This window comes from Amia ocellicauda, chromosome 10 (assembly GCF_036373705.1).
Source record: "Amia ocellicauda isolate fAmiCal2 chromosome 10, fAmiCal2.hap1, whole genome shotgun sequence".
NCBI lineage: Eukaryota > Metazoa > Chordata > Actinopteri > Amiiformes > Amiidae > Amia > Amia ocellicauda.
This window is the reverse complement of record NC_089859.1, coordinates 16,993,329-17,065,227: the sequence shown is the minus strand read 5'-3', so window position 1 is coordinate 17,065,227 and position 71,899 is coordinate 16,993,329. Positions and strand designations below refer to the sequence as shown.

At 43.2% G+C, this 71,899-nt stretch overlaps 3 protein-coding genes across 6 annotated transcripts in view; 1 reads left to right on the top strand and 2 right to left on the bottom strand.

Annotated features, from left to right (window-relative positions):
* The first annotated feature begins 20,659 nt into the window (after positions 1 to 20,659).
* Positions 20,660 to 30,872, top strand: LOC136760063 (integral membrane protein 2A). 2 transcript variants are annotated; one of them, XM_066715308.1, is made up of 6 exons: positions 20,660 to 20,883; positions 24,996 to 25,130; positions 25,913 to 26,092; positions 27,043 to 27,153; positions 27,804 to 27,948; positions 28,217 to 30,872. In XM_066715308.1, exons 1-6 carry the CDS (start codon positions 20,806 to 20,808, stop codon positions 28,303 to 28,305), a joined length of 738 nt encoding a protein of 245 aa, XP_066571405.1. In that variant the 5' UTR covers positions 20,660 to 20,805; the 3' UTR covers positions 28,306 to 30,872. The 2 variants fall into 2 exon arrangements, with proteins under 2 accessions (XP_066571405.1, XP_066571406.1); XM_066715309.1 differs by having other exon boundaries at positions 20,661 to 20,883; positions 25,916 to 26,092.
* Positions 30,873 to 35,558: 4,686 nt separating this feature from the next.
* Positions 35,559 to 47,976, bottom strand: gpr174 (G protein-coupled receptor 174). Its single transcript, XM_066715307.1, has 2 exons — positions 47,770 to 47,976; positions 35,559 to 39,102 (listed from the first exon to the last, which is right to left on the bottom strand). The coding sequence occupies exon 2, from the start codon at positions 38,566 to 38,568 to the stop codon at positions 37,585 to 37,587; it is 984 nt and encodes a 327-aa protein (XP_066571404.1). The 5' UTR covers positions 38,569 to 39,102; positions 47,770 to 47,976; the 3' UTR covers positions 35,559 to 37,584.
* A 13,656-nt stretch (positions 47,977 to 61,632) lies between these two features.
* Positions 61,633 to 71,899, bottom strand: part of p2ry10 (P2Y receptor family member 10) — a 10,926-nt gene continuing 659 nt past the window's right edge. Inside the window, exons 2-4 of one of the 3 annotated variants that reach the window (XM_066715305.1) lie at positions 70,945 to 71,062; positions 65,053 to 65,298; positions 61,633 to 64,587 (exon numbers count right to left, since the gene is read on the bottom strand). In XM_066715305.1, coding sequence (XP_066571402.1) covers positions 63,747 to 64,587; positions 65,053 to 65,237 — 1,026 coding nt within the window. In that variant the 5' untranslated portion in view covers positions 65,238 to 65,298; positions 70,945 to 71,062 and the 3' untranslated portion in view covers positions 61,633 to 63,746. Of the gene's footprint in view, positions 64,588 to 65,052; positions 65,299 to 70,944; positions 71,063 to 71,115 lie in introns of all 3 variants that reach the window. The other 2 variants (XM_066715304.1, XM_066715306.1) reach the window with 2 other exon arrangements.

Genomic DNA, 71,899 nt, shown 5'->3' with positions numbered 1-71,899 from the left:
GACACAGGCGCTCAAAACATCCTTGTGAAATCCGCGCCGACTCGATTGCAGCTAACATTTCCTATATGAATTTGGGAGCTTTGCTTTTCAGAAATGTGACTTTTAAAAATCACGAAATACCCTCTCTCTCTTTTTCCACCCCCTTCCTCCATTTCAGCGGAGCAGCGCAGGGTCCCAGTCTGTTTTTCATAATGCCATATCATGTGAAGTTCAGAGCAATTGTATAACGGACCTTAATGACAGGTCTGGATTATTAAATTACTCTGTAACATGAAATGGATCCGCTTTACACAAATAAAGTTTAGCAGGGCTTATTAAAATTGTTTTTAAAAATCACAAAAAATAATTATATAGAACGTAAAACAAATTAGAGGAATGTTTACACGGGGTGGCTGGTTTCGTTAGAGATGGGGTTTCTTCCGCACTATTATTATTGCCAATGTAGAAGGAGAACCGAGTTCAATCATGTGTTTCCTCTCCCAAATAAAACATGTTTATGATATTGATGTATTTGTGAATTTTGGTTGTGGTATTAAATATGTGGCGGTGGGCAGTGCATCCTTAAGTGTTCATTCGGTTCTAGCACATGCATTTCTACACAGTATAAACGGATCTGTTCCCGACATGGATGGTGGTGCAGTGAAGTCAGAGTAGCCTGAAATACACACTCTCATACAATATAAATATTATCATGAAGCCCTAAAACAAAACACAGTAACTAATTTGAGCTGTGGTCATGTAAGCGGAGTATTGCGAGGGTGTTTATTTTATTTGTATTGTTTTAATGTTTAAATAAGACACAGCCACTTTGAACCAAGAGAAACTGGCACTTGTTTTCTCGCAAACATACAAAAGCCCGACAGATTTCTGTGAAAATGTGAGTAGCCAACATACATATTCTACACAAATAAACCAAATACATATTTCATATGTCTTGATCTGGTTTATAATGCATTTGAAAACATGTTAATAAAAAAGATTTTATTTTTAACAGAGCATTTAGGCTAATTGTATTGTTCAAAGATGTATAGGCTGTTTATTTTATTAGGCTATATGATATTTTTATATTATTGAATTATGCCTACAAATCATCAACATCACAGTGTTTAGACCAGAGAGGTTAACTGCATTAAACCTTTCAAAATGCCAGGAAATACCAAGGATTAGTTTTATTCTCGAAATCAAACCCGCATCTCGGTTTGTTTGGTTGTGCCACGCCGGGACAGGGTTTCCGGTTATGGCGCAGGTCGCACACCGCTGCTGCCCGAAACCCGAGACCCGGCCGACCCGCCGGCGGGCTTCACTTACCATTGAGGAAACACTCCTTGATCAGCTGTAATTGCCAACAATTCGGATCATTTCCTTACTGCAGCCAAATGCTTCCACGACCGCTGTGCAGTCTCTGTGTCCATATTTTTTTGTTACAATGTTATAGTTGACCTACATCCAATCACAGCCTACAAACGTACCTGAAATACTGCTTACGAATTTGTCAGGATTTTATACCTTTCCTTTGCATTTTATTGCTGTAAGTTTGAGGCAACCAGTCGCTAACAATATCTGGGTAATATATTGGCATGCTAGTGAAACTGCTTTCCAATACCCCAAGGCGAACACGCAGAACTTGCTCTCTTTTTAGAGTAACGATTTGTTTCTAATTAACTTTAATAATTCCCAATAGAGACCAGTAGTATATTTTCTAGCTATACTACCTCCCAAACCAGCTGTAGCCTACTGGCCTACTGTAACATGGAGGGGGGGAGCACAATCTTTCACAAACCTTCTTCTTTTTCTTCTTCTTCTTCTTAATATTATTATTATTGCTGTGTCTGAAGGGAAGAAAATTAACAACACCCTGTCATTTTGCAGTAACGCTTTACTGAGATAACCTTGAGGGCCGCGATATCTTGCTTTTAGTCAATACAACTCAATTACATAGAGCCTGCTCTTAACTGTAGGTAACCTTTCTTATGTTCTCAGTACAGCCTTGCCACCTTCAAACCGGCAGCCTGGATGCAGAGGTATTGCAACTGTGACTAAAAGCACCAAGCATAAAATGGAGCAGTCTCAAACCCATTCGTAAGCAGTAGCTTGGCCTTGAACATAATGCCGGGGTGTGACGCAGATGTGTTATGTGGGAGGCTGATGTGTTTTACCAAGAGGGGTGGGTAGGCTGGGCGCCCGCATGTGTGTATGTTTCAGTGCAGCGTGGTTTATTCAGTGCAACCTGTCACCCCACCCAGGGCACTGCAGCCACCCCTCACTCTGCAGAGGCCTGTGAGCCACGATCTCTCACCCCACACAGCCAGATTACATCACACCGGCTGAATGACTGATGTGATGAGGTTATTATGTAAACACTTCCAGGACCCCTCGTCATCTGGGATTACATCTGATAATGAAATATTTTTTAAGAAGAGCATGAGCGCTTTCATCCACCCCCCTCCCTTCTGGAACGACATCAAGCGAGTGGGAATGTGGATGCGGAGAAAGAAAGTACGTCAACACAGAGATGTACTCTCCTTGTGCAGATGGTCCTCCTCTCAGGCGGTCTGCTCAGCCTTGGCCTTGGATTCCCAGAGGCCTCAGCAGGCCTCTCGCTGCAGATTGAAGTGCAGAACTCCAGCCTTGAACATGACCTGCCAGCCTGAACCTTGGCTCTGCTTTGGGTGTCAGAGCATCATAGCTCCTTGAAGCAGGGTTGTCTCACTATGTCTTTCTGTATTTCATGTATTGGATCCTTCCAAATCTGCCGGCTATTTCTTAGCAGGTGTGGCTGCCTGCGGTTGCGCAGACTTGTGTGGCCTACAGGTTCTCGCAGGCTTGGCAGGGCTGCAGGCTGGTCTGTACTTGAATCAGTCAATTGCCCTCCATGATTTGTTTTTTTATATATTTCTGTAGTGTGTGTGTATGTGTATGTATGTGTATTTGTGTTTAATTGTGTGAGTGCATGTGTGTATGTGTGTGTAAGTGTGTGTGTGAGAGTATGTGTTTGTGGGTGTGTGAGTATACGTGTTTGAGAGTGTGTGTCTGTGTTTGTGTGAGTGTGTGTGTGTGTGTGTGTGTGTGCATGCTTCATTGTCAGTTGCCAATGATGGATAACAATCTGGCCTGAAATCAGAGCTTCTGCGTGGAGCTGCAGTCTCTAAACACAGGCTGGCTCCTCGCTGCACTAACGTCGTGCCCAAGTTGGGAGCTAATTGCTCACAGGAACGTTCCCATGGTGGGGAAGCTTGCTGACAGCACCACCGCTGATTGGAAATGACTTCCCGTGTGGTTTGTTTTACTATTTCAACCTGATGCTGTGCAGATCGCACATAGCTTTCCCAGGCACCTTGTGTGTGGGGACAATGCCCAATGCCTCCCCAGTCACAGGCAGGTCTCTCTCTGTCAGCTGCACTGCCAAACTGGGCACGTGCTGTTGAAGTGCAGATTGCAGCTCTCCGCAGCCTGACTGTGTTGTTTTAGCACCGCCCCCCCCCCGACCCTGTATGCCCAGTTTAATGGCATGTGGACATTTGCAGGGATGTGCGTGATACACACTCACTGTCACACTCACTCCACCACCACTCCCACCCCTTGCAAGACTTTTAACAAAAAACTGCTCCATCTGTACATTAACAAAACAATTACCAGAAAGGACCTGCAAGCTGAAAAATAATTAAAAAAACTTTGATACAATTAAATCAAATAATAATAAATATCCCCCAAAACAACATGCTGAATCTACTTTACTGTGAAGTTTCTTGAACACTAACAGAGCTGTGATATTAATGTATTTCTGTGCTGAGTGCTGATCTGTAACTGACATTTGATTTGGCACAAGTCTCACTTTCTCCATCTGATTCCAATAACAAAGCAGCAGCTATGGCCCCGCGCTATGTATTGGATACCTCACTGAAATGGCCGAGACCATGAAAACTGTGCTGAGTGTTACGGGCGAATTGTACTGTGATGCGGTTGGGAAGGGCGAGGGGGACATTTTTTTCTTTTGGTTCCCACACTCTGGCGAGATCAATAGCCCCCCCCACCCCCCCCATTCCAATGATCCTTCTGTAAAAAATACAAAATAATATAAAATTTTGGTTTCTGTTTAGAGGTTTTTTGGGTGGGTTCCGTGCCAGGAAAAATCAAATTCATGATGGAGAATTCTTTGCCATTTTCAGAAAGTGTGGTTCCTGCAGCTAGTGTGCTAGTCATGCAATGCTTAAGGCAGCATGCGTGTATGAGGCACCTGTATATAATAATTGTCGGAAAACAATGGAGACTCTGGCTGTGAGCGTTAAAAGTACAGTCTAATGGCATCATCTGGCATAATGGCTGTAAAATAATGATTAAAAATGATTGCTAACTTTCAATGGAAGATTATGAAGAAAAGAATGCTTAAAAGCCAATTACATTTCTTCCTCTGCTGTGGTTAATTGGCCATGACTTCCAACTGGAGTTTATGGGCCATTGAATACAAGCCCTTGGACCTTCTGATTGGCTACTGAACATTTTCCAAAATCCATCTCCAGCAGCTGATGTTTTCGTTCGTCTTTGCAAAAGTGTGTGATCTTAATCGAATAGCAGTAAGTTTGCAAATGAGCAGAAATTCATCGCAGGGATTACAATCGCATTAACTGGTAGCCCTGCTGAGTCAAGCCTGTAATACTGTGGGGTGTAAAATAAAATGTTTTTTTTTTTTAACTCTTCTGCTAGTAAAGCTCATAAGATAAGCCCTTCAAGCTCTGTCATTGTATAATCAAAACCACAGATTGTTCAATGTGGAGATGATAAAATTAAAATAAATAAATAAAATAATTCACAGCAGGAGTTGGGAACAGTTCTCCAAGCTGCTGCACCAGTCATTTGCTTACCATGCACACAAACTGCCATTAACTCAACACAGATCCGCACACTTTGCAAAAGGAAACTAGGCTGCAGCATTTAAAACTCAGATGTCCCCTGTCTGTGGGCCAGGTGTATTCAATGCTTTAGTGTCTGTTTACACCTAGTGGCCAAGATGTGTTATTGCAGCGGGGAGTGGAGGTGATCAACTAGATCAGGGGTTCCCAACCTTGGTCATTGAGGAACTCCTACCCCGCATTCAATGGCTCATATGTTTAGGCCTCCAGCATTAATTGCTATATTCAAACTGGCAGTTGAGGCTAATGAGGGAGGAGGGAAGGGGGAGGCCGCTGGGATGACAGTGTCACTCTGTTCCTCAGCGCCCAGAGCTCAGGTTCTTGCCACAATTGTGTGTTGTAAATGATCAGAGAAGCCCTGTCTCTCCCCAAAGGGCCTGGGCTGTGGTTATAAATGATCAGGGAGGGCTTGCCTCTCCCCAGGGGCCTGAGCTGGGAATGTCTTCACACTGACACCTTATGCCCTCCGTTTGTATTTTTAAGTTGATTTACAATAAATATATGCAGCGATGTTCTTATATATCTATATATATTTATTTTAAAAGCTAAAGAAAATGTATCTGTTCTACTCTAGTCCTATGCAGTCCCATACCTCTCCTTCCCATCCTAACATCCCTGCCTCCCCCTCCCCTCCTCCCGCCACCACCACTCTGAGCCTCCAATATGTGACTCCTTTATCTGGCAGTCAGTCAGTGTGTGCGTGGCTCATGACTGCGGTTGGAGAAACAAAAACAAGCTGAAATTGATAATGAATATCAGACTCTCCTTCCAAGCCTTCGGAAAACCACAGAGAGAGAGAGAAGGCCGCGCTGAGCTGCTGGCTCTAGATCCTTACCCCTTTCCGCATGGTGCAGAGTCTTTAGCCACCCCTGGATATTTAGGATGACAGCTCCTGGGAAGTTCTGGTGCTCCTTATTGAGGGGAAAGGTTTGGTTTCTTGTACGCTTTTCCCAGATCTCTCCAGTACCCTGGCTGTGTCTGTGAGAAGCAGTTTTTCTTTTGCCTCGCTCGAACACTGTGAAAGGTGAAGCCTGAGAAGGTGCTGCCTATCTATCTAGAAATATATGCGTATTCCTCTTATATATGGACCAAATGATTACGCAAACTGGTAAATAGCTGTCCAGATTGATCTCACTCACTTCCCAGCCTGCATGGTGGGATTTCTCACCCTGGGGACGAGGAGGACTGCTTATCCTCACCGACTTCTCAAACAGATTGAGCACCAGGATCAGGCCTGTGATTGGCAGCTGTTGTTTGATTCAGTTTCTGACACCCCTACCCTCTCATCTCCCATTCCTAGAATATCCTGTGCTTTAACTTAACTGCTTTATTTACTATTCCTTTTTATATTTTACTAAGTTCTCAACAGGTGTGGAGCTGGGAGATTACACCCCCAAAGCAACCCTGCCACCCACCGGCTCCCCCTCCAGCCCCGCTCCACCCACCTCACCCTCGTCCCACTGACGTACAAAGTTCATTAGTTCTGAGAGCTTGTGTTTGGTGTGATTTTCTTTTTTCTCGCGATTTGTGATGGGAAAACTCTATGGACAAGGATACAATTGATGGGAACTTTCTGTTACTTCCTCATCGTTATTATAATGATGATAATGATAATTATTTTTAGATCACATATCTAAAAAGTATTATATACATATACATATACATATACATATGGATATTGGGGGGGGAGGTTAATATCCCTGACTGTGGTTTATTAATAAAATAAAAAATGAGAGAAAAAATCTGGCAACAGAGCAAAAGCCTTTAAAACAACATGTGAAAAATCAGCAGTTCTCTAACAGTTAGCTTGTCATTTTTATTTGCCTCTTCAAATAGCTTCAGTGCATGGCTTTCAGCCTGTGCCAAGTATGAATGGGTGATGGCTGAAAAGGCTCAGATCTGGCCTGCATTTGCACACTTATTATCATTACCACAAATTGTAATTCACATGTCACTCACAGGGTTTTAAGTAAAAAGGCCCGACTTGGCTCCAGGTCCCTCTGGCTGCTTCAGCTCTTATTCTAAGTCTCCCTGCACTTGAAAGGCGCTGGTGCAGGAACAGCGACTGACAGAACCTGCATGGTCTTCAGGCAGTTTGAGCACAGGGGGGGGCTGGGCAACTCCTGGGCTTGTTAAGGCCCCCACAGCGGAAGGACAAGCCAGGGTTAAAACAATGGAATCTGGTTCCGCAAAATGCCTCTGAGGGCCCATTTGTTGAAAGTCTTGTCAGTAATTTTCCAGTGTGGAACTTCAAGTTTCACAAGCTGGGATTCAAAACCGTGCCACCAGAGTACCTGTGTGCTAGTAAAAGGCAAAATATATATAATTACTTAATACAATTTTATATATATGTAAAATAATAAAACAAAATGAGCAATTCTTTAGAGACCCTTATGGTTTTGTTTTAGTTTGAAAATTGAATCTCTCCTGTTTAATTTAATGCAGTCGATATGAAAGGAGCCAAGGTTTGAGCCCACTGCAGTCAAATCTTTCACTACCTCTTCATCTGAGCTGAGCCCATGGGACCAGCATGCTGGGGGTAATAATGTGGAGTTTGACTGGGGATCTGGAGCTATTGCATCAGCACTTTGAGAGGGTGAGCACTGCAGAGTCGGTTCAGGGGGCTCAGGAACCCAGCAACGTTGGGTGAAGTTGTGATTTGGTCGTGTTTTGGTTTATGACGTGAGAAAAATGTTGCAGAAATGATTTACTACACAGTTTTCTCAATCTTCTCTTCATACAGATGGCAATGAATTAGCCAAACATCTAAGTAATATTCTGAGTCTTTATTCTGCACTGTGATTGACAGGAGAGGCCATATCCTATACATCACCAAAGTATATCAGTAGGTGACCTGTTGCATTTCAAGTCCTGATGCATCCTAATTTTTCAGCATTCCCTCAGACCTACCCAAGGAGCCCTTCACTATCCTACACAAGTGCTCCTACTGAACGTCTGCATTTGAAATGGATGTCTGCTAATAATTCCAAGGCTGAGCTTTTGTAAAAATGTTGTAGATTGCCAATGCCACAATGGCCTGCTAAGGGATTATCTTTATAAGTTAAGAATATAGTAGTTTATTATCCCCCCCACATTTTTTTTGTTCCCTCTTCGAAGAGAAACATTTTTCAAACTGAGGAGACACTATAATTTAAGCCCTGCAAAAATTGGGAATCAAAAGACAGCATGCTATTTCAATCAGAAAATATACCCATGCAGTTACAGACGCATGCCAGATTGTGTTTTTTTTCGTTCATGATACTTTAATTGCTGGCGGTTCCTCCCTCTATTGGTGCCATATAACATGATTTATTAGACGGGTATCGACTGTATTTTTAGAAAACGATCCTCCTGTCACTGCTAATAAAGCCGTCCATTTTCAAATCCCGGGAAGCCACCACCACAGAGCACAGATTGAATAATCTTGCGGAGATCTCTTTAACGGATTAATGTCTCAGTCAGACAAAGGGGGGATTTCTGTTGTTGTTGTGAGCATTTTGGGCAAACGATGGATGTCTGGTTTTGCCAGCTGAAGTAAAGCCCTTAGGCTCCTATTGGCAAATGGAAATAGCAGCAATGGGAACTTCAAGACTGTCTCTCGCAGCCAAACCTTGGATGTATATTTATAACTCCCTCAATTAAGGTTGCCACCAAGGCAACAGAATTCATGTTAATCCTATTAGGACATTTACTGTACACCCCTGTTTTTATCATCATATATCCCAGCTAGAGTGCAATGTTGTTGTTTTTTTGCTCTGATTTATTTATTTAGTTAGTTTTTATTTATTTTGAAAATGCTGCTACTTCAGATGATCTCTTCCGAGGACTGAGCAGCAGTGATGGTGCCTGCCCTGTAAACGAACCCTAAAGCGAGACCACGGTTGCTCCGGGCTAAGACAGTGTTCCTTTGGATGGATACCAATCTTCCTTTCCGCTCCACTTTACCCAAGTCTGAAAGGCTGTTCTGCTTCATTGCGATCTTTTCCACAGCAGCGTCCAACAACTCCCCTGACAACAGCCACCTGAGTCCCCGCTCTCCCCCTCTCCCTTAGCCTCCCCCTCAGACTGGGAGCATCAGTACTCCTGTACCGAGGAAGGGCTGGACTCCAACAGCACACCAGTACTGCAGTATTTGGGCAGTGACCTACTACAACACAGTACAGTGGTACTCTTAAACCGCTGCATGCTATTTATATGTATGTATTCATGTCCAGACAAGTTTCCTCAGGAGCCACAGACTTCCCCCCCCCACACACACACAAAATGCACCTATTTTTACAAACATAACATTACAACATTTCTGAATACTCTTTCATTTTGAAATATTTTATGTTGGCCATTTGGACAAAATAGGTTTATAATGTGTTTTAGTTTTAAAATTTGATTTATTATTAAAGTATTAATTAATGGTCAGATAAGTGAAAATAGTATTTATTCTGGTATAACTTTTTTTTTGTATGTTATACATTTACAAGTCACCATGAGCTGATCTATTCAAGACACAACACATAGATATAATTGGCCTTGGGTGCAGGTGGGAGTTGAATTGAAGGGTTTATGCTTATCTGAACATTTTGAGACCCCCCTTTCACCCCTGAGCCCCCTGCTGGTCCTGCACCTTGTTCTGGAGACAACGCAACAGGGTGACAGGCTGCTGCAATCGAGACGGCACCTGTGTGTATGTTTCTGGCTGCTGGGCTTCGTGCTGGTACAAAAGTAAGATCTCTTTAGCAAAGCTGCATTTTTTTACAGTGCGAGCGGCTCTGTCTGGGCTGTTTTCATTGTCGGGCCAGCCTCTTTACTGTGATCCAGCGCTGCAGGGAGAGAGGGTGGGGGGGGGAGAGAGAGAGAGAGATAGCCCTGTGCGCGGATGGAGGAGGGATACATGATACAGGCTGGAAGCCGTGCTGCTCAAGTGACATCATCCTGCAGAACTCTCTGGTTCTAATCAGCCGACATGTTTTTCCAGTTAATGATAGCTAATGGATTAATTATTTGATAAAATGCGTGCCAGCTCAGAGAGTATTTGAAACAGCCCTAATCAAATATCACTCAAATTAGTCCTCAATAACAACATCCTGCACTTGAATGAGACCAGGCTTAGTGTTTTTAAGTACAGGAAAGTAGAGCCGACCTCCTGCTCCTCTTTTCCTGGAGAGCGGCGCGTTGCTCCACTTTTATTTTTCTTTCCTGAACTTTGGCTTGTAAGCCAGCGCCGAGGATACCATCAATTTAAACAGTTTCTGCCTCTTCTCTCCCATTTCCATGTCATCGGGTTTTGCTTTAGGGATTCAAGGTGCCAGAGATTCTGTTCTCTGCGAAAGGGGAAGAAGAAAAAATAAAAATAAAAAGAATGTTTAAACAACCACAGCAGCAACACAAATCAACTAGGTTGCATGTCTAGTTAAGTTAAAAGTTATACAAATTATAAAATTTACCAATGCTTAACATTTGAAACATTATTGCATTACACTAATGAGGAAGACATGCTAATCATGGCACTGATCTTGACTAAGGAGGGGTCACGTAAGGTCACCTGGACTTCACGTAGGTCCAGCATTAAGGAGGCATATTAATTGGGCCTTCTAGCTTTAGGGTATGTTAATGCTAAAATATACAGATGTGGAATAGAATGCAAAAGCTTTCTGTACATTGCTTTCATTTTCTTGACTTTTTATCTCTTTTTATTGAAATGTAAAATATAAACAAATAAGTAATTCAACAGCAGTCTTAGCACAGTGCCTCTCTGTGGACACTATGCCCAAGAAATACTATTTTATTGAATTTAGTATTTTCATTATACATAAATAAAAACAATTCAATTTTTTTAATGCTTATGATTAAAATCATTAAAATATCAGTCCTTAAAATCACTTAAAAAATTTTAAAATCTTTGTGATTTTAACAAGGAACAAAACAATTAACTTCAAAATAAACGTGCCCAAAACAACAAAACAAATGTGATAAAAGCAAAAACTGCTCACCAACATAAAGGTCAAATACATTGAAAATAACTGAAAATGCATTGGACAAAATAAAAAAACAATTAAAAAGGGAAAAATAAAAAACAAACAAAAAAGGTCCAATGCATTTTAAATTAAACCCAAAACGGTCAATGTATTTGACAAAAGAATATAACAAAACTATACCAAAAACCCTAAACAATGTGATTTAAAAACAACTAAATCTTTAAAAACAATTAAGATTCATTTTTAAAATCTTTTTTAAAAACAATCATCCATAAAATCTTTAAAAGATCTTGGACTCGGGCTCCAGCAGGGGGAACTGACCGTCCCCGGAGGTGGGTCCCATCATGGGATCCTGAGCTCCCCCAGATCTTGTATGTGCCAGTTCTTATAGGCTTCCTCCTTGCCCCTCTGATGGACCTCCAGATTGACATAGTCTCTTACGAACACCATGCCCCTCCGCGCGATGACGATGACTATGCCCAAGAAAGTCCTTGGAACCTAAATGTGGCAGTGAGAGGGGGATGAACAAAGGTAGAGTCTTACGAGAAAGTGAGGCTGCAGCCAGGCAGCACTGTGTCGGGAGTGGGCAGACGTATCAGAACAGCCCTGGAACATCATGGGGAATCTGCCTCAATTTTAGGAAACAAATAATTTGGCCCTGTAAAGATGCTTTCATCAAACGTCAGTTCAGATGTATATTAAATGGGAGTATTAATGCTGTTTGACAATCACCATGCAATCAAAAGCAATCTAATATAAATGGGATGTAAAAGGAGAGGAATTTAATGACAACCAAAGGAATTTTTTGTGAATGGTGTGTTTGTCTGTTTTTTATTTAAACCGCCACCCAGCGTGCATGGAGAAAGCACCAAGAGAACGATCGCCAAGAAGGTATTAATAAAAGTAATTGCTGAGCAAATGAGTTGCAGTCAACACATGGCAGGAGAGGAAACAACCCGTCCATCTGTCAGTCAGTCCGTCCGTCCGTCTGTGTGCCTGTTCGCCCTCGGCCTGACCGCGGATGTCGGGTCATGCATCTCGAATGAGTCAGCACAAGTTTCCAAACTGCCTTGACAATATGACCAGTGTGAAGGTGGTGAGTGGAAGGTGAATGTTTTCTTCATTTAATCTTGTTTTCCAACATTTGCCAATACAAATATAGCCACACAGATGTGAACAGTGAAACTGCACACACTCCCTCTCCCTCACTCACACAGAGCTTTGCAGCTTCTCCCAAGGTCATGTGTCATGGTTTTCCATGGCTGGTATCACACTATACTGTCCTGTACCTCCCCATGCCTTGCTGTGACTTTGCTATGTTCTGTTATGCTGTATTGTGATTTTACCACAGTTCAGCATGAGGGGGTTACATACACAGCAGCCTGTCCTGGGTCTGTGTTATGGTCAGCTGAAGTTTTAAGGTTTTCATGCTTTGTTGCAGGGCTGTATCGAAACCTTTAAACAGCCCTCTGGCTACAGTGGCTACAGTGACACAGGGTCGTCTGTCTGTGCTGCCAGGCCAGAGGTCTCTGCGTGAGCTGCGGCCCCGGGATGTCTGTGCACACACAGCAGCGTGTGACGGCTTGGCCCTGCACACTGGGAGTGGGAGGGGGTTTGGTTGTGAAAGGCTTGCTTGCGCTGCCCTTCTAAATGTCTGCAATGTCTGTGCCATTAGCTTTAACATCTCTGTGGGAGCAAAATAATTAATATTAAACTCTGTGTTAATATATTTATGTACACAGTGTGTATGCATATATATATATATATATATATATATATATATATATATATGTATATTTTACCCACTGAACGTTAGCTTTTGGTTTCCCCAGCAGCTGCGTCTCTCATTGGCACTAGGAGCCCAAAGCCTGTCTGGTGCTTGCAGTGTCCCAACATCACACTCAGGGCAAACAGTTCACCAGGAGCGACTCATAGGGATGGGGTGTTTTCCTCTGGCCCCTGTCCCTCATGTTCTCTCGATTTAGTTCTCTTGTTTCTCTCATTCTCATGGAACACCAAGACAAGTTGAAACTGACGCACAGTGAGGTTTCTGACTCATGTTTGAACTCACTCGTTTTGTGAGGGGAGGGAGATTCTCCCGATCTCAGGGAGTGCCAAGCCAGGGGGCCAGTGTGCATGTGTCTGCTCTGTGCACTGCAATGCGTGGCAGACTGTCTTTGTACTTTCACTCCATCCCATTTCCACTCCAGGGCGTAATTGCTTAATTGACCCATGATTACTTCATCAATGCAAGTTTACTTGACTAATTAAGGATCGGCTGCAATGGGGTGGAGTCGTTGCCTGTGGCTTACAGTTCGGGGCTCACAGTCATTGGGACAGTGCTGAGAGTGCATGTGTCGGTGCACAACTATCACTTAGAATCAGTAGAGGTCAGCCTGTGATTTCTCACTGACTGACAGGCACTGGAAACAGTAACATTCATACTATTCTGTGTTTTTCCTCCCTCCATATGTATTTATCTATATATAGAACACGCCACCCCTTCACAGTGCCTCCTTAAAAGTCTGGCACCCGAGATTAGCATAACTGGTCTTTGGTGGCCAGTTAAATGCTTGTTTTAAAACTCTCCATCTCCAGGGCTGCTTAAAAAATATATTACGCTATTAAAATCTCAGGTTCTGTGTGAAAATGAATCGATTTGAGGGTTTGGATAGGGGGCTGCAAGGGTGTGTGGGAAGTAACCGCAGCCGCTAAAGGTTGCTACATAGTGTCTGGCTAAGTGACCCTGACAGGCTCTGCTGAAAGCTGGCACCGGCAGGCCAATGCAGCGCAGTGGAAGCAACTTTCAAAGTCGGCGAGTCTGCCTTGGGTGATGTGCTTGCAAACGCCATTCATCCCTTCCTGTTCCTTGGAATCACATACATGTTATTGCTTTCTCATTGCAATTAGTATAATGACACATCAGGAGACGTTGTGTACTGCGGAGCAAGTCCATGCCCCCTGGTACAGGCAGCTGGCAGTGCAGAAGGGTCAGGTCGGCGCGGGTGAGCCGCCACGGAGGCCCAGTGGCTCCCCAACCCGGAGGACTCTGCGCACAGACCCGAGAAGGATGAAGTCAGCCTGAGAGGAGCACGGAGTCTGGAAGTGATTTCAGTGAATTGCAATGTGGATGGATTCATTCCAGCACTGTAAAGTCAACATGGTTGTACATTGGCTACAACCACAGTCTTCATTGCAGTGGTCTGGATCAGTTTTTTGATGAAGTAATTTCCCTTGAGTTTAGCACTTAGAAAACATATAGGCCGCCCTTTTTGGACGGTGTAAATTTTTGTCCTGTTCTTTTTTTTTAATCTCCCCCCATCCCACGTCCTACCCCCCCCCCCCGCACCCTTCCATCTCCTGCTTAAATTGTCCTTTATCAGTTGCACATGGGTCTCTGCTGCGCCGGCTTGGACGCTGTTCAAACAAAGCCCATATGTCTTGTGGCACAGTGTGCCCAAACAATCGGATGCATGAAATAAGGTTTCATTTCTTTGGCGCGTCTGACGGAATTAATAACAAATGATATAACACGCAGCACGAGCGTCTCAGGAGCCGGGGCCAGGGAATCTCCACTCTGCCTGGCAGAGTGCTGTGTCCCCCGGGGGTAACTCAAACATCTCCAGGGCGACCTGCGTTCTCTAGAAAATGGGCCGCACGCTGCATCCCTCTGCAAACCCCTCCACCTCCTCAATTCTCACCCCCACTAAAGTCCACTGCATGCAGCGAGGTGCAGCTCTGGTGTCATGGGATAATACTGTTTGGCAGACCTGGCTGGGGTGGGGTGTGCAGGTGCCAGCTGTGTAGCTGGGAGGCTGATGACTCTCTGTGTCTGATTCTCAGAGCTGGAGTGCTGACAGGCGACTTCTGGTGATGCTTCATTAGAGCCCTGCTAAAGTCTGAACTTAGTTTATTTGTTTTGTTTTTGTTATCGTTTTGTCTTGGCCTCTTTCACTTCCCTTTAACCGCTGAACCCACTTTCATCCCTCTTACTGGCACTGTTGGTGCATTTAGATCATTAAGAGTACTATCTGACAGCAGGGGAAACCCCTTTCTGTGCTTCCCACTCAGAAGCCCCCTGGACTTCTAGGCAGTGTTGTAAAGGAAATACCCTGGAACTGTGAGATCTCATTCACAAGCAGAAAAACCACAAGAAAACACAGCGGCCTGGAAATGCATTTAAAAAAACTTCCATCTCAGAGTGTTATCTCACTCACCAGGCATTAACGTCATGGAATGGCCCTAATTTAGGAGTGGAAATTAATGTCTATATATGTTGGTGCAGATTTACAGATAATAAATGTCAGGTATCTGTATTTAGGAATACACTGAGAAAATGTAATTTAATAATTATTATTAAAAAAAAAAAAATCCCCATGTAAATGAAACAACACCAAAATAGTTCAACATTGGTCAATCAATAAAGACTGCTCTGCATTCTGCCCAGGGGGGGAAGCATATTCTTACAGAAGGAGAAGGAGAGAGGTCAAAAATAAAAAGAAGTAGAATGTGAAGGAGGAAAAGTGTTCCCATACACCTCCTGTGGGTGCTGTAATAAGCATCCCTGTATTCAACACCAACTATCACAGGACTGACTACAAGGGGAGAATTAACTACCACCGCACCCCCCCCTCCCCCCACTCACACCAATCAAGCCTCCATCTGTCATGAAGCACTGTCCTCAAACCAGAACACATGGAACTGAGGATCCAGTGTGTGTCCCTGTGAACACACTCTCATGTGCTGTGAAGACTGTGATGGAGTCCTAATGTGCTGTCAGGTGACAGGCAGGCGGGGGAAGCCCGGGTCAAATTGCACTAAATCAGGGCAAAGTCTGTGTTGTTTTGTTTGTTTTGTGTGTTGGGAAAAAAATATTTTTTCCAGTAACTAATAAGAGTAGACAATGGGGATCTGACACACAGGACTTCTGGTGATCAGACATCAGCCTTGTCAGTCAGGAGTGTGTGTGTGTGTTTGAGGGGGGCGAGGGGGTTGGAGTGCTTTAATCAAGATGACTTTTTTCCAGTTTTTAGAAACCGGAGCTTTTCCTGACATCCCCTTAGTTCTTAAGGATGAAATTATCAAATTTCCAAGGCAATTATAGACACACACACACATACACACACACACACACACACGTGCACACACACACAATCATGCACACACATTCACACACACAGGCAGGCTTGGACACAGATACATACATGCATGAAAAAGAAAGAAAAAAGAAGGAAAAAAGAAAATAAAAGAAAAAGTCTAAACTATGAATCACTCTACTCATTGAAATGACATGTTTTTAAGGTGGGGGTGGAGGATTTTGGAGAAGTGAAATTAAATGATGGATTAAGGTAAAAAGTAAAGGAATGTGAAAAAATATAGATAGTTTCAAGTATCTGATGTAGTGCTGTCTCATTTGACTGATTTTTCTTTCCTTCCTCTTTCTCTCTCTCTCTCTCTCTCTGGTTCTCACCAAAATCTGTATAAACTCAAGCCATGACCCAGCACAGTTCATAAACTCTTGTTTGTTGTTCACTTTTAAAAAGTTTTTTTTTTTATGAAAGAAATTAGGGAAAAATTAACACACATACATAAACATGCCAAACTAAACTTGTGCTGAAATTCAATCCGAATGTACCCGCAAACACATTTTTTTTTACTATTCAGATACAAATATTCCCTGCCCTCCGTCCCCAGGGCAGCACGGCCCAGGGTTTCCAGGTGTGGGACAGTACCTTACAACGATGGGACACCCCTCAAACCTTGTTCTGCATTTGTCAATCGTTTCCCCCATGTGTCACCTATGAGCTCTGTGCTTCATAGATCTGAGTTGCCATAACAGGACAGTGCTGAACTAGAAGGGCACAGACTAAGGCAAAGACAATGCCACCCCCAATGGGTAATTGCCTGTGCCAATAGCATCTCTGTGATTTCAGACAGTAGCCCCAGCTTTTCAGGAAACTGTAATGACATGGCAGGTTTGGAAGCCAGATGGTGCTTGGCTGAGTCCTCCTTCTCAGTCCTTCTTCTCTGAAAGAAGCTGGGCAGTGCTGGACAGCATGTCAATGTGCACTCAGCCCCATTAAAAAAATAATAATAAGAAAAACCCACACACAGACACACAAACAAACACACAGTGCATTTGTCAGTTTCAGCAATAAACTGTAGTGGCAGAGAGTTTAATCTGGTGTTAATTATCCCCATGGAAAACTAAATCAAGCATCAAAAACCGCAGATTATTTTAGGCTTCCTTGAGCATGAACAGAAAGACCCTAGCATCCACCAGCATCCACGACGCATTATTTCTGTTGACAGTAGGGAATTCTTTCCCTCCACCCTGTTTAGCAGATCTGATAGGGTGTTCCTTGATTAAATTTAGCTCCAATGTTCCTTGGCTTCGCAATAACTGCCTGTTAATCCTTCCTCTCTTTGTGTACACAAGCAGGATTAGGGAGTTCAAACACATTGTAAGATGAACCCATATACAAACTCTCAAGACCACTTAGACCTGTCTGCAGTGGAAAGAGAGAACTGGGGAGGAAAGCGGGGGATTTTTTTTCAGAAATCAGCTGCTCTGTTTATTTACAAGCCAGTCCTGATTACCGGTCAGAGGTGGCCTGTTAAACATAGGAAATGTCAAAGCCAGTGGAAAGTGTGTGTGAAAAGATGGGGATCTAGGATTTACAGTAGAGAGAGTTTTGTTTTATGGGTTGTATTGAAAATCAGTGTCAGCTGCAAAATGTCTATTTCTCCTCTGCAACTGGTAAAGTGATTATATATATATATAATTATCTGCCTATATCAGTATATCTATCTCTGATAGATCAATGCCTCTTCAAAATGTTTTGTTTTCCTTCATTCTAGTTTCCCTTTTCCATGTGCCGCCTGCAAAGATTATTTCATCTTCTCATTTTTAACGCACACACAAAAAGAGCAGCTCCTTGAAACTTTACCAGAATCTCCTATCAGCATCTGGGACTGTGAAAGCAGATTTTCTCCATTAAAATGTTAGACTGTGGTGAGCTTCCTTACAGGATTGTGAGGTCTACCTGTCAGAACACCTCATGCACTTTATGAATCAAATTAAATCCAGAAGGTCAACAAACCTGCAAAAAAAAAAAATCCTCAGGTCCCCTTTGCACTCTAACTGCAAACGAATGATCTGGGGGCCTTGCAGTGCATTCAGTCAGGGATGTCAGCGACTAATACTGGGGAACTACCAGATTCTGAAACGAAACTTACGCCCCTGATGTTACATAAGGAACATGATCATCTTGTGTTTCCTTTTTTGTAATTCGTAATTCCTATCAGAATCTGTGTGCGCAGAATGCACGTTTTTGTATAGGGATCATAAAATCAAATAAAATACCTCCGCCGTATGAAAAAATACACAACCATCGCAATTGCAAAATCAGGAGCCACCCCGCCTGCACACTTGCCAGCCTCCGTGTGGCTCCCAGTGCGGCGCTGCTTCAGCTCCCGCTCGTCTTCCACGAGTCAACAGGGCCTGGGAAGCTCCCAGTGTGACGTCATCAAAAGCCCACCAAAGAACAGCATGTGCGATGGCTCAGTCCGGGACGCGGCTCCGGGGAGGCAGCCAAAGCGACACGCTGAGCAGATCGCGCTGTCCCCTGGGTGCAGTAGCGGGTGTGCCGCGGTACTCTTTTCCCTTTTCCAAAGTATCCAAATCTCTGGAAGCAACAGCCCCAACCCCCGTCCCTGAGGACTGCCGCCCACAAATCCGCATTACAGTCCCAGCAAACAGACTAACAGCAATAATTAGCCCCGAAGAAAAGCGAGAGCGTGTACCAGCTGTTTTGCTTTATTGTATTTAACTTTAAACATGGGAGCCACAAAGACGACTAATTACAGTGCAAATCGCCCAGAATGTTAACGGCATTTTTGTATTTATATATCTATTTATTGGTGCATTTACTTATTGTGCACACGTTTATTTACTCCTCTTTAGCGGAAGCCACAGAGCGCACGTCGGGGTTTTAATGTAAGGACTGCAGATTTAAAGCACCCCCCCCCAGCCGCTTTTCCGCGATATCCCCAGCAGGTGACGCCAGAATACACCCATCGTATTTGCTTTTTTAAAATTAATGTTTACCTCTGCCACTATTCAACTTCCACTAACATCAGCAAATTCATACATCCTGTTACTTAAAAAGAGGGACAAAACCAGAAACAAAATCCAATAAGTCAGCATTTTTTAATTTTATTTTTTTTCTTCTTTCGCAGAGCAAATTGAAATCACATTGTTAAAAACCTCACACACAAACTTAGGAATCCTGATGCAGTGGTGTCCCGTATGTTTACAAATCATGGCATCATTTTGAAGCTCCACATGCAATAAGAGCTAGATTAAACAATATTTAGTCACTTGGATGTTATTCACAAACCCCTAATTTGGATAAGAGTATGTGCATTAACCTGCATTATGGTTCATAATACCAAATTAAGAAAATAATATTGAATACAAAAACATTATTTTTCATTTAACAGACACACAACATCTGGTCATTTGGCTGTGTGTCTAATTCGTCTCTTGGCAGGTGAATCAGTTTTACTCAGTTCAGTGCTGATTAATCTATGCAGGACCAGGCATGCGTTTGTCAGTCACCTCAGTCAAGGCCATTCCAGAAATCATTGTTTTTATGTTTTGTTTTGTTTTTTAAGTATTTATTCAGAGTTGGAAATTACATGAAACATCAATAAACAACATCTTACATCCACATATATCCAAACATACACATAAACATATAAACTAGTTAAAACACAGGCCAGGGGTGACACAGGCTACTTTTGGATACTAGGAAATGTACACAGTGACAAAGACATTGAAAAACATACATTCATTGACAGTTTTAACAGCTTTTCTATTCAGGGATTTTGAAATAGTTTTCATGTACCACTCAAGATCCCCAACAAGAACAGAGAAGAAAGGCTTTTTATTAGAAAATGTACATTCATGGATATAGAATTTAATTAAAACATGAATAACATTAATTAAATTAAACAGTTCTTTTTTTTATCTCCCTGTGATCAGTAATCACTTGTCAAGGAACCCAAGCAGCACATTCTCTCACAATAAACTCAGAAAGCATTGTCCACAACACTCACCTATATTATTATTATTATTATTATTATTATTATTATTATTATTATTATTATTATTCAGCTCCAAAGAATATTATTTTCAGATGCATGGAAGTAATGTGATGTAATGTCATGTGATGAAAATAATGTGGTGAAGATCAGAAGACTGAGCTGGGTTCACAAAGAGAGAGAGCGGGTTAATATTCATATTTGCAATTCAAATGATTAACTGCTACTTTGTACACAGCCCAGTGGAGAAAACAAAACAGGTATTTATTTATTTATTTATTTGTTTATTAAATTGAAAGGTAAAAAATGAATAGGCCTGGTATTAATCTTGACCCAGATCATGAGATCCAACAGGGAGACACTGGGGCTGGTGGAGATGCTCTTAGTGCAGCACTGCTGTAGTCAGGTGCACTTTGCCTTGTTCCCGACCCTGTGTACTGCCAGATTTTTTTCCAACTGAGATCTCCTTTGCATACATTGAACAAATAATTGGCATCACAGTTGGGAACCACCGCCCTAGGGCAAGTCACCGCAGACTGACAAAGAATGAGAGAGACATGTGCAGTGTGCGCTGCGCAGTCTCCTCTCTCCGCAGTGCACACATGCGCAGCAGCCCTGTAGTGCGTGACCGCGTCATGTGACGGGGGCGGAGCCGGCGGGAGCGCACTTCCGGATCGAAGCAGACAGAGGCAGGACTGCAAACAAAGTGCGTCACCGAGCCAGCAGCGCCCGGACACCGAGCCAGCGACCAGCCGAGAGAAACATCCCGACGGCGGATACAACTGCATTACTCGACGTCCCGGAACTACTAGCAAAGAAAGATGGTGAAAATCGCCTTTAACTCCGCTCTGGCGCAGAAGGCTCTGGGCAAGGAAGGCGAGGTTCTGGTTACCGAGAAGGTGAGACGAGTATTGTGTTTTTATTTTTCTCTTGATTATTTTTTTTTTAGTTAGTGCCCGGTAGTCCGACATGCATTCGGGACTTGGATTAAACTCCCTTTGCGGACGATTGTAATTTTTACCAAAGACCAACAACAGCAACAATATAATAAAAAAAACTCCACATTTCGACGAATACACGCGTTTATTGTGTGGTCGCGCTCTTGTTGCGCAGATGCCCGCCGTTCTGCGCAGATCTGCGGAATCCCACCGATCCCATTGGCGGAGCAGCGCAGGACTGCGGGCATCTGCGCTACTCGGATGCGACCCGTGTGTGTCGGATCCCATAAGACCAAAACAAACCGTGCGCCCACCGACAGGACGAAAACACGGCCGGTGCGAAGTCAACTGACCTGCAGTCCGGAGTCTGTGTTTGAACGAAGTCTGTCTACGATTTTTTACATATTTAACCAGGCAAACCTGTTCTATTACAGAACATATCCACGGCTATTGTTTATATGAGGGAAAACATGGCTGTCCTTAAATAAATAAACACATTGCTTTAGTGTCGTGCTTTGTTAAAGAGGTGGGCTTCGAACATGTACACGCCGATCATGCAAATTAAACTTATTTTGATCTTTCAATGTATGTATGTTGTATGCATGTTGCACGTTATTTGTTCTGGATTGTGTTTTGGGAATTCGCGTTGCTTTAATAACCGTAGACGCACAGTCTCGGAGTGCAGTGTGAGATTGAACTGGGCCTGTATTCTGCTGCGTAGTGCCCGAGCCGAGCTCATTGTGCCCCCCGGTCTGGCTACGGATGATGGGACCGGGAGAAAATACACCAAAAACATGGTTGTGCCCTCGTAACGCAGATGTGCGCAGATCTGCAGAATTCCACCGATCCCATTGGTGGAGCCGCGCAGAACTGCGGAAACTTGCGCTACGTGAAGGCGACCACTGCCATTGTTTTCTGCATTAGCTGCCCCTTCACTGAATCAGACGCTGTTTCGTGCTCGCTGTTATTGACCAAAGCCACGTACAGTATTGTTCTTTCTCATACTGTACTGTGTGCTGAGATGCGTTTCTTTTATGACGACTCTAAATTCCCCTTGGCATGTGTCTATGCTGAGAAATGAATAATGCACACTTTTGAACTCCTAAGATGTTGTCCCCATCACACACGGGGAATTTGATTTTGTTTCATCTTGGTGGCCTGTGTTTATATATATATATATATAATTTTTTTATATATATATATATTTCTTATTTTTTCTTCTGGTCCCACTGATTTCCTTTCCTGCTCAGTTCCCAGCTGCACTTTCAATTGCATGTGCCAGAACCAGCTCTCTAACAAGTTGTAATCGGGTTTTTCCCCAGCTATAGTGGATCCGGTCATTTGTAATCGCATGATGGCCCTAGACCACTTTCTTTGCGTTCTTCTTTGTGAGACCATGGCTCAAATATTGACGCTAATGTTAGAGCCTCTGGTTTGGTGGTTGTTTCTGACTGCTCCATCTACCTTTAAAGCAGCAATAGGCATGATAAACATGGGTTAATTAAATCACAGATAACTTGTGATCAAAGGGCATTTTCAACCATAGTCTTAGGTTAAGGGGGTGACATGTCCTCCCCAGTGTTGAGAGAACATGAAATTGTCCCCTCAAATGTATGGCTGGCTCCATAGGTTTAAGTGATGTGGGTGGGACCCCCAGTTTGTTGCTCTGCCCATTCAGTTAAAAGCCTTGTCTTGGGCCATATACTTGCTTAATATGTCAATCAGTAGCCCAGTTAAAACAGATTTGCCAAAGGGCAGGTTTTGTCTTCTCTGGCATTGCTTAAAATGCGATTGTGTAAATGTACACCAGAAGCGAGGAGCTTATAGCAGTAGTTACATATTGGTATAAAAATGCTGTGAAGTCTGCAGACATTACCTCAGCTGTAAACCATGCCTGTCCATACATATCGTGCCTGTTTTTACACAAGATCTAGATCAGGATATGAGTCTTGCTTAATCTGCGTCTGTCCTGTAACTTTTGCTGTATTGCTGACGGAGTTGCTTGTGTTGATTAAAGCTGCTTCAGAAACTTGTTTCCCTATTTCACTTCTGTTCCTGTGCCCTTCTTCCAAAGGTGTAAGGTGTTAAGCTGTGAGAGAGACAATGGAATGAGGGAAGAATGTTTATTTTTATTTTTGTGACAACCTGATTATTGAACCGCAAACCCTTGCATGCACACAATCTAAAAATAACCATGCAGCACATCTCCAGTGACAGTGTAATAACCACCAATGTTGCAGAAGGGGAATGTTGCATCTCCTTTGCAACCTCCAGAACAGCTATGCAGAAGTGACATACTCCTCTCCTGACTGTTGTGGTTCTGTTGAAGGAGAAGCCTTCATCACTGGTAAAAGCCAGAGGTCTTTCTGAGGTGTACTTAATCCTGAAGCAGTAGCCCCCTCCCCGGGCACGATGGAGCTTTATAAGCCTGTGTTTTGGAAGCATGCTGGACAGAGTGTTGTTTTATAGAATGACTGAAATGTGCTGGAATACAGTTAATGTGTGATAGAAGAAGCCGGGTGGTTGTTTTTTTGCAAATTCAGTGTTGGAGGGAGATCACTCAAGTATAGAAAGCAATTTGTGGAACAGGGAACTGATGACTAATACTTCTATTTGGGGAAAAAAAAATGAAAAGGTGGAGAAACTTTCTGCACATTTTGTTGAAATGTACACTAATCCCTCGCTGAAGGAAGTTTGACACCCAAAGATCAGATCTCCTTTGGTTTGTTTGAGAGATTTTGTCTTGTCATGTGAATGTTCCTTGCTTTAGTAAGGATTAGGAAAGCAGACACAACAAAGGCATTCAGAGCGTGACCATTTCCTTGGTACTGTAACTTGCAAAACAAGTATAAGCCTGTCAAAATGCACTGCAAAGCCTTCTCTGTCCTTTAGAGAGGTTTATTATAATCCCACAGGATCTAGTGCCTTTTATTTTTCTCCTGGTAGCTAAAAATCTAGTTTGTCTTGTGAAAAGCCAGACATTACTGGGTTGGAAAAGGACATGCAAGCAGGAAGGTCACCAATGTGCCAGTCTCTGTCTTGCCGGGCACCCAGCAGGGTTCCTATTCCCTTTACAAACAATCACAGTAGCACCCCTAACCATCCCTACCTCTCACCTGACTTGACACATGGGGCAAGTGGTAGTAATTTGTTGACTTGATTGACTTTTCTTTATTTTAAAGAAAATTGGGTTTTGTTTTACAGGACAGTTAAAGGAGACTCCCCCACCCATTCAAAGGTGCAATTGAGGAGACTAATACTTCTGCAGCTGAAGTGATCATACAGTGGGAGTAGGGACTTTAGTTGGACTAATTAAACAGTTTATAATGTCAATTTTAAAATTAAATGGTAAAGGAATGATATCAGCCTCATGAGGGAGAGGTGTCCTGTCGTAAGGGACAGTCCATGTGTGTTCCGCCATGCATCTAAAATTGCATCAACCAGTCGGTTATGGAATAAATCACCACAGTCCTTTTATGTGCTGTGTAGTCATGTCTTTATATCTAATGCCAAAGCAAGTCAGGGTTGTATTCGGCTGCACTGTTCTGTAGGTGTAGCGTTTCTCAGTTAATGGAAAGCAATGAAGAACGTAATCACTTGTAGCAGGAAATAAAAAGTGCATGTATATCTAGATCAGCATGTATTTACACAGTCTGGTTTTGAGCTGTTGTTCACTATGTTCATACAACAAGCAGAAGTTGAGGTTATAAACGCAGCTATGTTGCCACAAGGGCTTATGTGTAGCAAGCCAGAAGTGTCAGGCATGGATCACCTCTGACAGGTGCAGGTGTGGTGGTTCTTATCTGAAACAGGTGCATGAAAATGTCATGTAGAACAACAAGAAAAAAAGAGTGAATGAGTAACCAGCACTGTTTGACAATACAATTACCAGCCAAGTGTGTGTTTGTTCTTTTGCTTTTTTTTTTAAGTTTGAGATTGTGTATGTCTTTTTATTCCTTCCTTTTGGGGGGCTGTGCAGGGGAGACGAAAGCTCTTTTGCAGTATTCTGTGACAAAATATGAACCGAAGAAAAGCAACTTTATCGCTTAACTCTGGCTTGTTTGTTCCCTCAGGATCCCGAGACTGCATCGGTGTACAGCAACGAGAACTCCACCGGCCGCTGCCTGCTCACCCTGCTGGGCCTGGCCTTCATCCTGACCGGCCTGATCGTCGGAGGGGCCTGTGTCTACAGGTACTTTGCACCCAAGGTAAGGAAAGAGAAACCTTCACGGAGCCCCCTCCTTAGACCTCATAGCTTAGTGCAGTGCTGGGTCTTGGTGGTTTGGGGTTTTGATCATGGTCGGATCAGCACACACGCTGTATTTTTATTTTTGAGGGTTAAAGGCACACCACGCTTTCATGCTTTTATGCTTTTTGTATCACAGAGGGTGAAGTGGTGTTGCTGTTCTGCTTAATGTTGTGTGAACCACTGTCAGTTTTATCCTGACAGCTGTGTCAGTCATCTGTCAAGCAGTTCCACTGACTGCCAAAGCTGTGCTTATTAAAGCACTTAATAAAAAAGAATTAAACTTATTTATTTTGATTTCTCTAAACTAGTGAGTGTCCTTTTCAAGTTTGTTTTTCAAATTGCTTCTTGCTAAATCCTTAAACATGCAGATGCAACCACTCCTTGCTGTTCTTACAACAGAAAAAACAACAACACAGGAAATGCCCTTCTTGATAAAGTTTTCAACTCTAGCACTGCTGTTGCATGAGGCACTAAGGGTCTGTTTCACATAGCTGGCTCATCTGCTTCTGGCTCTGTGAATGCGCTCCACTACAGTGACTGCATGGAGCCTAACCTTTCAGTGTCTTTTTTTTTTTTTTTTTTTTTTTTTTTTTTTGGTGCAGCAGAGCGGGTGTCTGGTATTTATATGATGGACAGAGTAAAATTGGGAGGGTGAAATAATTTGTTCATCAGGGTGTCCTTGTGAAAATTTCAAGCTGTACAAAAGGAGGGATTTGTATCTGATCTCTCTCCCTCTCCAAGCAGAAGCTGTACCATGGAGGCATGCACTTCAGTGAGCTGGACACAGAGTCCCGGGAGCCCTACTACCTGCCCCGTGTTGACGAAGAGGTGGAGATCAGAGACAATGTGGCCATCATCAACGTGCCCGCCCCACAGTTTGCCCAGAGTGACCCTGCCGCCATCCTGCACGACTTTGACAGGGTGAGGAGGAGGAGGAGGAGGAGGAGGAGGAGTTGTCACCAAACACCTTCCGGGCAGAATTGTCAGATGGTGCAATAAGAGAATCCCACAGCACTGACCTGAATACTGCAGGGAATGTGCATTTTGCATTGTCAGTTTTAACCTCCTGGGATTAAAGGTGGCCATCTGCAACAAAAAACGCCTCCACAAGTATTGAAGGGAGGGGGACATGTTAACATATGCAAGCTTTTCTCTTGATTTGTGTTGTGAATGCAGTGCGCTTACAGCACTGAGTGAGCGCCAAACACACTTGCACTCCGGGGACCCTTCCAGGTAATGCGAGGGGCAAACTGAAGATCTGTTTTGTGCAGCTAGCCACAGGCCCTCAAGTGATGGGACAAAAGCACTCTTGATTTATTATCTGGCATCTTGACTTGGCTCCTTTTCTGTGTAAGGAATTAATGTTAAATGCCATGTTATATTTTAGAATGGGGTCTAGAACGAGGGGGTATCAGTTTTGCACGTATGAAAGGAGGCAGAATAACAATGTGGTGTTAGTAGGGAGTGAAACCTCTGGGTATCCTTCACTGGAGAGGGCAGGGTTGGCTGGTAGTGGATAGATCAGTTTATTAAGCCACAAGTTGATTGATTGAACACAACAGGGCACGGATGTGCAGTCCAGAGTGCCTCAGTTTAGTAGGTTAAATTCCCCAATGGTGAAATTACATGCAAACTGTCAGGTTTAGGAAAAGCTGTGATTAAACAAAGAGTTCAGGGTTCAATGAAAACTACATAGTTGCCCTGGGCCAGGTGAGCAAATCCCTGTGATGTCGAAATGCTGTAAACTCTTCAGCGTTTTGCTCGGCAAGCATGACCATGCTCCACTCTGTGCTGACTCTGAGCGTGCCGAGGGAGTGTCTTCCAAACCCCTAGAGCTTTATCGAGCCTCTTTATACCTTTTTCCCCAACAGAAATTGACGGCCTACCTGGATCTGAGCCTGGACACCTGCTTTGTGATTCCGCTGAACACCTCTGTGGTCATGCCTCCCCAGGATCTGCTGGACCTCTTCATGCAGCTCATGGTTGGTGATCTTAGCATTTGGGCTCCATTGTCCAGGTTATTAACCAGCAGCGGCACAGTGCAGAGTGCCTTTTCCTTCAAAGCTGTGTTGTGACGCCAGGGAGAGACCATTTCCAACTAATTGTGTTCTCAGCAGCGGTGTCAGCTTTTTAAGTACTGAACTTTGTAAATGACTGTAGTGATTCTTGTCTTTCCCCACCTTCTCCTTCGGGACACTTTTCCTGCTGTTCTGTTGCTGATGTAAGCAGCACCCTGCACCCCCACTTCCCCCACATCCTTTCAGGATGTATCGTTTTACCAGGATCCATAGCACTGGACTGCCTATGAAAGCAATACGCTTGGCAATTCATTCAAGTCTTGCCTTTGTGTTCGAACTGCAGTATTTATTTGTTGGTTTATTTATTTATTACCAATACATCTGTGTGTATATTATTTCTATCATATGGCTTTGGATGTGTGTAGTTTGTTGGGCATGCTCTTGTATACCTGAGATTAATTAACTTCAATCAGTTTAATTTGAATTGTAATAATGCACACATACCCACACCTTCATTATCTCTGTCTCTGTGGTTCATTTGGGTGTAGAAGTGTGCTCTTTGTGTGGCTAGAGTTTAGTTCTTATTGTACCCTATTGTTCTCGCTCCCGTTTAGACCGGCTCCTACAAAACCTACCTGATCCACGAGGACCTGGTTGTGACCGAACGCATCGACGATATCGCCCAGCTCGGCTTCTACATCTACACCCTTTGCGATGACAAGGACACCTACAGGATGCAGCGGCGCAACGAGCTCATCGGTAATGTAGAGCTGCACATTCGGCTCCTGTTCTCTGCAGTGCTGACGGTTTCCATTTGTAACCTTTGCAGGAATTGCATTGGAAAGGAGAAGGAAGGGGGGAGGGATTTTGGGGCGGGTTATGTTGCACAACTGCAGAGTTCTGCTTTTTCTTAGTACCCGATGCTTCCAAGTGATCATAAAATGGAGATCGTGTACTGAAAGCTGAGGGTGTTTACAGAGTTACTGCCAAATGCTGTTTTATTACAATTTTTTTTTTTTTATAACAGGCCTGCAGAAGCGCTCTGTTGAGACGTGCTTCACTATCCACCATTTCGAGAACAAGTTCGTGACCGAAACCAAGATCTGCAAAGCCTGAGAGGACCGGGCAGGGGGGTGGGCAATGAATGTCTCCACCTGGAGCCACTCCTGCCTGTGTGAGGGAGCTGGGGGAGAGAGTGGTGTGGCTTGCAGGAGACCTGATGCAGAGCTGCACTGACCCGGAGCAACGTGGTGTTTTCTGTTCAGTTTTGTTGTTTGTGTTTATAAATAACCGCAGATTTTTTGTTTAGATCTTCCCCTTCTGCTTTTGTATCATCTGAAGAGTTCAGTAGATGAATAGGCATTTGCTGATTTGTATCACCTTTGAGCCACCCCCAAGCTGCTTTAATATGCCAGCCAGGGGATCAAATGACGACTTGTTTAGTTTTGTATATTGTTTTTTGTCCCCCTTTTTCCTTTGCTTGTAATTCAATGGACAGTGCTTCTTCTATATGTTCTGTTAGCTGTGAGTGAGGTTTGTGTTGTATCCTTCATAACACAGTAGTAAGATCTTAAGTTTTTTATTAGGGGAGGAAAACAAAAAACAACCCCCTCCCACAGCATTTACTCAAGTTGGTTTAAACCATTTCATTGTGATGCTTGGCTGTAGAGTGGGAGCAACGTCATGGTTTTGAAGGTGGGGAAAAGAAGTGTACTTATGAAAAGGTGAGAGGTTTGTCTTATTTTGTTTGTGTTGGTTTGGTTATCATATTGTTATTGTTTTTTTTTTAATATCATTCATTTAACTTCTACACCTCTGTCAAGTGACACCAATGTAAATTATATTTTCAATCCCCTGAAGTTCCCATACAGTTCCCAAACCGCATGTTCTACATCACATGTGCCTTCTGTAGCTTAGATTAACTGACCTGCTGTTCCTATAACCTGTATAGCCAAGTTGAAATCCAAACCAAATTTCCCCCTTGCATAAGGACTCTTGTGCTTGCAATGCATACGATACTTTCTCTTTTGCTGTCAATTTAACCGGGGTAGTTGGGGGCTGTTAAGCTTCAGTGTCGGCATTACAAGAAATAATGTGTGGCATTTATGATGTAAAGTACTGTGTATATTTGAAAGGGCCCTTAGAAGTTATGGCATTTTACAAGTTTTAACGTTTTGAAGATCGATACAAAATTAATGCAGGGAATTTGCGAAGATCTGAAGATCGCACACTTGTAGACTCAGCTGGTCGTCTGTCATGTACTGTGAAGTGGTTTCTGTTTGCACTTTGAGGTGTTAAAATGTATCGCCTGCTGCAGTAGAGCTCAATTACATAGAATCGATACGTTCCCTTTAGTTGAACCATTTTCTCTAAAGTTACCTCCCGTTTCAAATAGGAAGCACTGAGTTGGCATTGGTTCACCAGATGCCCTCGCTTCCTCATTGCCCTTTGCTATAGATCAGAATCGCTATCCTAATGCCTGGTGCTACTTTGTCTTCTGCAGTTGAACAGGCTGTGGTGGCTAAAGCTGTGCTAAATGTGCACCGTCTCTGCACTTCGACTAAGAAGTGCGAACGTGTCCATTTTGGCTTGAGGTTCCATCATAAGTGTGAGATGGACATTTTCTTTGACCTTGTGATGTCTGCAAAGTGTAGTGCAGCAGTGCATGACTGCTGTGAAAGTTTCAGCCACAGTTGTCGTTGTTTTTTTTTACTTTTAAAGACTTTACTATTTAATGTTGAACTTTATTTTCCCCCCAAACTCTAAAATTGAGAACCTAAGTGCAATCAAGTGATTAAAAAGCTATGTTATTATTGTTATTTTAACTTTAAAGTGACCTGCTTACATTGTAGAAGTTGCAGTTTTAATGTATGTAGGGGGGGAGGGTGTTCATCATAAGCTGAAACCAGCGTCCTTTTTTGTTTTTTGAGAGTTGAAAAATGCACTGGTGAAAGAGTTCTTGCATCGCCTTAGATATTTGATCAGTGGGCATAGTTTTCCCCTGGTCCCGCCATTTGTCCTTTTATGTCATTGTACCCATTTAGAGCAAGGGGCTATTCTGATTGAGTGGGTGGGAATTGCAGAACCCACATGCCTGCCTGCTCCCCCTGCCCCCTCCCCAATCCTATTGCCCCACTGCTTTAACCACACCTGTGCAGGAAGGTACAAACTATGATTTGCTCTGTGTTGCCTTGGGGTGACCACTGACTAATGTGAACGTGCGTAGTCTTAAACTTCATTAGATTGCCCTTGTAGATACAGAAGGCATCCCATGTGGTCTCTCCAGCAGAGCTTGCTCTGGCTGTCTCTCTATTTCTCCAACGCAGCATGTGTTGTCAATGTCAACATCCATGTTTTCCAGTGCGGATTTTACGAGGGCTTTTTTATTTTTATTATTTTAATGTTATTTCATTTAACAAAAGGATAATTGAAGTTACAATGTGTGGTTGCATGACTACTGTTTAAGAGGACAATCATGACTTTGGAACAAGCAGGGTTGATACTGTGATGGTGCTGCCTGCGCCCCGGGGTGGGGGGTGGGGGGGGGTGGGGGTGGGGAAGTGGGCAGGTATAAGATGCTGGAATGTCTTTGTAAAGATTTGAGAATAATGCTTTGCGAACCATTGAATGAGATTCACTTTGTAATTCTACGTTGATAAATAAATGAGTTTCTTTAAAAAAAGTGTCTGAATGTCCAGCAGTGATTTCCCGATTCCTTCAAATGTGTGCTGTGAAGGTGTTGTTCATGCACGTTATTTGTGTGAAAAATGCATTCTGTCTTTGTTTTGATGAGTGCCAAAGAAGAAGATTCAGAAAGTGAGCCATGCGTGAAAGTAATGTTCTCTTCTGACTGTAGTAATTCTGTAATGCCAGCAGAGGGTGCTGCAGGCTCTGCTAATTCCCTAAGGATACCCATGGTTTCAGTTTAAAAGAAAAACAACTTCTGTATTTTGTTCATGAATGGTCTTCAGAAATCTACTAACCTCTATGTTAGAGAACTTTTTTTTTTTTTTCCCCTTTTTAATCTGTGAAGAAAACCTTTTCAATGGATTGCCTCCCATGGTTAAATTGGAAAGTAGTTCATAGGCCTGCACAGAAATGTTTTTTGGGCACTTAATTCTGCTGGTGAAACCATTCTTGTAATCAGTTTAAGACTTATTTGTTAATCCTGTTTGAAAGTGCTGGGTATCTGGGCACCAGGGTGTTTTGTGGACACCCTCAAGTACTTGCCACTGGGATGGTTTGCAGTTACTGTCTTCAACTTGCATTACAAAGATTTTCTTAACGTTATTTTCTTGAATTTCTGCTTCCTGAAAAACCGATGCAAGGAAAGCAGAGTAGTATCTGTTAGCAGAGATTCTTCGTTTGGCTCGTCATAAGTTGGTCGAAAAATATACATACAATGAGAGCAATAAGTTTGTTTTTTAATATAAACATAAGATCCAACTGTTCCCCACAGTAATTAGTAAATCTGGCTTGAAGTTTGCCTTGCGGAAATGTTTAGTTTCCTCCCTCCTGGGGGGCTTTTGGCAAAGGCTGCCTGTTTTCTGGTCGCTATGTTAATTTCTCCTGACACATTTATTTAAGGAGCAGAGGGGTTTCTCTGAAGAGCTGCCAGAAGTTGCTAGCTAACAGGCCTCGTGCAGCGCAAAACCCGTGTCCAAGGGGGAAATGGCTTAACTGCCGATTTGACTTTATAAATTGACTGGAAATGCCTTTTTGACTAGGATTTGTTCCTCAACAGGGAGGGTGGGATATTGGCACTCGCCCCGGAGTGTCTCCACGTTCTGCCTCTGCATGTGTAGGGGATCCCTGTTTCACCTGTTGCTTACTGTCGGTCCTGCACCACCTGATGGTGCTGCTTTGTTTGTATTAAGGCAGGCAGACTTGCATTGGTGCCTTGATACTGAAGCCAATGATTTTGCAAATCAAGAGTTGATTCGTTCGAGCGCTGTAGTGTGCCCCGTCTGTTTTACAGTGTTACATGAAATGGGTGAGACTTGCTTTCACTGTCCAGCCAAGAGGTGTTGGATGGCACATTTGCACAGCATTGTTTGAATTTCATGCCGCTTGGAATGAGTTAATATTTCTGCCATCCCTTGTACTAGCATCAATGGAAGGACAGAACTTTTTGTATTTCATGTTTGAAAGCACCTATGAATTCATCATTTGAATGCAGGCATTTATTTTTAAGTGTTAGTCTGTGCCTTTGTGTGGGTTTGTGTTGCTGACTCGTTTATCTGGGGGTGAGAGATGTTAACTGAAAGTCGACGGTTGTTTGCCTGGCAGTGGCCCCTCTTTCTTCTGATTCCAGGAAGCCTTCGTCTTGCCTGCAAATAGTAGCACAGTGTTTTTTTTGCATGTTTTTTTACCGCCCTCTCTCAACATATCTGTAAGGAAAGCGGTTTTATTCAGAACTGTCAGTGCTGAAGGCTTCTGTGCTGCGTTCCGATTCTGTGTCTCTCTGCACTTTTGTCCACACAAAGCCCAGAAGGCTTGTTTCTGTTCTGCTTAAGACATTAACTACAGCCATGTATATGCTTTCAGCAATCAGAAACCCACACTGTATGAGAACAGCCGCCACAGTTCCTAACATTCTGTACTCTTCCCACCCCCCAGCCTGCATCACTTCTCTCTCGCTTCTTCCACTGGCTATTGCTGTACTAATGTTGATATCATTTTGTAGAAATAGTCTTGAAGATGGTCTCCGCAGATGGTCCTGGGATAGAAAGGCTGCGAGGGGGGGGTCATGTGGGGTTTGTGCAGTGTTTTGTGACGCCCTAAAGGAGCGATATAGGTGTTGAGCACCTCCTGAATAATGCGCTCAATGCAACATGCAGCCATACGGTAGTCGAGCATAGACTTATGCTTACATCGTTTTCTTTATTTTATTTTTCAGATTAACTGAATCATGTAGAAGCAGATTTTGGCTGCTTTTGTCTAATTAAATGGTTTGTGGGCTGAGCAGGAAAGGGCTCACACCATCGCAGTGTGCACAAGTGAGCAAATGGGTTAGTGACTTTAACAGGTTTTTTTTCACTCTGCATCACCCCCCCTCTATGCATCTTCTATTCATTCAGGAGGTGAAACTTATTAGCAACCAATCAACTCACCTCCTCATAGTCCTTTTCAACCCACATACTTATAACCAAACTAACCATTCATTATGTTGTGAAGGTTAGCAACAGGTGGGCTTGGATTCACTTTAATTGGTACAAGGCCTTTCTTTAAGAAGGTCCCCCCTTCTGAAAATGCATGCAAACCCAAGTCTGGTCAGGGGTGAGGGGTGCAGTTGTGATTTTCGGCTATTCTAGATGCCATCAGCCTAGTCTGCGAGAGCCTGTTATGGGTGTCCTGCTGGTGGCAATGAAAACAAAACTGTCTCTTCAGACATGTTTCAGCAACTAGTGGTAAGAAACCACAGGAAAAAGAGATCACTGTGAAACCAAAAGCAGTTAAGATGGGGGTTTGTACTGTACAAAAATAAAAACAATAATATAAATAAATAATTAGTTGCAGCTGTGTTGTGCTCTGCAGATGTGTAATCTGTATATTTTATTTCTTTCCCCTGGGAGTGATTATTTTAATATGCATATATTTATTAGTGAATTCTATTGAATATTCCAGACAATACCTTTTACTGCTTTTGATGATGAATATTATTTTCACGTTGTCACCCAGTTTAAGCACAGGCTGGTGTGCATGTAATCACAAAAATTCAAGCTCGCCTCTCATTAACCAGTGCAATTTGTGAAGATCAGAAATTTGATAGGTTGCAATGACTGCCTACAGCTTCATAAATGCGTACATCAATATGCCCTATCTGAATCGGAATTGAAGATATCGTGCTCTCATCTGTTCTTTCTTTGTTGCAGTCACACACCAGCTGAGAGTATAGTATTGGCACCTCTGAAGTCCGATGGGGCCGATGATCTCTCACAGTGTAGCCAGACCTGGGGAGCTTGGTCCAATTTCTTAGCTGATACCAGATATGGAAACTGCCCACTCTGTTTTCCCGTGGGATTATTCTACTGCAAAAACAGTGGTCATCCACACTCGGCACAGGCTCGGAAATAAACTTGCCTTTAAAGGTCAATATCTATAGAAAGGAAACTTGCCATCATGCCAAGGGGATGTGGTGTCCATGCTTGTGTTACTTATCAGTTAAGAGAGGACATATTCTTTAAAACAATAATCATAGGACATACTTTAATTATGAATTACTATTTATAGTGTTATTTGTTCTGTTGTTTAGGGGTCTCTTATAATGATTATAATGACCAGCAAAACTGTGTGTGCTTGTGTGTGATAACAGCCATAACATTATGACCAGTGACAGATGAAGTGAATAACACTGATAATCTCGTTATCATGGCACCTGTCAGTGGGTGGAATATATTAGGCAGCAAGTGAACATTTTGTCCTCAAAGTTGATGTGTTAGAAGCAGGAAAAATGGGCAAGTGTAAGGATCTGAGTGACTTTGACAAGGGCCAAATTGTGATGGCTAGACAACTGGGTCAGAGCATCTCCAAAACTGCAGCTCTTGTGGGGTGTTCCCGGTCTGCAGTGGTCAGTACCTATCCAAAGTGGTCCAAGGAAGGAAAAGCGGTGAACCGGCGACAGGGTCATGGGCGGCCAAGGCTCATTGGAGCGAAGCTGGCCCGTGTGGTCCGATCCAACAGACGAGCAACTGTAGCTCAAATTGCTGAAAAAGTGAATGCTGGTTCTGATAGAAAGGTGTCAGAACACACAGTGCATCGCAGTTTGTTGCGTATGGGGCTGCGCAGTCGCAGACCAGTCAGGGTGCCCATGCTGACCCGTCCACTGCCGAAAGCGCCTACAATGGGCACTTGAGCATCAGAACTGGACCACGGAGCAATGGAAGAAGGTGGCCTGGTCTGATGAATCACGAGTTCAGGGTGTTGACTTGGCCTCCAAATTCCCCAGATCTCAATCCAATCGAGCATCTGTGGGATGTGCAGGACAAACAAGTCCGATCCATGGAGCCCCACCTCGCAACTTACAGGACTTAAAGGATCTGCTGCTGACGTCTTGGTGCCAGATACCACAGCACACCTTCAGAGGTCTACTGGAGTCCATGCCTCGACGGGTCAGGGCTGTTTTGGCGGCAAAAGGGGGACCTACACAATATTAGGCAGGTGGTCATAATGTTATGGCTGATCGGTGTATATGTGTGTGTGTGTATTCATTGGTTCATTGTGATGTATTGCACGTCCTAAACCTACCATGTTGGGCCCCCTGGGCTTCTGTAGTCCTGTGTAACTCTCCAGTGCAACTCATGATGTGTGATGCTCATGGATGCACACAGGACAGTACACCAAACACAAATATAATAAGCACTCCAGTGTGAGTTTAGCTCATTTTAAGTGTATTTTGAAAAAATAGATTTTTAATTATAATACATGACAGACTAGGAGGTGTAAAGAGTGACTCCCAGTTATTTAACAGATAAATTATCATTAAACAAAAAACTTCTCACATCAGGGAACCTTCTTCAAATGCCCATGCACCACTGCAACCCATTAATACCTTGTTAAAAGAAAATTATGGCATATGATATTACACTGCAAGTGCCCCCCATCAGATAGTTTACAAACAACAGAAGGCTGTTTTAACCATCATGCTCTTGGCACAATTATTGCTTTTCATGAGGCTGAGCTCCGTTTTTTAGATGCTGAGGTGGCATGCGAAGAGGATGGAAGTCTGTCGCTTGCATTCACAGCTGTTTTTATAGCCAATCGCTTTGTTAGACACTGCGGTCCTTTTCTATCCCCGTGCCTGGCATGTACGAGAAACACATCATGTTATACTCCCCGGAGCTTTACAACAGGGTGCAGGGAATTATAGCTACATAAATTGCATAATTGTCTGAGCCGTTACATCATGCTTCAGTGGTAATTAAACATGTCTCAGGATGCAATGCTTGCGACACGCTCCTGGTGCAAGCAATAATACTCTTGTACACGTCAAGTCAGAATTGCACATTGGAAGTGAGTTTGAGTGTGGAGAAGGTCAGGTTGGCAGCAATGAAAGGGAAGGCAAGTGTCTTGAAACAGCACAGGAACAAAATAACGTTTTCAACAAGACAAATTCAAAGATATCAAAGATAATGCCACGCCACTGCCCACTCCCAACTAATTAACACACTGTACAGTGTCCTGCAGTTATCCTAGTAAGTTTCTTTTTTTCACATTTGTATTAAATACTGTAATTCACTGCTCGTATTTTTTCCCTTAAAATACAGATAGGACCCATCTTCTATTGTCATGCCTATTGATACAATAGAAATAATCCCCAATAGCTGTGCTTTGTTTGCATTTGTGGGTTTAACAAATATGCATGTAATCACAAGAATATCTTATGGTAACAATGTGGACTGCACATCCCTATGGTTGAGAAATAAGCCAAGGAGGACTTCTATACCACAACTGCCCTGAAGCACTGTGCATCACACAGCAAGGTCACGCCTGGTGGAAAGAGCCTGTAGTTTGAGACTGAGCATGCTCACTGGTTCTGTGACCTGTGATGATGGTCTGTCTGGGGCTTTCTCTCTGACCGCAGGTGTTTTTGAAGTGTAGTGTTAACTGTGTGCTTGTGGAAAAGTCAACAGGATTAGTGGTCTTAAGTTGAGACTACACTTCATTGGTGATTGTACTTGCCTTGTTTGTTGGGTTTTTGCTCTTTTAATAAAAAAAAAACATTAATTATTAGCAGTAGTTTGAGATTAGTTTGAATCTATGTATATGAGTTTTAAATGTCACATTTACCAGGCTTGACAAGTTTTTCTTTTTTTTTTTTCAAGTTTTGTGTGCGATTCATCCAATCTGTCCATCTTCACTCCCACTGTGAGAAATAGCTAGTGAGTGTCTGCATGTTTTCCGGTTTCTAGTCAGCTGCTGCAAGATGTGAACTGTAATGTGTGATGATGGTCAGTCTCCTGCACCACAGCTCTTTTCAATTCCTCAAGGACGTCTGGGCAGTGTGAACCATTGTGGCTTTTTTTAAAACATTAAGTTTTTTTATCAGTTTTTTGGGGGTTGTTTCCCCCTCCTCTCCTATACATCAACTTTCAGTAACCTGCTGTGACAAAATATTGACCTGTTCCGCTTTGGATTATTGCGCAAAGTTACACATTCAAGAAAATCCTGTACTCAGATTAATGGTTGATCTAGCTACAGCATTAAAAATCATTTATTTTTAGATTTAAAGCCCTCTGGGAATCTGTCTGAACTGAACTATATCTGTGTGTATGGTGTATGGTATGGTGCATGCAGCATATGTTAATGTCTTCACACAAACAGGCACAGCTGATTGATCTTTTTACTACCACACACTGCCCTAGCTGCCAGTGCGGCACCCCCCCTCGGCCCATATCAGAGGGGCTTCTCCTCCTCTCCATTGGTGCAGGAGAACTTCCTGTGGAGCTGGAAGCTCTCAGGAATATCCTGCCTGGAGAGTCTCCTCTTAAACTCGTCCGTGGTGAAGTAGTACATGATGGGGTCCAGGCAGCAGTTGAGGCTGGCCAGACACAGGGTGATAGGGTGGCCCTTCAGGATGGCTCTGTGGAAGGTGCAGTTGCCCACTTTGTTGGACTTGGCCAGAAAGTCAAAGGGGAAGGTGATGTGGTATGGGGCGAAGCAGATGAGGAAGACTAGGGCGCAGCTGAGCACCATCTTGAAGGCCTTGTGCTTCTCACCACTGTCCTGCAGCACGCAGTTCTTCTCGCGCAGGCAGGCAGCTGTCTTCCAGGAGCAGGTGAGCACCAATGCCAGCGGCACCAAGAAGCCCATCAGCTCCGCCAGTGACATCATGGTGATGCCAGCCGCCGGGCTCAAGGGCACTAGTGGCAGCTCCGAGAAACATGTGTTCATGGGTAAGGTGTTGCTGTCACGCTGACGCAGCAGGGGGAAGGGTAGGCAGGACACGCACACGATGAACCAGCCACCCACACTCAGGTACAGGTCAAAGCGCCTCTTGGTGGCACTGAAGCGCAGCGGGTAGATGATGAACATGCAGCGGCGCACACTGATGCAGGCCAGGAAGAAGATGCTGGCATACATGTTGACATACTTCAGGTAGAAGCAGAACATGCAGAGGAACTCCCCAAACGGCCAGGAATGGTTCAGGTAGTAGTAGATGCGCAGTGGCAGGGACAGCACCTGGGCCAGGTCCGCGATGGCCAGGTTGATCATGAAGATGACCGCCTTCTTGGTCTCTTTCACGTAAGCATAGAACACCCACAAGGCCAGCACGTTGCCGATCAGCCCAGGCACCAGGATCACTGTGTAGGTGACGGCGTAGATGAAGTGCAGGTATTTTTGCAGGTCTGTCGTGTTGCAATGTATGGTGTCATTCATTTTCTGCCTGCCCACCCCCACCCCCCTCCTCCTCGCCTCTCCTCCCAAAAACAGAAAGTTTGGAAAATGTTCCGTACGTGTCCAACTGGTGACCTGTTTGGTTTTGGGTGGCTTAACTGGTTTGACTTGTTCTTTTCCTGGTCCAGCAAAGGGACAGATGCCACTCAGAAACTGTATCACACCGTCAGCACAGAGTGTACAAGATCCTGGAGCTCAAGTCTGGTCTTGGTTCCTGCCCGGGATGGGACACTCCAGCAAAAAATATTGTTGTCCCCTTTCTGCTTGAGGTACCTGTGCAGGCACGAGCCTGGAAGGCCTTTCAGAGCGGCTGCCTGAATTCCAGCCATTCTCGGAGCTGCTTGTGCTCAAGGTTTCGGCTCATGGTGTGTGTTTATTGACTGCTTTGCATTTTTCACTGAGCCTGTGTGTGCACAAGACATCAGCTCTTCTTCCTCCTCTCTCTCTCTCTCTCTCACAGCTGTGAAGCAGGTAGAAGGGAGTTGTACTCTTACTATTGCCCTTGTGTGCAGATTCCTGGAGTAGAAAAAAGAAAGAACAGAAAAGACAAATGGTTAAAGCCATGACAAGCTGATCATATTACTAATGGTGTTGCAGTTCGAGTAGGCAGCATGTTTGTGTTAATGGTGCTGCACCGTGACTCCACAGGGCCCAGTGACTGGTCTGACTTGAGGTTTCAAAAGGTGTAGCAGTGGTATATTTTATAAAGTGCTTCATGTGTATTAATTTCACAGTCTATTTTAAACTGTGTGGGTTAAATCAACTGACAGTGAGCTGGGAACCATGATAAAAGTAAAATAATATTTTGTATTATTAATTTCTTCAGCGATTTCTCTCTCTAAAGCATCAGGTCACATGTTAACTTGTATAGGCCTAATTTGATCCATTCAAACAGCAAAATGGTGCGTGTTTATTCTAGGCTTCATCATGTCACATTTTTAAAGTGTTTTAAAAAGTGTTAGTTTTAGTTAGTTCGTTTTTTTGCATAATTTGTCAGGCACTACACGCACACACAAAAAGTAAAACATTGAACACTGTGCCATATGACTTCTTGTTTTGGCAGCCTAGTTAACTTTGATAACACCATTGGTCAAAATGATATCAAAAAACCCTGAAGTTATGCATGAATGGTACAAGAAATACAGAAACACGTAGAAGAAGAGGTAAAAGAAATTGTGTTACTGTGAGTGCGCGGTTTGCTCCAGAGAGTAATTATCTTACAAATTATTAATAAGTTCCCTTCATTCGTGGTTTATTGTCATTATGAGAAATACTCCTGAATTATTGATGTTTCTTGTATGCTTAGTGAAGAGGGGATGAAAATTATGAACTTTTGAAAGAGGAGCCTGGCATCTCATGCATTGGTCTGCTGTGCATCCACAGATTGACTCTCCGCACACAAGAAATCAAATAGGCAGCAAAGTGCAAAATTCTTCAAGCTACATTTTGACCTTCTTCAGTGCTGCATTGCACTGCAGATTATAAATTGCATATATAAAAGCATTATAATGTTTTATGTAAGTGTCTGTTGTACACAGTTGTGCAAGCATGGCATCGTTTCTTGTTTGGCACACGTGAAAACTATGAGGAAGTGTTTGTTTCTCTTTGTTTTTGTTTTTTTTAACAAGGTTTTGGAACATATGCTTCATGTTTTCCTCTTTGCAATATTCAAATTTGGATTCAATGCTGTGAAATGTGATGCTGGTTTAGCAGATTTCCGTAAGATACCACTACAATACTATAGTGTGATTTACTTTCTTGGTAAAGTAACTGGGTCTCAATACTGTGCTCTGGAAATTCCCTACTCTAGTGTGAACAAGCTTCAGCCCTCTGTCGCTGTCTCCACTGAAGTGTCTCTCAGTAGACACTCTTCTTCGGCTGCAGAAGCGAGGTTTTGTCGGGGCTCTGGCCTGTCAGAGGAAATGTGTCTGTTCTAGCTGCACAGGTGCATAGCTCAACATAGAATACACAATGTTCGTCTCTTCAACTGCACTTCATCCTGAGCATTTTCTTCTTATTTCAAATACAAAAACTATCTCTCTGTCTCTCTCTCTCTCTCTCAGTTTTACTCTCTGCCTGTTTCTGAACTCAGCCACCCATGCACATGAACTACTGTCTGCATGAAACACATAACTTTTGTACTGACTGTTTGAGCACACTCCCCCACGCTCTTTCCGCAGGTGAGTAACGGTTTCCACACGTCTGGCGACACTGGTGAAAACCACCACCGTTGTGCAATGCTGCTCTCATTTAATGTCACTGTCTACATATCCAGTAGAGAGTGTTTTTTTCCTTATCATTGTAATATTACCCTGTTGTGTTTTTCTGCTCCTTTTAATGGCCTTTTTTTGTTCCCTTGTTCCCTCTTGTTTGGGGTTTTGTTTACAGTTCATTTGGTTTTGTCCATCACACTTTCTGATGTATATTACACAACACATTAAACATAGGCAAGGGAATCCTGAGCTTCAGTTTCCATGGCTTATTTAACATTGATTAAAGGGCACCTGGTCAAAACCCATTAAAGTGTTGGGACATCATATGGCGGGGTAGTCAGCTTGCAGAGCAACTGTGTCTGCTGGTTTTCTGTCCGAATAGGAGCTTAGAGAGCTCAGTGAACTATTTTTTACATTTTTACATCTGAGCACTACAAATAAATCATTCTGCAGGCCTTTTTATTGACTGTCAACTGAAAAAATACATTTCCATAAACTGCTGATTATGGATTATTATGATTATGGATATGATTATATTCCATAAACTGCAGATTCAGTCAATTAACACTTCAATTAGGGAACTATGACCTTCAGAAATTCAAGGGTGCAGACCAGGGGACTTGAATACCCTCTATTTGCAGCCAGATAAAGATGTAAATTAAAATGTGTTTTTTGGCATCAAACTGGACAATTTGTTTTGTGCGCTGACCCTCTGCAATATGCTGCACTGCACTGAACTGCCTATTCATGTACTTGTCCTGTCTCCTTTTTTAGACAGTGTGCTTCTGGTAGCAAGCGTGTTATTTATTAATCCTTCACTAGCACAAAAAAGCACAGTACCTCTTCATCATTTCCTGGTAGAGGCTAGCATTTACCAGAGACTGCTGTCACTTTCCTGCAGTGCGGCCTGCCACAGCCTTCCAGTTCTCTAGGGCTCCCGCAGCCAAAATGAGCGTATTTGACTGGTTATGTTACTTTTGTGGTTTAAAGCTGAACCGTGGACTTTGCTCTTAATTAAACAGAAACCAGCTATTAACTTGCTACATAATTAAATGTTTTGTACAAGTACAACAGGAAAAACACCCAGATGTCTTGGGTACTACTCCTGAGCTCTGGTGTTGATGATGTGTAGTGCCGAGACTCTCACCCTAATCCCCCACCAACCTGAACCTTAACTTAAACTGTTGTACAGATGGGCACCATCAGAACTGGGAGGGAGTGTGTGAGGTAAGCAGGTGTTACTGATTTTTATCTCAACTATTGCAAAGTGTGACCATAGAAAAACATTCCACAGGAATTGTGACACTTGTACTGCTGAGCGCTGAGGTCAGTCGTCCCTACTGAGTTACAGTCTGGCTCGAATGTGTCTCGGCAGTCACACTTTGAGAACATCAGTACTGCTGGCGTTCACAGTGCACTGTGAATGAACACAGGAAATTGTATAATATCCTTTTTTGTTTCTTAAGATGTGTTTTTCGATTTTTTCATCTTGTTCTTATATAGAGCGGCAGGTGCAAAACAATTCAATAGTAAATACAATTTAGTGTGCACAATGAAGGTGATGCTTCCTGTTCTGAGAAGCTCTTACTAGTCTCGTAGTGCTGTGACTTCTACCTAGCAAGTTAAATCCTCCCTCTGTTCTCTCTCTCTTTTTCTTTATTTTTTACAATCTTCTGCTGCAATTAGTAGCTGGGATCATCTGATACATGTCTGATTGTTCTCTGTAGAGAGAAGATTCCAGATGCTGCTGTACTGCAGTGGTTCAGCCTGCTATGACTGTTTTCCAAGCAAAAGTTGTATTTAATATTTTACATTGGTGTGAGGTTAAAATTTTAAATGGTTCCCTTTTGTGTTTGTCTGAAGAAGTGATATTACTGCCCAGTTGTTTTTTTCCCTCCAGTAGGCTACTTATTTGAAACACCTTATTAGTCTGCCAGTGCACTCTCTCTCGGGTTCTGTCAAAATGCCCAGGGTTATGTTATATTTGTTCTCCTCTTGCAATCTGTGAATAAAAGCATGACTGTGACTTTAGCCGGCAGAGCACGCAGTCTTCAGCAGACATCTACTCTGAGAGGACTGTTGCACGGACACCCTGTTTTTGTTTCACACTAAAATATTTCAGTTACAAATACAAAACAGGGCTTTATCCACTCCCTGACTAGAGAACCTGACATTTATTTATCTACAGACTGACACAGCAACATTTGCATGCTTTCTCCAGAGTCATACACAAATGTAAATGTTTTTGTTTTTGTTTTTTGTATGATGTAATACAATGTTATGTTTTGCGGTTAGATTTTGAAATTATCTCTTACCCAGGGCAAAAATTGTCATTGTTTTTCTTCTGGTTTTCAAATACTATCAGTATCAGCTTGCAGATTTCGATTATTATTATATCTTTCTCAGCTCTGCAGACTGCTCCTCCATTCAACAGCCTCCTGTGCGCAAGAGATGCACAACTTATTCTTATTCTTATCTAGAGGACACAGATTTCAGGGAAATTTAATTCCCTGTTGCTCAATGCCCCGGGGGTGTTATCTGGGCGGCCCCACGTTTTGATAGACTCAGTTTACACCTCCCATTATGCCTGACAGATCTCTCTTTGTTGGCATGTGCCCTGACATATTAAAAAGAAAACAGAGTGATAATACTGAGCAGTGACAAAATGCCAAGCGCCTGGTGTATCAAGCAAGGCCTGCGTAGGACTTGAATAAGACAGATATTCATGTCATAGGAGGTGCACAGGTTACACTGTGTTTTGGAGTATTGTGTGTTTCAGTGTTTCAGGTGTCCCTGAGGTACCTGTATGTTGATTGTTAGGAAAGAAGTAGAGAAGTGCTTCATGATATAACAGAGTGCTTTTGTGGTAATTACAGCATTTATTAGTGGAATAATGAAAATGCTCCCTGCTAAAAACAGTCTGTACTTTTCCCTAAATTCTAGAGGAAATCGGCTTGAGTCCCATCCAGCTTATCTGGGCTTTAAATTACTTTCCATTCCAATGTGTTCCCAGTTTTTAAGCAAGCCGGCATGGGAAGACACAAGGCTCAACACCGCACTAAATTAAAAGTTATTGGCTATTATACGAAAGCTTCTTGCGCTGCTTCTAGAACATTTTGGACCGACAGTGATTTATGCATCATAGAAGGCCCTGCCTGACACATTCCTTTGAAGAGGCCATCTGAACTTCGAGACATTCTCAGACGCTTTAATAAGTCTTATGCATTCACACATATAATAAAAACATCTTGGGCAGGATGCGTGTGTCTCTGTGTGTCCCTGTGTCCGTGTCCATGTGCACATCCGTGTGTGTTAGTGTCCCTGGGTGTGTCTGTGATGGTGTGTTAGGCGGTGCGCTCCCTGTGTCAGTGTGTGGTCCTCTGTGGGCCTCCTCACTCTTTGTTTTTGAGGTACGTGGATGAGACTGCGCTGCACTTTCTGTCGTTTGCTTTGCTCTGGAAGCTGAGGGTGTGCAATCCCTTTGGGAGCGGGGCTGGATTAGACTTTAAAAGCTATTTTGGCACATTCCTACACTTTCATCAATGAGAATAATAACAAAATAATAATAATAATAATAATAATAATAATAATAATAATAATAATAATAATAATAATAAAAGTCTGGAACTGCCACCAGTACATAAATCTTAAATTGAGTTAAGGATATTTTTCCCATGCTTTTATGCTGCTAGTCAGTCAGTTTGATAGTTAGTTACCATCTCAGTTAGTGTGGGACCAAAACTGACTGCGTTCCTGCCTGTGTGTCTGCAGAGTATTCCACAGTGCCAAGCCTGACCGGCACGCTGCACAAGGCTGGATTTCAAAGTGCTTTGTGGCAGCGTGGACTAGCTCTGTCTTTTCTCAAAGGGATGATGATGTGCATCTAGAAAGGAGCGCTTGTGGGAAATCGGCTGGGATCTAAAAATGCACAGTGAATGTTTTTGTATTGGAGCCAATAAGCCTGTTTAAAGTTACCTAGCTCATGCTCTGTGTGTGCTCCCCCTGCTTCTGCCGCCTCTCCCGTCTGTGGAGCTCTGACTGACACTGTGTGCTCGCAAGGTTAGTAACTGTTTAATACTATGAACACAACTTAAGGATATAGATGTTTTTTCCCTTAAATCTGGTGCAAAAAACATTAGTTATTTTCAGTTTAAATATATAATTTGCTTCCATCTAAACACTAGTTTTATAGGATTTTGTTTTTGAGGAACCATGGGTAATCTCCAACAAAACTTTTGGCATGACACAAATTAGGTTTTAATTAGTCCTCCCAGGGTTTGTGCTGACCTTTCTCCCTCCTTATTCCTCTTGTCATCCCCTTCTCTCCCTCCCTCCCTCCTTGCTTCTCTCTATCTTCGCCTGCAGTGGTCCAGGACCCAGCTGTTCTTCCTCTGGCTGCTGATATGTGTTTAGACAGGGCAGTGTAAACAGGCCGCAGGAGACTGTCGTCCCCAGGTCCCTCATGGAGCTGTGCATCCAGGGGCAGGCCAGGGAGGAGGGAGGCACGTGGTGGCAAGCTGTTTTTCTGTACATCTCCTCATTGTGGCTGCTCCCGAATCTGTCTGGCTGCTCGTCTGTCTGTCTGGTTGTCTGGCGGTCTCTGTCTGTTTTGCCTGTATGTCTGTGTCGGTCAATGCCTGCTCGGTTGCCTTCTCTGTCTGTCTTTGTCTCTGTCCATCTCTGCTTACCCAGCCGCCCATCTGTCTCTGTCTGTCTGTCTGTTATTCTGCCTGTCAGGCTTCAACCATGCAGCAATTTTCCCTGTAGCTCATTGCTCTTCTCTTCATAGCTCTTCCCAAAGCAAAACAGCCCTATGCAAAATGTGTTATGCAAATCCGCCCTCCCAATGGTGTTATCTGGACAGTAACAATGTTGGTACGAGTCGTGCTTCCCGTGGGGGCTCACTCAGCCTCTCTCTCTTTTGCCCAGCACCCTGCTGTGTTTAAGCGCGCAGCTTCCTAGTGGTGACCAAACAGAGCAGGCACAAACACAGAGCCATGTGGTGGGTGGGGCGGATGCCCATTGCAGAAGGGTGATATAAATGTAGTACCAGAGGAGTTACTTGAGGCCAGTGTCGAGAAAAAATTCGGCTACTTATATTATTGGGGGTGGCGTGGGGTGTGTGTTACTTTTGAGAGCACTGCTCTCGAGCTGGAACTCAAACATGAATCATGCCACGCAGATCCACCGCTGCCAGGCAATCTGAGCGTCGGCATTCCACTGGTGTCTCACAATGAGCGGGCAGGCAGCAAGCCTGTGGTTAGGCTGTTAGCACTGACATTCACGTGTACTGGGTCCCACAGTGGTGCTTTCCATATCTGTTTTGACTTTTGTTTTGTTTCATGTTTTTTCCCCCCACCTTTCTTCTTCCTCCTGTTGGCTTTGCAGTGAGGAGCAGTACACTTACAGGGTGAATGGAAATTTCTCACCTGGTCAGCTGACAAATCCATTCCTTGTTTGTTCTTAATGGATTTTTTTTTTTAAATTATTATTGATTAAATTTGGCCTAGTACGTGGTGAAATGTCATTTAAGTGTTACTGGACAGTAACCAGCGATTAGTGTTCATATTCACGCAGAAGGGCAGGCTATACAGCAGCCCTAGCGTCTAGCACATCTTTGGCTGGAGAAAGGGAAAGGAGGAGGGATGAAGAGAGGGCGAGAGATGGAGGGCGGACTCTTTTGCCTCCTGCCCCGTCCTTCCCTAAAAAGGAAAAGTGACCTTTGCAGATGAAGGGATGCAGAGATTGTAGGCTGATCATGTGGTGCTGGGGTTGTGACCCCAAGCAAGGGCAGCACAATTGTTTAGTTTGTGTGACATTCCCAGTGCTGACCAGCCCGTCCCCACAGAAATGGGTCAAACTGTATAAACGAAATTATCGAAATGTTGTGAAACATACTTGGGAGGCCTCCATACACTCCAGACCCCGTTCTCAAGATTTTAAAATGATAATCTGTCACTTTAAAAATAAATAAAACATTTTCTCTTTTTTTTGTTTGTGGCTGGTTTCTTTGTTGCCTGTTGACTCAGTAGATGGGTTTTCACTGGGAAACCCCGTGATTCGGCAACGTGACGCTCAACTTGGTTTTCAGTTTAAAAAAAAAAATCTGTATAATTGTTCTTTATATCATTTTTGTTGTATTGAAGAGCAGATTAGATCTGCTTCAATGGCTTTGCGAACAATGTGCATGTCACAACTTATGGGCAGAAGCGTTTTTGAAATTAACACATACACACACAAAAAAAACACTTTAAGGGAAACTCTTACTTTCCTGTGACTCAACACCTCAGGAGCCTGGGTGACTTGCCTGGTGTTCATATATCATATGTCAATTTTTAGCATCTTAACTTATGTAAGTTATCATAAAATATATCCTACCAACAGATATCAAAGCAAAGTAAAACCTTGTTTAACCTGTGCCAAAATAATCAACCAACAGATCCCCCTCCGGCATCTTTCCCTGGTCTACTCCATGTCGTGGCTCAGCGTGGCTCTGCAGTGCCCAGGGAGGCTAGCCCACCGAGTGTCTGTTTTTCATGAGCTGTAACCCTCAGAAACACTTGATACCCTCTCGCTCTGGGACCCATTTTTGCTCAAATGAGCGCCATCCATTCTATCTGTACACAGCCCCGTCTGGGAGTCAAGACTCCCCCAGTTTGAGTGCTAGTGCACCGGGGGGGGTGGAAAGGGGACCAAACTACTCTCCCTCTGCCCCTCCTGGCACGCTGCTTACATGTGCAGGACACCTCACACTATCAGACACGGCTATCTAACACTCCTCAAGTTAAGACAAAAACTAAATGAATAATAACAATAAAATGAATACTTAGTATTCTTTCTTTCTGTGAAGGAAGCTCAGGAGACCTCACCAGAGGCGTGACGCCACAGAAAACTATTTCTCCAGCCCCCTCAGAGCCTCTGAAAGAGCCAGGCTTAAGGGTCAAAAAAACATCTTGTGAAGCCCCCTTACCTTGTGCCCTGTCTTCTCTGGTCCCTTGTCAACCGGTGTGGAGGCAGGAGCGTGGAGAGTGCCGTATCGCAGCCGTCACAGCTGAAGTTGTGTAGCCCCTATGCCTGTCAGCGCTGGTTCTGAACAGGGAAGGCATGTGAAGAGATGTGACATCAGGCTGTGCACATGTTCCTACCAGCAGCCAATACTGTTAAGCTTTGGGTTACACAGCCAAATGATCTCTCTCTCTCCCTCTCTCTCTCTCTCTCTCTCTCTCTCTCTCTCTCAATTATACACACACAAGCAGGGAAATGCACACAGAAACACAAATGCGCGCAAGAGTTATTACTTTATTGTACATTTCCTTTCTCTACTGTAGACGTGGGTGGGTGGGGAACATCTCTTGATTTTGTAAATGTGAAGTAGAGCTGTGGGCTGAATGTATTTTTTAGTTCTGTTTTTCTTTTTCTGTCTTCAATTTTATACTTTTAAAATACATTTCCTTATTTTTTTTTCACTTTAGAACGCTGACTTAATCAGACATTTGTTTTCTTTAGCCAGGCAGGATTTGGTCATTAAAAGCTGGCTGATGTAATATTTTCTTAATTTAATAAGATTATAATATTGGTTTATTAAAGGCCGTGACCTCCTGCTTCCACCACATAGCAGAAACCTACAGAAGCAGTATTTTCCAACCAGAGGGGATGCTTTTTCATCAGTAATGGAAACAGAAACTCTGACTATATAGAGCACAACTGAAACAAAAGAGTACGTGTTCTTGTGTCACAAAAATTTGGGTTTCATTTTTCACAATTTTCTAAAATGGATTTTAGATTTAATTTGGCACCTCTTTGTTCAAACAGAAGTAGTCACTTTTATTTATTTATTTAGAAATAGACACTTTTGTCATGATTACATTATTACATGGTTTATTTAATTGTATTTCATGTTATTGATTGATTTTCAGTAAGAAGTCATTTTGCTATTTTCCCATGACATGTCCAGCTGTTTTTGAAGTATAACATCTCTGCAGGATAGAATTACTTAACGGATTAATGTGATTCTGTCCTGTCCATTCGGCTGCATGCCAGGCTAGGCCGTGTGTCACTGGAGTCTGACCCCCTGAGTTTACTGTGGCGGCCACAGAAACTGGCCGAGCCGGAACAGGCACTGTGCTGTAAAGCAGGTGTGTGTGAAGCCAGGAAGATCAGTGCACTGGCCGCTTGCTTTGAACCACCTCCTCCCATGGAGTAAATCTGCAAAAACTGTCATGGTGTACAAGATTTGTTATTCTTGTATCAATTGATAAACAGACGGTGGTGTGACATCGACACTGTGCTGATAGTCAGTTGTAAACCCCCTAAGTGTGCATAAAGACAAAAGCGGCCTACAATTCTTTTGGGTCTCACCGTCGCAAGTTTTGCCAAGCGTTTGACCCACACCCCACCCCCATGAAATGCAGCTGCTCCCCAGCAACACATTTCTGGTGCCGCCACTGAACACACTGATGATGTGTTGATGTCCTGCTCACCCCCCTTCTCCTTCCCTCCCAAAAACATAAAAGGATTTGCATAGAGGACTGACCATTCTTCAGAGTATTTCCCTAATAACTTTATAATATGCGCAATCCAGCAATAAAACATTACAGATAAAAGATGAAGTAGCACAGGAGGGGTGCACAAATTACGTGTCGGGCACATTTCGTTTCTCCTTGCTGTCTTCTGCTCAGATCTTTCTGTTCAGCCTCAGCAAACAAGGGACCAGGATGTATCCGCCTTCAAAAGATAAAAAAGTAGACGTGTGGTTTTCAGGTAGCGTTTAGGTGGTAAATACACTGCTAGGTGTTTGGAGATGTAAATTATGTTTCTTATTTTTATATGAATAAGCCAGTATTAGCACAGCTGATGTACACAAAGCAGTTTCATTAAGAGACATTTTGTGAGATTGCTTCCCTGCCCATCACTGTGTACCCACAGCCTCCCTCGACATTTATGTGGTATAAAATCTGTAAGAAAAAGGGGAAAACATGAAGAAACATTTTTAGATTTATGTAGACGACTTGCACAAATCTTTAGTTAAACCAGTATTCAAAAACTACACCACCGTGCATAGACTTTTACTTTTTGTGAATGGAAAATAGAATGAATAACCATAAGGGAAGGTAGTAGAAGATGTATGAAGACAATTTGTGCAATGGTTTGTTATATGAAGGGACTTGTGTTTGATTTGTCTGCTATTATATGAGACTGTGTGAGTGAGTGCGTTGAGTTCCCTATACACTGATATTTTATACATTCTAGGATCAACCCCAAAACAAATACACTGTATTATAAAAATATGTAAGAAGATGGAGCACTTGCGGACATCTGAAGGCTTTGTTGTGTCTCTGGACTCTGGCCTTGGAAAAGAGTGTCCAAGAGGCATTGGGTTGACCACAGTCAGGTAGCCGACAGGAGAGTTATCCAGGGAGTGTGTGTGTGAGCAGAAACACACTTATGTGGGAGAGAGAGAGAAAAGGGGAAGGAGAGAAGGATAGTGGGAGTGTCTGTCTAGTCACAGCAGGGGAACTTTTGGGGACTTTTTCTGAAACTCCTAAAATTAAGCCTATATAATAAAATCTCTGCCTGCTTTTTGGTTTTGACTTTTATTAAGGGCAAGCAGGTCTGTCTGTATCTCTCTCTCTCTCTCTCTCTCTCTCTACATATGCAATACCTGCTTTCACTTTCTCACTTATCGCCTTGTAGATTTTACTGACACTTCCTCTTTGACTGTTTAGAGCAGAACGATTAATCTGTAATTCCCGGGTTACTTGACAAGTTGTCTACTCTCAAATGTGTCTGTGCAGGCAACATCACACTGCCCTGACCTTACACTTTTTCTTTGGATTTTCCCTGCAGTGCCACCACTATCAGTCCATCCGTTACACTGCCTGATGCCACATATTATTTTGTGTCTGATGTGTCTGAAATTTTACAATCTGATATAGAGGAAACTGGTCTTGATTTTTAAAAGTGTGGCTGATATAATATACTGATCAGTGTCCTGACCTGTCCTGACCTAGTCCCCTTTTAAAATTGCTCACAGTCTTATTAAAAGGCCAGTATACAAACTGCACGTGTCTGTGTTTTGTTTTGTTCTCCAGAGAGCTGGGGAGATATCAGGAAGATGAAGGGATTTCTGGAATGTCCTACTCTTGTCTGATTGGAGTAGCCCTGTAGCCTCTTCACATTAGTGGAGCTCTTCCTGAAGGCCTCAGCATCTGAGGAGCTGGGCCACCCGCAGGCAAGAATCTCAGCCTCTCTGATTGCAGGTTGCCTCCATGGCAGGTACCCACCCTGCCACCCTGCTCGCTCACTCCCCCAGCAGAAATATGAGTCAATGACTGGAAACACTGTGGGCAGATTGAGGCCAATCAAATCAGATATAATTAATTTTAACAATGAGATTAGATTAGGTAGAAGGGCACAGGACTGCTACCAACCCCACCCCACCGCCAACACCCAATGTACGGGGGAGTCCTATACAACTGATGCACACTTTTAATTTCAGCTAGGATTTGCAGGCTGTGTATATAAGTCTCTGCTCTGGGGATCACCCAGAAATGGCTGATGGCTGACATGGTTTTGATTGTTTTTGTTTGGGTTCTTTTTTTTTTTTTTTTTTAGTGCTCAAAACCACACGCGAGATGCAAAAAATAGCATCTAGTGCTGTTCCGCATCACACAGTTTTAGTTCCACCCTGATTTAAAAAGGAAGAGCGGCAGCCCAGTTTAGACCTACTTCTTCTTATCGGGACCTGAGAGCTAGTTCCTGTCTCCACCCCTCTGGGGCCCTGTTCTTTGGCCTTCCACATTGTTCATCCCACTCCTACAAAAGCGGAAACCTACCAATCCACTGATAGAAACTGACTGACCTTTAAAACCTCTGTGCCCTTTTATGACTTATTATGATTCTGATTATTCATTTTTAGCAGACAGCTTCATCCAGGGTGACATAACAGTTATGTGCAACATGTCTTCTGTGCCTTTCCTCCCCCTAAAGAGCACGCTCATCTGTGTGTGATTGTGTGTGTGCACGTGCACCCTTGAGCAACCGTTTTCAGTGCATTGTTACTTGCACTGACCATCTGTGTGGCAGAAAGTGTGCCACACCTGCCAGCAGGAGTAGCGGTGCAGAGTGCAGGGGGTTGTGCTTGTGGCCGGGGAGTAGGTGAGGTCTTTATCTGAGTGGTAATGGTTTTCTATTGATCTGATCAGCCAGTGGTGGGGGGATCAGCTAACTCTGGGGGCTGGGGATCCGAGCCTCCAGTCTGAAATGTCAAGCTGTCAGGTTGTGGTGCTATTTTCCAATTTTAGGTTTCTCTATCTAAATCTATCTATATACCTATATTTAATCTTTTCATGTGGTGTATGCTTTTTGCATTCAGGTAGGTATGAATTTAGTACAAAGAAAAGCCTTTAAAATGATTTAAGGACAATTAAAAGCCATCAGTATTAAACTACAAAGGGTAACTTCATCCAAACAGGCAACATGACTAGGAATGTCTATATTTGCATGAACTCTTACAGACATTACTACACTTGCATATGAAAAGATGTGCAAAACACTTTGCCGTGTTCCAAAACATATAGTGCTGTACTTGATCATGTGTTTTCTTTGGATAATTAAGCAACTTGCCAGTAATCCCTAGTGAAACAGGCAGACAGTAACCCAGTGTACACCCCCCCCAAACACACACACACAAAGAGATTGTTTTAAGCTCTAAAGGATTAGAATAGTGCAATGAATCGGAAATAGAAGTACATTATTTTAATAAGATTGAGGGAACACTAATTGGGGATCTATAATGTTGCATTTACCATTAAACACAGTAACTCTTATGTAACCCCAGCATTTGGAGGTATTCTTGTATCCCAGGGACTGCATGTGAGTGTGTGAATTGGGAAGGGCTGAATGTTACAGCCCACGACCTGTCTGAACAGTTGCGATTCGGCAGCAGAGCTTGTCGGGGGACTGACACTGCACCCTCAGTGTGGTTTGCAGGACTTCAGTTCCAAACTGACTCACTGCATGTTCCGTGTGAATCTGGCGACACAGCCTTGGGATTAATGAACTGAAACGTCAACACATCGTCTGTAGTCCTGCCCGATCTCCCTCCATCCGTCCCTGTCTGGCTTGGCTGTGTGTACATTAGTGACTGGGAAATCGCAGAAAACTGGCCAAAGCAGGAAGCTAGCAGGACTTGTTTAGCATGGCAGGGCAGCTGGTCCTCTACAGTCTACGGAGTGCTTTGTGCCTTGTTGTGTGTGAGTATTAGTCTGCGTGCATGAGTGAACGTGTGCATTTGTTTGTCTTAGCTATAGTAAAGTGCTAGTAAAAGTTATTTTCTGCTATCAGTCAAATCATGTCCTCCGGCTCCTGACTGCAGGATTGCCTGTACTGCAGTGGAGTTACTTCTGACTCACCACAACAAAACAAGCATGCAAAACAATCCTGGGGAAGATGGGTTGATGCATCTTTCCTGTAAATGACCTGGAATCTGTCGCCATTATAAGTCAATACCTGAGAGTACAGACTCTGGTCTAATGCTGGACTTAAACACGTTTTTGTGCACTTTGAGGATATATGGCAATATATAGGCAATATGCTTCACTGTTGTTTTTGTCTCTGTTTTGGTACCTGGGAGGCTGTGCATACTTTGTGTAACTTTTACACTAGATGGCAGCACTGACCATGTCACTCGAATTTTAAGCAGCTGTTAAGCAGCTTGTTGTTTCATGTACACCGAACTGGCATAACATTATGACCACTGGCAGGTGAAGTGAATAACACTGATAATCTTGTTATCATGGCACCTGTCAGTGGGTGGAATATATTAGGCAGCAAGTGAACATTTTGTCCTCAAAGTTGATGTGTTAGAAGCAGGAAAAATGGGCAGCGTAAGGATCTGAGCGACTTTGACAAGGGCCAAATTGTGATGGTCTGATGAATCACGAGTTCAAGGTGTTGACTTGGCCTCCAAATTCCCCAGATCTCAATCCAATCGAGCATCTGTGGGATGTGCTGGACAAACAACTCCGATCCATGGAGGCCCCACCTCACAACTTACAGGACTTAAAGGATCTGCTGCTAACGTCTTGGTGCCAGATACCACAGCACACCTTCAGAGGTCTAGCGGAGTCCATGCCTCGACGGGGACCTACACAATATTAGGCAGGTGGTCATAATGTTATGGCTGATCGGTGTATATGTTTCGAAAATAAAACCTTAAAACTACGACTCTTTACGCACAAACAGACCCTTGTGCTTTCTTAGTTTTTCACAGGCATTACTGAAATTATAATAAATGTTCTCAAAAATATAAACACAAAACAAAAAACCCACATGGTACCTGGCCAAACTTCAGAAGTATCAGACAAAATGAGACACTCTATTCAAAAACAGGTTATCTTCCATTTCAATTAAACTTGTTAAAATTGTGTGCCTTTAAATGGCACACAAAAACCATCAGATAAATAGACCCTACTGAATACCCATTAAACACAAGAGAGATAAATGAAACAATTAAGTTTAATAGTGTTTTCACCTTGAGGACAGTGTGTTAATACTGTTGAGTTTTAATGATTAGAGTTTGTCAGTGCTTTCTACATGAACACATGAGGTGTCACTGGTGAAGGTTGTGCTTTATGAAGAGAACTGTGTGTGGGTTGAGCAAAAGCAGTTTAATGAATCTGAAATGTATGTGAAAACAGGAGAATAATGAAATATTGAAATATTATTTATTTTGATATTTAAACTAATGGTTTGGGATATTGTGATCACAGAACCAATTTCAGTGTGAAAATGATTGTGAAAAACTGTAATATTACTACTGCTACTACTACTACTAGTAGTAATACATTCTCATCTCAAAGCATGCATTTTACAGTTAGGAGTAGACTCACATCACCTGGCAAAATACAGCAGGCCTTCAGTGTAATGCGGGTCAGTGGATTTGTGCCTGCCACACACCGCTGCCATGTGATGCAACCAGAAAAAAGGAAACAATAAGAGAAACAAACACTGCCTGCTTGTCACAGGAAAGTGTGTTAGGGCAACATTTCAACATGTGTGACTGACAGTGGCTCAGGTGTGTGCTGAGGTTCAACCACATGGCATAGGGTCATGGCAGCGGAGTTATGTAGGTCGGCAGAGTTTTGATAGCAGAGAAGCTGATGGATAGGATCTCCGCTCTGTGAATGGCTCACGGTTTTGTCAGGGCTCTTGTGCTGGTTGTACAAGGGAATTGCTGACTGAAGCAGGGCAAGCAGCCTTTTCCCACAGGAAGTGTAAATTGCCACAGTGTATTATATTGCATCTTTATTTAATTATCATTGTTCACAGTGTTGCTTTGCAAGATGAGGAAATAAAACAGAAGTACACAATTAGTTTATGGTTTCTTTTAGTGTCATCTGTTTAACATCTTAAAATACCACCAGGAAGTGACACAGCACAGGACCACAGTGCACCAACCCCTCACTGCACTAAATCGCGCTCCAGTGGTATGTTAGAAACATCAGCTGGGTAGGGGGAGTGCACCCCACAATCCTTAATCCAAAGCAGCCTCATTGCTATTCCCCAGTCATGCAGTTGTGTGAAAACTCCACCAGGGGGCTGCACTCCACTCACTCAGCGCCTGCACCAGTCCCCTGCCCCTCTCCACTCCACCTGGGCTGGGCAAGTGGCACAACCTGGGCTCCGCTGGCCATGGCACCCAACCTACAGGCTGCCAAGGCCAATGAAGCACAGAGGGAAAGCAATACAGGGTCTTATCCATCCAACCTTCTTCAGTTTCTTTCAGTTTTTATAATCCAGCTGCATAGTTGGGCATCTCATCTGTTAGGGCTCCCGCAGACAATCAGCTTTTACATTTTCTTCCCTCACTTTTTTATGTATTTGTTTGTTTGTGTATGTATTTAGTTGTTGTATTACTTACTTGTGTATGCATGTATAGCGTAAGAACTTCCCAAAATAGATTTGTTTTGTATTTTAACAGTTACTAGTGAGTAAAATATCACTTAAAAAACGTATTTAAAAAAATTCATGTGATTAAAGCTTTTAAACACTTATTGTGTGCGAGATATATCACAAATGCATGTTGTGTTTGAAATCCTCTCTCCTCTCTGTCTGTACCTTCCCTTCCCTCCTGCACTTTCTCTCCCTCTCTCTCTCTCTCGCTCAAGAGTTGATACTGATACATAGCACAAGCGCCTTCACTTGTCAGGAACAACTGGATTTGAACTCGTTTTGATTTTGGCACCTAACAGCAGCTGCAGGGGGAGTTTGCTTTCTCTCTGTTTCCGGGTGTAAAGCGCTCTGCACACAGCGCCTCGCCTACACAGACTGATGTTGCGCATTGTAGCTGCACAGGCCCAGTGTTTCCGGTGCAAGACGCAGTGTGTCCTGCCTCGACATCTTCTAACGGCTGAACAGCTACCACCAGGGCGCCAAACCATCTCACAAACCCGCCCTCATCCTCTCTTCTTCCTCTCACTGAGGGACAGAAAAAGTGTGTGTGTGTGTGAACACAACCCCTCCTTTCAAATGAACTAATGAATTACCTCCACCAGCCCTCCACCCTAAGGTCTTATCTTTAGCCTTAAATGGGGGTCAGAGGGCAAGAGAAACAGCGCTGTAGTGCTGGTAAGCCGATAGGGGAAAGATGCCGACCGCTCTCTTCTTGTGGGCAGGCAGGTCGATGTGTTGGGTATAGATAAAAGCCTATGTGTATACAAATTGGCAAACAAAACAGTAAAGTAAGAGACCCATTAGGGAATTAAACCAAAAAAAAAATTGAACATATAGCGTGCCTCTGGCGCCATTCACCCAAAATTCAATACAGGTTTAAACCATTCAGGAAGGGGTAGTGTTACGTATATTATTAATAACAATTTTAAGTATGGACATTGTGTATAGTAAGTGATGTTATTTATTTTCGACTAGTCCCAGTCCCAGTTACTGTACATTTGTTTGGCTGACTGAAACTGAACCTGTGCATTCACGACTGTGGATTAAAACTGAATCATGGCGGGGAAGCAAACAATCATTTGATAGTCAATGTACAAATCAGGACAAAAACGTGACTCATACCTCGGCCTCAGTGAAGACGCAGAGACCCGCTGTGGAAGTGCATCTAGCAGTGGGCCTTTGGTCAGTTCATAATATCTGATCTTAATTTGTACTTTCAAATGCAGATTGATAGCGGATATGCATAGGAAACGTGTTATGTATGGGTTTATTTATGTGTACTTACTATGGCTGTTGGTCTAGTGTCTTTTATACTATTTCAAATATGGTACTACTGGAGTCTAATAAACTGCAGTACTGTATGAGTAAACGAAGGCGGGGGTAGATAAGCGACCTCTAGAAAAATAGCACTATACCACTGGCTGCAGGTAACAATTATTTATGTGTCTGGAGGGTGTTTTTTGGGAGGGGTACACAGACCTGCCCCATGGGGGTGGTGTGGGGGTGCAGCGCAGGTGCAAGAGTTATGCACCACTCCTGCATGGCGTGGTTTGTTTTGGTTTTAGTTTTATTTCTTAATAATTGAAATAGTTTCATTCTTTTTTTAAGGACTTTGATGTATAAATAAGTACATGTAAAAATATAACCCTGTTGTTGAGAAGAATATGTATTTATTTATACACCAACGGCTTCAAAAAGAATGAAGCAATTTCAATTATTTATGTCATGAAGAAGAAAAGGAAGTTAAAATAACACTTCTGTCTCCATGTGGTGTGTCATAAATTGGGCAATCAAGATTACAGTTGCAGACCTGGCTCTGCAATCATCTCAGACAGGTGTGGACTTGGCACTGCTTTCACTTTCACAGTTTGTAGCGTGTGTGTGTGTGTCAGTGTACGTGAATGCGAGTGTGTGTCTGTTTCAGTGTGTCTGTGCGAGTGTGAGGACGACTGAATGAGTGTTTGTGTACCTGTGTGTGTATATATCTGTGTCAGAGTGCAAGCTTAATTCCAAGCAAACCAGTGTTCTCCAGAAAAAATATTTGCTGTTTCCCCTGACCTGATGTTCTAACCACTTCTGACAGATAGTGTGAAGGGAAGTGAAATGTGTTTGGTCAGTGCACAGTCACGATTAGTCCACACCCTCCAGGGCTCTATGCTTACTTTTTCCCTTAGGAGCACTGTGCCCCTACGTTTTTCAATTTCCAAAATGTAGGGGCGCACACAAAAAAAAAAAAAAAAAATCATCATACATGGTTCATGTTCAAATGAAAAACAAATGCAACAATGTTCAAGACATGTAAATGCAGTGCCATGCACAGCCTCATGGGGGGACAGTGGCTCAAACCAAAAAAGGGGCAATTCATTCCAGGGGGAGTGCCGGCGAAGTGAGGTCTGGGGGGGGCGGTCGGGGCATATAGGGCTCTTTGGGGGGAAAAAAGGCAGGAAAAAGAAAAGGGGCACCCCTGCTCCCTCCCCTTGTCCCTGTTTAAATACACTCACCTAAAGGATTATTAGGAACACCTGTTCAATTTCTCATTAATGCAATTATATAACCAACCAATCACATGGCAGTTGCTTCAATGCATTTAGGGGTGTGGTCCTGGTCAAGACAATCTCCTGAACTCCAAACTGAATGTCTGAATGGGAAAGAAAGGTGATTTAAGCAATTTTGAGCGTGGCATGGTTGTTGGTGCCAGACGGGCCGGTCTGAGTATTTCACAATCTGCTCAGTTACTGGGATTTTCACGCACAACCATTTCTAGGGTTTACAAAGAATGGTGTGAAAAGGTAAAAACATCCAGTATGCGGCAGTCCTGTGGGCGAAAATGCCTTGTTGATGCTAGAGGTCAGAGGAGAATGGGCCGACTGATTCAAGCTGATAGAAGAGCAACTTTGACTGAAATAAGCACTCGTTACAACCGAGGTATGCAGCAAAGCATTTGTGAAGCCACAACATGTACAACCTTGAGGCGGATGGGCTACAACAGCAGAAGACCCCACCGGGTACCACTCATCTCCACTACAAATAGGAAAAAGAGGCTACAATTTGCACAAGCTCACCAAAATTGGACAGTTGAAGACTGGAAAAATGTTGCCTGGTCTGATGAGTCTCGATTTCTGTTGAGACATTCAGATGGTAGAGTCAGAATTTGTCGTAAACAGAATGAGAACATGGATCCATCATGCCTTGTTACCACTGTGCAGGCTGGTGGTGGTGGTGTAATGGTGTGGGGGATGTTTTCTTGGCACACTTTAGGCCCCTTAGTGCCAATTGGGCATCGTTTAAATGCCACGGCCTACCTGAGCATTGTTTCTGACCATGTCCATCCCTTTATGACCACCATGTACCCATCCTCTGATGGCTACTTCCAGCAGGATAATGCACCATGTCACAAAGGTCGAATCATTTCAAATTGGTTTCTTGAACATGACAATGAGTTCACTGTACTAAACTGGCCCCCACAGTCACCAGATCTCAACCCAATAGAGCATCTTTGGGATGTGGTGGAACGGGAGCTTCGTGCCCTGGATGTGCATCCCACAAATCTCCATCAACTGCAAGATGCTATCCTATCAATATGGGCCAACATTTCTAAAGAATGCTTTCAGCACCTTGTTGAATCAATGCCACGTAGAATTAAGGCAGTTCTGAAGGCGAAAGGGGGTCAAACATAGTATTAGTATGGTGTTCCTAATAATCCTTTAGGTGAGTGTATAATTCCAATTATAGTAGCATGCTGTTGCAAAGTGCAAGATTTATACTGGTAACACTGATATAAAAAGCATATTTTATAATAGTGTTTTTCATTTATATGCTCACACAGCAGCCGTTGCAAACTGAAAACGAAACTCAAACGTTTTCCGTTCGTTTTTTAGTTTACGACAGGGGTTCCCAAAGTGCGGCGGTTTGGTGCGGCCCGCCAAAGCCAACCTTCAACCCCCCCTTTTCTGAACCTTTACTATATTTGAACACTTTCTGAATATTTTCAGTTACAAATTGAACATGTAATGTCTTGGGAAATAATACAACAATTAAAGTTAATTAAATTAAATGTTAGGGCCTAACAGAAATGTATAGGATATAAAAATATATGATTTGGGTCATATTCCGTTTTCATCAGTGGTTCATTTTCTACTGTGGCCCCCCATCCCATGCAGCCTCTGGAAATTGGCCCTCCATCACCAGACATTTGTCTGTATGTACTGTACTGGTGTATTGCATATATATTGCAACTTTTCAGATGACGGACTACAAATGATGTGTCTTATCCAGGGGCATCAACCTGTACCAACTGAGCATCTTCATCCTCTGTCATCATGACTCCACTGCATTCTCTCTTGTATTCTTTGCTTTTTAAGTAGCTGCGCCCAAGATAGACCCAAATAATTTTACGATTTTAACAGATTTTAATAATCTACGTTATTGATTAGTTGTTGCAGCCCTACTGTCGCTGCCCAGCTAACACACATCGTTGTGCTACTGTTGTGGTAATGTTATGTGTTACAGGGTGAGTACTATTGTAACTGTAAGTTCGTTTTAATGACCAGACGCCAGCTATTATGTGATTGGATAACGTGCCAAATGAACTGCTGGAACACTGGGTCAAAAAACTTAATTCACGGGACTTTTCGTTGCCTTCTCGTCAATTGGGACCATCCACAAACGAACTACATTTCCCACATTTGCAAACATAATAATCATGTATATAAAATATCACTATCATCATAATCATTTCAATGTAGTATTTCCGTATAGAGTTCAAAAATGTTATTCGCACACATTGTATTTCACAGTTGCACAACATTATTTTTACTCACAAATGTGATTAAAATGCTCGTACTGTAGAGCCCAGCCCTCAGTGCTTTGCACCTCCCGCCATAGTAGTAGTCAGAGGAGTTGTTGTGTTCAGGGCTCTCGGGCACAACCACCTGTGGCAGGATTCACAGTTCTGGCATCTTAAGGTTAATCAGATCTGTTTGCTAAGTGATATTCACAATCTCCTACCACCACACCACAGCCACAGCACCTCTCTGTTTAACAGCTTAGCCCTGCAGCTATTTCATACTGTAGCCTGCAGTCAATCACAGAGACCAGTCATTGCATGAGCATTTCAGATAAATGTGCAGGCCCTGCTTTCTCGAAAGTACAACATCCTTTATATCTGTGTAAGCAAGCCCTTGATGGGTTTATATTTTTTCTGTTCTGTCGCAGCAGCTCCAATGAGTCATAATCTGTCCTAAATGTGTTTATTTCCCTCATTGTTTTGCAAAATTTAAACTATCTTTTCAGGAGTGATGTGTTATTGCTTTTGCAGAGTAACAGGAACTAGATAAGAATTTGTGGTTGATTACATACACGTGTATTTCAGTACAACACATGGTGTATTCCACCTCTCCATAAGAGGTGACTGCACTACCACATGGTACTTTCATGTCAGTATATTTCAAGTCCGTTTCAGTTCCATGTCCCTGTCAGCAAAAAAACACTGTGTCTTTGTTCTCTTATTCACAGCAGCTGGGCAGTGGTCTTGAAACCAGACCGAGCTCTCCGCAACCAGTACAGAACTCTGTCAACATCCCACTATGACAGACTGAGGGGGTGGGGTCCTTTTCTTTGCAGGTTGCTACACTTTCAGTGCCAGCTTAAGGAATATATTAACAAAAGAAAATTACCACATCAATGATATTTAAATAACTGTACCAACTGTCCTTCTCTTTATCTCAAAACACAATGAGAACATCTGTGAACAGAGCCTGCTCCCGCCCACCACCAGTTTTTGTATTGAAATAGATTAACTTGTCTGCAGTAGACTGCCTGCTTCACAATGGCTGGGCTAATGTAATGTTTAACTTGCTTATACAAAGGATACTCTTAGTTTCTTTCAGATTTTTTTATTTTATTTTTCTTATTGCAAACATTTAGTGTGTTAGGCAGCACATTTCTATATCAGCTTACATCAGCGACTTCAGTTACTGTGTCCAAGGGACAACAGAAGGGACAACAGAAAGCAGCTTATGAAAAGAGAACAATTCAGCCTGGACATAGTGTGGCCCAGAGGGAGAGAGACAAAATATGCAAAAGTACATGAAAAAACAAAAACATTGAAATACATGAAAATAAAGTTCATGCTGATAGTTTAATTTCCAATTCAACTTCCTAAAATTTCTGGAAATGTAAGTAATGGCTTTAGATTCAGACATGTTTGGTGGTTTTGCTTATTGGGTAAAACCAACATTTTGATTGCAATCCTAAAGCAAATTCCACACATAAACAGTCAACAGGAATGCGTCACCCAACAATGAAACCAAATCTAAATACAGCAGTCATTGTTTATTCCCCATATTCTGAGGAACAGTGGCTCAGATTTTTTTAAATAGAAACAAATGAAACAAAAAAAAGTAGCTTGAAGTTCCACTCTGAACACAAATGTGTGAAGAGAAGTAGATGTTGAACTACAGGTCATAGTGTGACTGTGTGTGCGTCTGCGATTGCAGTGGAAAGTATATGTCTCAGCGACACTGTGTGTGGGCATGTCGTGCATCTGCAGGATTTGTCCTTGCTTGGACTGTACTTTTGTTCTTGTTTTGCTTTTTGCTGAGGATCGAACAGCAGACTGAACAGAATCGCAAGTCGTTTGGGCTGAGCCAAGGGGATCAGTAGGGATACTCTGCAGTGTCAACCACACGGCCCCACAAGACACAGCTCAGCTTGTTCCATGTGAACTCTGACTTCACCTACCCTAACATGACTATTAATCGTAATATTACATAATTAAATATTAATATTTCATAGTCTTAATAAATAAATAAATACATCTAAGAGGTTCTGGATTGGGCCTCTTCGGTACACTCATGGCCCAACACAGTCTTTCAGGGCCAGTTAAATCTCACTATAGGATTTACCTACACAGTTGTGGAAAATTTGAGCATGTTGCAGCCAGCTGCATGTAAGATGATATATTACCTTTCCAATTAGCAGGGTAATAAAAGCAGACATCGTATTGTCAACATTTATGTTCTTTTTATGATCTCTAATGTTTAAATTAGTATAAAAATATAATTGTGTCATAAACCAAAGGACTTGAATAACACTTTTGTTCTTCTGCTTAAGGGTTTCTTAAGTAGGTCAAGCAAAGAGTATTTTGAAAGATTTTTCTAAGAAATCATGTGACACTACACTTTGACACTATTAAACTAAGGTGTACAGCTTCCCTGCATATGAGTTAAAATTTATATTTAAATTGATTTGGTTGGTTGGGGGGTTTTGATCAAAAGTCAAAGAGTGATTAATTTCGGAGTGTGGCTATCTCCCTAACAGAAAGCCTAAGAACTAACAATATCATGTGCTTCCTTGTGTGATAACTGCAGAGTGAAGTCTTAGGCTCACATCCTGATAAACATCTAGTCTGTAGTTCTTGTTTCTCCATCAGTCTGCAGTATGACTTTCATTAACTGCTAACAGTTCTGGTTAGAAATGTCCCAATGAGTGGGATTTACTCAGAGGTCGAGACAGGCTGACGCTATGAATGATATGACAGCTACAAGCAGTGACAGTTGGCTCCTGGTACAGGCTACTGACAGTAAATGCACAAATACAGTCATCAGTCTTGCGTTGGAACTCTTACTGTGTTTCAAATGATGCAGACGGCATTATGAGCCTTTAATTCAGTTTCCCATTCCCTTTTTCAACCTCATTCATGCTGGCAGCCTAAACCGCAGACCTAGTTACTGCTTACCCGGGGCGTGCCAGGTGTCACCAGCATCTTCTGAACATCTTTGCCCTGTCTCCGCCTCTCAGCCACTTTCTCATTCCTCCGTCTATGTCACTGTCCAGGGAAAAAAACGCTTCCTGCTCTTGTAGGTGAGAAGAAGCCTGTGAGGGGACGGGGACCAGAGAGGGGTAGAGGGAGAGGCCCCTATTTCCAAAACCATCCCCAGCACATCTCACCCTCCTGCCACTGCTGCCACCACAGCCACCAGCACACACACCCTACTCCCGGGTGGAGGAGGCACTCTCCAGGCTCATGAGGCGCACGCGGATGATGGAGCTGCCCTGTCGAATGAGCTGTTGGCGAAACTCTGTTGTGAGGAAGTAGTAGATGAAGGGGTTCAAGCAACAGTTGAGGCTGGCCAGGCACAGTGAGATTGGGTGGAACTGGCGCACAGCCAGCTTGAAGGGGCAGGTGGTGATGATGTCCTGGCCGGCCATCAGGTAGAACAGGAAGTTGACGTGGTAGGGGGCGAAGCACAGCAGGAAGACAGCAGTGCACATCAGCACCATGCGCAGGGCCTTGCGCTTCTCACAGTCCTTTTGGCCGGGTGCCGAGAGGCTGCCCTTCCCCAGGGAACGCACGATGCGGAAGGAGCTGGTGCCAATCACTGCCAGCGGGAGCACAAAGCCGCACAGCTCCGCAAACGTCATCATTATCACCGACATCCGCAGGCCCAGCTTGCGGGTGGGCAGGTCCTTGAAGCAGCCACGGTAGTTGGCGTCCTTCGAGGGGCTGCTCCGCATCAGAATAAAGGGGGAGCAGCAGGCGCCCACCACCAGCCACACCAGCAGGCTGATTTGCACATCATAGCGTCGCTTCCACTTCTTGGCACAGAAAGGGTGCATGAGGAAGACGCACCGCTGGATGCTAATGCACATCAGGAAGGCGATGCTAGCATACATGTTAAGATACTTGAGATAGAAAGACAGCAGGCACAGCGCCTTGCCGAAAGGCCATACATGATTGATATAGTAGTAGATGCGCAGGGGCAGCGACAGCACATGAGCCAGATCAGCAAGGGCCAGGTTGATCATGAAGATGACGGCTTTGGTCTTCTTGCTGGGGAGGAAAACAACGTGAAATAAATAAATATGTATTTGAAAAAGAAAGAATAAGCCCTGTCTCTGTCTGCCTATCCCTATATGCAGAAGTCCAGAAAACAATAGAGCAGATTTGCATGTGTTTGTGAGTGATTTATACTACATGTGTGAATGCTTACTAAAGGAAGCTACTGTGTGTGTAGACCACAGTTCAGGGCGACTCAAGTCTGTGAACTGCAAAATAAACCAAAGCTGTAAGTTAGCAACAACACATTTTTATCAGGACTGAATTTTTAGGGGGATTAGGGCCATTATATTTGAGTTTAGAATCAAGACATCATCTTCCCTAATATTAGAATTGTCCATGGGCACACAACCACACAGCTCAGCCTCCCTCAGCAGATATGGCGGGAGTGGAACGGCTCCATGAGGTTCATCTCAGCCAGTGTGATTCGGGGAGGAGGGAGGCACGCAGTGTACGCACCTTATGAAGCGGCACAGCACCCACAGGGCCAGGCTGTTACCCAGCAGCCCCGGGATGAAGATGACCAGGTAGAAAATAGTATAGAGCATGTCCATGCTGTCCTTCCAGGTGGAAGAGTCTGGGCAGGTGTTGTTGCTGTAGTTCTGGTTGCTTGTTCCTCCATCGCAGGTCACATTGCAGTCCATCGTGATGCTGTAGCTTCATTTATCGCAGGGTCTGCTTGTCCAGATTGTCCAGATCCGATTTCTAAAACCAAGAAAGTGAGGGAGTGGGGGAGAATTCAGGTTGGTAGTTCTGAAATGAAATAGTAAACCGATCTCCCGAGAAACGATGCTCAATTTCAGTCATCTGTAGTGTACTTCCTTCTCTGCATGCAGTGTGCACAGGATAAGGAGATATAATGGTAATTATGCTGGTAGAAGATGTGTGTTCTCTGTGCTTCAGTATTCTTAGCATAGTCTGAGACAGACATTTGGGATTGCCAGCAAGCTGAAGATGGAGCATGAGCAACTCTCTGGGAAAAGGCACTGGGAAAAGGAGGGTGCAGTCTGAGGTGGAAATGTACCTAGGCCTCAATCAAATCAAAACATAAATGCAAATCACAAACAACGCAATGGTGGTTTATGTTATTGTGGGAGGCCTTTTTACACTACTTCAGAACTCAGTCAGATACAAGTCTGTCAATTTGCAATTTGCTGGTATGGTGAAGCTTTGATTCACTATGAGCTGGAGGCTTTTTCTTATCACTGCCTTTCTGACAGATGTGCTTCTTGGTGCTATTTCTGTGTGCACAAAGAGCAAAGCATCTGCTGCCAAATCATTATTTTGTATTACGTTATGTGTTTGGATGCTTTCTCACTTGTTCAACTCTTGGATAACACCAGCTCAAAATGTAAGCATTTCCTGGCATCTCTCAACATGAAATCATGCATGCTAAAAGCTGGGCATCGGAGAGATTTATGCTCTGTTGAAAAAGGAAAAACTCAACAGAAGGTCACATTTTTCTTTTGTAAAATAAAATGGACAAAACTAATAATGTGTTTACGTTGAACCCACCCAGGGTCCAGCCTACAGTCAACTAAACTTTTAAGACTATACAAATAACAATAATACATAAATAGGGGGGTTAATTAATTGTAATATGTTTTGAAATAATGCAAACAATATACCATTGCATGAAGACCTGATTACCACCAACTGAGTACTCTGTCATGATCCCCTGTCTAGCTAGCCCAGATTTACATGCAGTAACTGACAGCATTGAACCGGTTAAAAAGAAGTATTTTCTTCTTTTCTTATCTGCTGTGGCACAAGTGTTCAACTGAAACACGGCCGTTTCTTTCACAGCTGCACCCTCCCTTCCTGTGAGCTGGCGTAGGAACAGTTGACAATAGACTGTCCCACACACTCAACGCTAAGTTTAACTGCACGTACACACACGCACACACACCCATACCCACTCACAAACATAATTCAAAACCTGTACCCACTCATACACACGCATATACAATCACCCACCCACATACACCCATACAACATAAAGACACCCTCACGCACACACATACACACACATATGCACACACCTCCAAACCCCACCAAATATTTACAAGAATCTATGTTGTGTTTAAGCTAAAGCTTTATCCTGTACTGCTGGAGTGTTGCACATACAAGGCATTACATAACCCGAATCCCAACGCAGTGACTGAAACCTCTGCAATACTAGATTGCCTGTTTGGAGAGCACTGGTTAACACAGTGCAAAGGTCATAACCACCTAAACCGAAATCCTGCAGCACGTGACGGTTATTCTTTTGCAACTCTTGCTATCTGCCATGGGGGATTCACCTATGAGGCACAGTTTTTTTCTTCTGCTTTCAAGCGCAACAAAACAAAGCCAGAGCTGGCAATTCTTGTTAGATAGCACAATGGGAGTCTTGTAACTGATCGCTCTCTTGGCAACTGATTTGTTCATGATCCATCTCCGAGGCTAAACTGGAGTCTGCGTGACACACTGGGAGAGTTCCCAAGGCCAGACAGAAATAGCTCTGCGGGCCGCATCTGGGTTTCTCTGTTTCCAGACACTGCTTGTATATTGACGTCTCCTGAGACAGCAGTGCCCTCCAAAATTACAGATAACCATTTGTTTTAATATTTATTTTTTTGCTTATCAGTACAGTCTCATTATGCAAGCAAAGTGACTCCTGTTAGTACACGGACACTTTTCTGAAGCCTGAATATGAAATACAGGTTCAGCACACTGTCTGGCATGAAATACAACCTGTCAGCCTTATGCATTTCCTTTCCAAATAACTACTGCCATTAACAAACTGTTAACTTTACACACTGATATTGTGACAGCTGATGCGTCACAATTAAAATGACTGCGTATGTGGCCCGACTTCACCTTTAACCATTACACAGATTGAGATCTCTGCAGGATGTAAGCACCCCCCCGTGCAATGAGGAGTGTGTTTGCAGGGTAATTAGTGTCTAGAATTGTATAATACCATTGCACTGTGAATAACATGTAATTACATGGAAATAAATGCCTTTGACAGGAAGGGTCATTTCTTTTCATATTTGCTGTGGAAATTACTCCTCTAGGAGCAATTTACAACACTCTGAACTAAGGACACCAGCACCCTCGGACAAGTGGTTTCAGAAGCTCTGAGTCCTGCCCTGTCATGGGTGCTGATCCAAGATGCTTTTAACTCTTATTGTATAATTAAGTCATTTTATTTATTGATTTTTTTTATTTAAGAATACTTTTGTATACATTGAATGTACTTCTAATGCATGGAGGTATACTTCAAGTGAACTGGGTGTACCTCCTTGTCATAAGGGTGTTCACAGTGCTTTGCCACGCACACAAGCCCACAAAACAACTGGTACCTTTCTCACTATCATATTTTTAAATCTTATTTTTATATTTAAATACTTGCAGTCTTCACTCTATCTGCTTCTCCACACTTGGGTTTGATGCACTTATTAAATCGTCAGGCAAGAGAATGTTGGAGACACCTGGGATTCATGGGCCCTGACTTGCAAAGCAGTGGCAGCTCTGCCAAAGGATATCCTGCTCTTACTCAGGCTCTTAGCGGGGCTTAAGTAATTCAGATAAACTGTTGAATGTTTTCTTTAGAGGCTTGAAACTCCCCTGAAGGGTTGTCTGCTGTGTTCTTCTGTCTTGTGATAGTTTTGGCTGTTATTTTGTAACCACGCTGTCTGTGTGTGTCTACTTCTGAGAACTACATTGACAGACCTGTGGAATAAGAACCCCTCAAAAACACACACACACTCTCACACACACACCCCCATCTGTCTTCCCACAAACACATTGTGATTCATCTAGCACTTCATATGAACACAAAGCATCTGCTGTTTATCTTCTAATCGATTTCCAGTAGCACCTTATGGTTTTGTTTTTTTAGGTACTTTCATTCAAATAAACCATTGTGTGTTCTTGTTACATTATGCACACAAGCATGTAAAGCATGATACAGTTTGACACAGATCAAGGATGGCAAAAGACAATATCCCACAATGCCCTCCAAAGTGGCTTTGCAAGAAAGTCTTTTGACACTCTACACGAAACCATGTGCAATTATATTTAACTTTTATGAAGTAATGCAACGAGAAGGGGAATTCAACTTTAGCTAAACAACAGTCTGTTAAAAAATAAAAAGAATCAGATTAAGAAAGGAAAGTGTTTTCTGGGCTCTGGTTTAACACCTGATCTAGTATACATCTCAATAGCATTTATCTTGTCAGTGCTGATCATGGGGAGTGGCAATGTTAAAAGATAAGAGCTAGATAAATATAATTTTATAACCACAAAACAATGAATCAGGAAGATTCTGTGATGCCCGTTTGTTGCTTATAGCACATTACACTTCCAACTAATCTAAGCCTCACTGAGCATTGAAACACCACAGGATACCATCTGACGTCAGAGACATGAGATCTACCCAGATAAACAGAATATGTCTGTTCTGTGTATGTTTGTGTACGTGTGTGTTTGTGTGCGTGCATGTACAGCACATGTGAGTGTTTTTAACTTTTGCTAGACAGGGCATGTGACAGGCAGTGGTGCATTAGGGCAGAAATAAGAATAAAAACGGAGATTGTGAGCACATTCACAGGGCAGGGCAGGCTCAACTCTCCACCATCAGATTGGCCGGGCAGCAGACAGCAGCACGGCCCCCATGGTAAATCATGTTACTCTACTCTCTCCGTCACCCCTGCTCCCATGCTCCCCCCTAACACTCTATGTGCCTCAGCACAGTTTCCCTTGGGCCTGTCAGTGCCAAGTGACTTGGCAAGTCCCTGCTGCCGGAGAGCAATGTATCACTCTGCAGGGTGCAGTGTCTGCGATACCGCTGCACTGAGGGGGTGCTCTGCAAACATTGCCAGACAGCTTTAACTTCACGGGCAGCTTCTCAGGGTAGTTGCATTTCCCTTTACTCGGTTAGCGTCTGCCTCTGTGTGCTCATGGTCTGCTTATGGTACCCACCCACACACACACACACACACACACACACACACATTATTGCATGCGCTCTAGTCAGGTTTCACGTTCCAACAGCACCGCTGCTCTGGAGTCAATAATCTTTTATAGACGAGTGCCCTTTATCTCCCGCACCTGTCCCCATCACAACCATAGAGAGGCCAACGTGGTGCACAGCACTCACTGGCCACGCTTACTAATGTAGACACCTCCCCCCACTCCCCCTCGCCAAAACTAGCTTCGTGCAGCAGAAATCTTTCATGAAGGCGCGAAGTGTGTGAGTTGGGGGTTTATCAGTATCTTTCTTCAATCATGTTGTTCTCAGACCTACTCAGCCTTGATCAAAAATACAAATAAAACACTGATATCATTTTAGGCTGTTACTGGGTCTCACTCAAAGGTTGATGAAATCTTGGTTGTTTTTACATACGGGTGATGATATTCTCACGATTGGGAAACGGGTAACGGAAATCTACATTTTGTAGCTTCTTCCTTCTAACACAGACATTTTGTGGACTCTTTGTGTGTCTAATCTTCTCTCGAGGTGTGGACTTTGAAGGTAGCAATATCTAGACCCCACCCTTCCATTCTCCCCATCCCTGATTCATAGTGAATAGGGTGGGGGGTCCTGTATTTAGCAGATCGTGTTTTAGATATGACTGTTTTTGAAGCACTGCAGTGTTAAAAGGGCAACACAACAACAAATTGTCTTTGTAGTAATTGACTGCAGTACAACACACTTAGTTTCTTCAACCCAACCTGCTGTTTCCACAACACACTTTCACAGTACACTCTGCAATACAGCTAGACAAGAAATGCCGTATCAATTCAACTGCACAAGAATAATGCCCTCAACTCAAGTGTAGTCTAATGCTTATAATTAGCCTAAACCCTTCCTCCAAGCTCACTGCCCTGCAACAAGGTAAATCAAGGATCCACAGTACAAGAAGTCAATCACGCCACAGAGTGATAACCAATACAGCGGAACAATACACAGCTCAAATGGCAGTATCAGAAAAGTCAACAACTGCAGTGGACTCATGTGTTGAGCACATGGGCAGTTGCTGGTCTCGGCCGCTGTGCAGGCCGTGTTGCAGTGTACATGCAGTATAGCGAGGTAAAGCAGAGTAAAGCATAATGCAGGAAACTGGAGAGGGGTGCCTTCTCTGTTTTGTGATTCCCAAAGAGAAAGTGACGGATCAGCACTCGCTTCAGCCTGCATCTCAGGAGATTCTCGTGCATAAAAAGCAACAGCAAAAGCACAAAAAAAACAAAACAACAACAAACAAGCATTACAACCAAAGGGGATGCAAAATTAAATCATCAGAAATGATAAGATCATGCCAACAATCAGCCCATGCATACCAGCTGTGGCGCGGGACCCACCTCCTTTTTGTGTTGAATACCTTGACCTTGTGTGCAGGGACACAGGTCTGTGACCGATCCCCTGCTGTCACAAAGGCAGGCCCAGCAAAGAGAGCGAGAGAGGACTGACCGTCTATCTCTGAGTGAAAACCAGAAAATGCAGCAAATAAAGCAACAGTTTGCACACCTTACCTCGAACTGTGTGACTCTGATGGCAGATTTGAATGTTATCGGTTTGAGAAGAGGAAGTTAATCTGTCTAAAACCCGACACTCGCGACAGTGTTTTGACGCTGCTGATGACGTCAGCCCTAGCAGCAGAAAACACAACTCATCAACAACAAACACGGGTACAGCTCTTTTTTTTCTGTGCCATTCTTAGTAATAATCTGAACGCTGTTGCACCTGGAAACTTCCTTTTCTCTGAAGCAGTTGATTTCTGAGTAAACAAGCATACCTCCTACTCAGACATGCTGCCTTAACATGCTCTACAGTTGTTCTGTAATATATTTGATTATTATTTCTTCCTTCTCTACCCTCCATGAGTGGGAACCCCAGAAGACACAAGTGGACCCCTCTGAGCCCCCAGGATTTAGCAGAGGTTTTAACACCAATATGAATTTAAAACTAGTTTTTTTGGTTATCACAGCTATTGTCTGATTCTGGAATATGTGTGTGTGTGTGTTGGTTGTGGGGAGGTGGTGGTCCAGGGTTGAGGTTTTTTAAGAAGTCCATCCACCTTCAGCCATGTTCTACTACACCTTGGTAATCTCTGGCGGAGCAAGAAACAAACCGTTCAAATGAAAACAATGTAGACATTTTGGGGTTTAGGCATTTTATTGTATGATCTGTGTGGACTTTTGCAGCTGAAAATACAGTCTGAGTGCAGAAGTACAGGGAAGCACAGAGTAGGGTGAGAACAAGACGTGCAAAGGTATGTGGGTGCATGTGTGTGCACAACCCTCCAGAAATTGCACA

What these genes read in the sequence shown, in the direction of transcription:
- LOC136760063 (XM_066715308.1), top strand. Translation starts at nt 20,806, where the DNA reads ATGGTGAAAATCGCCTTTAACTCCGCTCTGGCGCAGAAGGCTCTGGGC. An exon ending in ACAGGTACTTTGCACCCAAG is followed by an intron (nt 25,131 to 25,912) that starts GTAAGGAAAGAG and finishes TCCCTCTCCAAG; the next exon opens with CAGAAGCTGTACCATGGAGG. An exon ending in GCGGCGCAACGAGCTCATCG is followed by an intron (nt 27,949 to 28,216) that starts GTAATGTAGAGC and finishes TTTTTATAACAG; the next exon opens with GCCTGCAGAAGCGCTCTGTT.
- gpr174 (XM_066715307.1), bottom strand. Translation starts at nt 38,568, where the DNA reads ATGAATGACACCATACATTGCAACACGACAGACCTGCAAAAATACCTG.